Source organism: Triticum urartu, chromosome 7A (genome assembly GCF_056163025.1).
Source record: "Triticum urartu cultivar PI428250 chromosome 7A, HENAU_Tu73, whole genome shotgun sequence".
NCBI lineage: Eukaryota > Viridiplantae > Streptophyta > Magnoliopsida > Poales > Poaceae > Triticum > Triticum urartu.
The window spans coordinates 653,006,915-653,079,003 of record NC_141879.1 but is presented as its reverse complement, the minus strand read 5'-3'; the positions used below and the strand labels follow the sequence as shown (position 1 = coordinate 653,079,003).

The following is a 72,089-nucleotide window of genomic DNA, read 5'->3' as shown; positions in this document are numbered from 1 at the left end:
AAGAAAGAAAGAAAGAAAGGGCAACTCACTGTAGGTGGGGGGTTCACGCGGGAGTACGGCTCCTTGCCGAACCGCCACTCCTCCAGCAGCTTGCTATCCGAGAGGTAGTTCACCATATAGGCCACCTCCTCGTGAGGCATGTCCTTGGTGCACATCCGACTCGGGTCACAACACCCGCTCATTTGCATATCATGTGTGGGCAGCCTTGGAGCGGGAGAACTCGGTGCGCCACGAAGGCGGCCAGCAGGTCCGGACCGGTCAGTCCCTCCGATTGCGTCAGCACTCGGAGTCGTGCGACGGCGCCGGCTCCCGCAGGCGTCAGGGACTTTGCCCGGAACAACCAGTTGGGCAGTCTCCCAGCCGGCGGGCCGACTTCGAAGGCCGGCAGGTTGACCCAATCGCCCCCCGTGAAGACGCTCTTCACGTAGAAGTACGATCGCTGCCACATCTTCACCGACTTTATTAGCTTGATGGTGGGGAAGGGGTTGTCGGCTCCCGATCTCCGACCGGCGATGAACACGCCGCATTGAGCCGGCACGCCTGCAGCCTGGGTGCCGAGCTTGGAGTAGAAGAACTCCCCCCAGAGCTCGAGGGTGGGGAGGACTCCGAGGAAGCCTTCGCACAAGGCCACGAAGGCGGACATCAGCACCACCATGTTAGGCGTGAGGTGGTGCGACTGGAGGCCGTAGAACTCCAGAAAAGAGCGGAAGAAGCTGCTCGCCGGTAGCCCCAATCCACGCAGGCAGTGCGAGCGAAAGATGACCCACTCGCCCTCCTCTGGCGCTGGGGAAATCTCCTCCCTTGGTGCAAGACACACCCGCACATAATCTTCGCCGGGGAGCCAACGAGTCTTGCGGAGGAACTCGATGTGGTCGTCGTGAACTTCTGAGCCGTCCCAGGTGCCGGAACGCACCGAGGGAGGCGCGGCGGCAATAGAAGAACTCATCATGAGCTGATCACCGCAACGTTCGTCAAAGCTTGGGTGCACGGCGGGGCGAGGAAGAAGAAGAAGGAGAAGAGCAAGGAGTAGTGGGAAGGAGGGGCGCCCGTGCTCTGCCGCGCCCCCCTCCTCCCCCTACTTATAGCCTCATGGGCTGCGAAGCCGAGGGGGCGGTCGTGGGATTTACTGCGCCCACAACCCCACGACCCCCACGATTCTGCGACGAAGTTACTGCGCGCAGTAACTTCACGGGAATCCCAACCGTCAACTCGGACCACAGCGGATCCGCTCGAGCGCCGAGGTGTGGTAGTGGCGGGCCCCACCTACAGGCCTGTCCCTTCACGCACGTAGGCTGGCAGACTGGCCCGGCCGCGTATTGCCATGTGACAGGCCCCGAACGGGCGGCGGCCAGGATGCTTAGCCTGCACGCTACTTGGATCCCGCCGCGATGTTTGAAATATTGCGCAAGTCAGAATTGGGCAAGTCCGACTCCTTCTAGTCGGCCCGGCAGAAGTCGAGCAAAATCCATGTCTCGGGCACCCGGAAAGAGAAACTGCTGAGGCTCCTTGGCCGATCATCCGCGGCGCCTCATCAGCTTCGGGGACTACTGTCAGAGTAATGGGCCACGGGTAGGTTAACCCGAGTCCCAGAACCTTTTAAGACGTCGGGGCAGGCTGCGCCCCTCAAGACCCCAGGATGAAGAGCCGCCTTTTGAGAAGTCGGCAGCTAGGCAACCAACTAGCCACTCGCGGACGAGCCCCAAGAACGACTTCAGGATATGCCGACTCTTGACTGACGGCTTCCCAAGAAGCCGACCTTGGGGAGTTGGCCCGCGACTCCAACAAACCCCCTGTCCTCATCAAGAGGGATAGGGTAGGGGAGTGGCTATAGTGAAGCCTGCTCCCGCCCCTTTCCATAGGCAGGCATGGCTACAGTACGACGTACTCGCGGAGATCTCCGTGCAGCGTGGCACTGTTGCCATGCCAGCCCTGCCATCAGCACCGGTGGACCGAATCGTGCGCCCACGACGGCTTGTCCGTACGACCTTGGGGCAGCGGGTCCCACCAGCCAGCGGGACCCCAGAAGACGGCAAGTGCGCCACCAGTCGGACTCGTTGGGAGTCGGCCCCCGGGAGTCGACCAGCTCCTCCCTCGGGTCCCATGCGCCATCAACCAGATGTGACAGGGAATGGCTACAATGATCGCCCGCCAGACGGCGGAGCTGTTTCCACGACCCCATGACCGAGCCCCCATCATTACAAGCACGGCTACAGTGATCTGCAGCCGGCAAGACCCGCCCGCGGCGGACGCGGCCTGTCGGCTCCGTACCGAGCCAGTCGGCGGGGCCCACCAGTCGACGGGCCCCAGGAGTTGGCGGATAAGACGGCGGCCAGAGAGACTGACGGCTGGGCCCATGCCCAGCTAGATTACCATTGTACCCCTGGGGGGTAGGCCTATATAAACCCCCAGGGCACCCATGCAGAGGGCTGGAATCTATTAGCACTAGACCAGACCATATAGGAAGGAGAGAGCTAGTCTTGCCTTCTCCTACCTTCAGGAAACAGCTCAAGGAGCAATCGTGTAAAGACTTTGCCGTAGTGATCATGCGGAGACCCCGCAGAGCAGCAGTAGGGGTTTTATCTCCCCGGAGAGCCCTGAAGCTGGGTAAGATTCACCGGCGTGCATGTCTTCGCCTCATCCCCTTTCCAGGCACCGGCGACGTTCTACTCGCCCCCACCATGATAAGCCATCCTTTCGCATATGTCGCACCCAACCCCCGACATATATAGGAGGAAGAAGTACGTCGGTGGAGCAACGAGGGGCCCACGAGGGTGGAGGGCGCGCCCCCTGCCTCGTGGCCTCCTCAATTGTTTCTTGATGCCCACTCCAAGTCTCCTGGATCAAGTTTGTTGAGAAAATCACGTTCCCGAAGGTTTCATTTAGTTTGGACTTCGTTTAATATTCCTTTTCTGCGAAGCACTGAAATAGGCAAAAAAACAGTAATTTGGGCTGGTCCTCCGGTTAGTAGGTGTAACGCCCCGAGACCGATGTGCCGGGTGTCTTCCAGTCATTCACTGTTGTTGCCTTGTATTTGCTTTTCATATCACGTCATCATGTGCATCAAATTTGCATACATGTTCGTCTCATGCATCCGAGCATTTTCCCTGTTGTCCGTTTTGCAATCCGGCGCTCCTATGTCCTCCGGTGTTCCCTTTTGCCTCTTTTCGTGTGCGGGTGTTAAATGTTCTCGGATTGAACTGAGACTTGCCAAGCGGCCTTGGTTTACTACCAGTAGACCGCCTGTCAAGTTTCGTGCCATTTGGATTTCGTTTGGTACTCCAACGGTTAACCGAGGAACCGTAAAGGCCTCGTTTGTGTTGCAGCCTAACACCCTCCCAAAGTGGCCCAAAACCCACCTAAACCCCCCTCCATCATCTAGGTCATTCGATCATGATTGCGTGGCCAAAAAACGCACCTCATTTGGACTCTCCTAGCTCCCTCTACCTATATATATGTGATCCCCTCCGAAATTCGCGCACTTTAACCCTAACTTCGTCCTCCTCGCGCCGCCGGACGCGTCTCCATCGCCGCCGGACATGTCCGCTCCACAGCACCGCCGCCCGCAGCCATCTAGGGAGCGCCACGTGGCACTCCGTCACTGCGGCCCGCCAGGCCTATCGCGGGCCCGTGCGAGCCCGCAGCCGCCGCCGCCTGTCTCCCGCGACCGAGGCGCCTCGCCTCCGTCCGCCGCCGCAGCTGGCCGCGCGTGCCGCCGCCGACTCGCCAGTCGTCGCCGCGCTCCCCCGTCGCCGGATCCGGACGGGTGGGATGAGATCCACCCGTCCCGGAACCAAACGCACGCAGCCCGTTCCGCCCCGCTCCGTCCAGGGTCCTCCCCGTCCAACTTCTCCCCGAGGGTATATTTCGTCTAAGTCCCCAGTATTTTTGGGCATTTTCATCGCATCATAACTTCATCTCCGTGGCTCCGTTTTGGGCGTGTAGCGTATCAAATTGTTCGTCTCGTCGAGTACTTCATTTCATCTCATTGCACCATATTCACTTGAGTTCATTGTGATGCCCAAAATGCTGTTGGAAGAGTGCTAGTTTCTGTTAGTTTCAGATTCATATCAGTATTTGGACATTTGTCATTTTTGCCATGATTGATGTGTGCCTCCTATGAACTTGAGCTCTACTTGTGTTTTGAAGTATTCCATGCCATCTTTACAGGGGTGTATGCCATGTATTTTTCTGATCTCTGTGGTGACTAGCACAAGCATGCAAAGTAGCTCTCGTAATGTTGCTGATTTCAGCGACTTGCCCTGATAATATTTTTATGCCATGTATTGATGTTGATACAGAGTGATCCATGGCTCTTTTGATAAAGATCAGTAAGGATGTTTTGTAGATATTGTGGTGCTCTATCCATCCATGTCTTTGTTTGCAATTATGGAGCACCCTAGCTTGACTCAATCGAGCTCTACTTTTGCTATGAAATGTTCCTGGCAGAATGTTTACATGTTAAGCATTTTTGCCGAGGTTGTTGTAGTTGTTCCATGCGTGCTATGATGTTGTTCTTGCCATGTTTAGCTTCTATGCCACGTCTAATTGTTGAGTGTATGCTTAGTTTGTCATGCAATGCCTTGTGGTGAGTGCATTGAGCTCGTAAACATGCCTACTTAATATCTGTTTTGCCATGTTTCGGTTTTTCTGCTAAGTCTGAATCTGTTAACGTAACTTGCTATGTTCACATGGTTGCCATTGTATTATATTATCCCTTTTGGCTTATGGTCAGTAAGGGATTTTTGTTGTATGCTTTGAGTAGCTTCATGCCATGCCTTGCTTTGCCATTATATGTTCCTGTAGCATGTTATTATCATGCTCTAAACATTGCTTCCTGATGTTAAATTCCTGACATGTTGTCATTTTCACCAAGTCTGTAACCTGATATCTTTTGCACTTTGGCCATGCTTGTTTGAACCTGCTATTGAGTGAATTAGCCGTAGCTCAGTGTTCATCTTCTGTCAAGCATCTTGAGTGGATCCCTGCCATGTATTTTGTTGTTATGTTAGAGTGCAGTAGCTTGTTGTTCTTGATGCATTTAGATGGCCTCGTGCTGTTAATCGCAAGTCGGTGCCATATTTGTTTTGCTTGCGATTTGCAAACCGTGCATCCGATTCCGGTGATCTTTATATCGATTTTGACCAAAATCAACTCATCTTTCCAGCGACACTCTTTGTTTTCCAAGTTGAGGCCTGATTCAATCTTTTCCTTTTGGAGCACGCATATGCATTGCATATCACGTCCCGTACATCATGCCATGTTGTGCATCATGTTGCTTGCGCATTGCACCGTGCTTGATGTTTGTTCCCTTTGCTTGTGTCTTGCCTTGGGTAGAGCCGGGAGACGAGTTCGTGTTCGAGGAGCCCGTTGAGTACATTTACTAGGATCAAGCTTTCGTCTTCTTGGAGAACTTTGCAGGCAAGACGACCATATCCTCGAAATCACTTCTATCTTTGCTTGCTAGATGCTCGCTCTTTTGCTATGCCTATGCTACAATACCTACCACTTGCTTATCATGCCTCACATATTGCTAAACCAAGCCTCTAACCCACCTTGTCCTAGCAAACCGTTGTTTGGCTATGTTACCGCTTTGCTCAGCCCTCTTATAGTGTTGCTAGTTGCAGGTGAAGATTGGAGTTTGTTCCTTGTTGGAACATGTTTATTGTTGGGATATCACAATATCTCTTATTTAAATAATGCATCTATATACTTGGTAAAGGGTGGAAGGCTCGACCTTATGCCTGGTGTTTTGTTCCACTCTTGTCGCCCTAGTTTCCGTCATACCGGTGTTATGTTCCTTGATTTTGCGTTCCTTACACGGTTGGGTTATAATGGGAACCCCTTGAAAGTTCGCCTTGAATAGAACTCCTCCAGCAAGGCACAACCTTGGTTTTACCATTCGCCACCTAGCCTTTTCTTTCCCTTGGGTTCTGCAGACTCAAGGGTCATCTTTATTTAAACCCCCGGGCCAGTGCTCCTCTGAGTGTTGGTCCAACTTGTCAGCCGCCGGTGGCCACCAGGGGCAACTCTGTGCTGGCCTACTGGCAGTTTGGACAATCTGGTGTGCCCTGAGAACGAGATATGTGCAGCTCCTACCGGGATTTGTCGACACATCCGGGTGGCTTTGCTGGTCTTGTTTTACCATTGTCGAGATGTCTTGTAACCGGGATTCCGAGTCTGATCGGGTCTTCCTGGGAGAAGGAATATCCTTCCTTGACCATGAGAGCTTGTGATGTGCTAAGTTGGGAAACCCCTGCAGGGTTTTGAACTTCCGAAAGTCGTGCCTGCGGTTATGGGCAGATGGGAATTTGTTAATGTCCAGTTGTAGAAAACTCGACACTTAACTTAATTAAAATGCATCAACCGCGTGTGTAGCCGTGATGGTCTCTTCTCGGCGGAGTTCGAGAAGTGAACACGGTGTTGGAGTTATGCTTGAACGTAAGTAGTCTAGGATCACTTCTTGATCATAGATTCTCGAACGTGCTTTGCCTTCTCTTCTCGCTCTCTTTTGCGTAAGTTAGCCACCATATATGCTAGTGCTTGCTGCAGCTCCACCTCATACCTTTTCCCTACCTATAAGCTTAAATAGTCTTGATCGCGAGGGTGTGAGATTGCTGAGTCCACGTGACTCACAGATTACTTCCAAAACCAGTTGCAGGTGTCGATGATACCATGTAGGTGACGCAACCGAGATCAAGGAGGAGCTCGATGAAGACCGTGTGCGTTGAGTTGTTTCGTTTCCAGTTGATCAGTAGTGGAGCCCAGTTGGGGCGATCGGGGATCTGTAGCATTAGGGGTAGTTTTCTTTTATTTTGGTTCCGTGGTCGGACCTTTATTGTATCTGGATGTTGTAATGCTGTTTTCATGTATTGTGTGAAGTGGAGATTGTACGCCAACTATGTATCCCTTTCCCTATTCATTACATGGGTTGTGTGAAGATTACCTCTCTTGCGACATTGCCTTCAATGCGGTTATGCCTCTAAGTCGTGCTCTGACACGTGGGAGATATAGCCGCATCGAGAGTGTTACAGTAGGTTAGTCCCAAAAATAATATTAAAGTGTAAAATCAAGCCCATTAACATCCAAAACAGATAATATAATAGCATGGAACAATCAAAAATTATAGATACGTTGGATACGTATCAGTTCACACTTTATTCATGATACTTTCCGTAAAATGCTTGCCAAGTATGATGTTAACCATAGAATTGCATCACCCTATCATCCTAAGTCTAGTGGTCAAGTCAAACTTAGCAATAAAGAAATAAAATTAATTTGCAAAAGACTGATAATAGGTCCAGGAAGAATTGGTCTAAGAAATTAGACGATGCATTGTGGGCTTATAGAACATCATATAAAAATCCTATGGGTATGTCTCCTTATAAAATGGTTTATGGAAAAGCTTGTCATTTTCCTCTTGAGTTACAACACAAAGCATACTGGGCATTTAAAGACTCAATTATGATTTCAAACTTTCTGGTGAAAAGAGGTTATTTGATATAAGCTCACTAGATGAATGGAGAACCCAAGCATATGAAAATGCAAAGCTATTTAGAGAAAAAGTTAAAAGATGGCATGACAAAATAATTCAAAAATGTGAGTTTGAAGTTGGAGAATATTTTCTTTTGTACAACTCTCATTTCAGATTCCTTCCAGGAAAAATCCTCCCCAAAGGGGAAGGCCCCTATGTCATCAAGGAGGTTTACCGGTTCGGTGCCATCAAAATAAATAATTCCGAAGGTACTAACCCGAAGGTTGTCAATGGATAACAAATAAGGCATTATATCTTAGGTATGCCTATTAATGTTGAAAGCAATATTATCCAAACTTTGACACCGGAAGAACACATAAAAGAGTCCTTCTGGAACACTCCAGAATCGTCGAAATAAGGAGGTATGTGATATGGTAAGTAAACGGACTCCGAAAATCAGCAAAAATATATTTTTATCAATTTTGGAATATTTTAAAATTTTGGAAATAAAGAAACTCCCAGGAAGCGTCCCTTGGTGGGCACAATACACGAGGGCGCGCCAGGCTTGCCTAGCACGCCCAGGTGGGTTGTGCCCACCTGGGACATCTCCCGTACTCCATTTTTCTTCCATATGCTTGTGCTCCAAGATAAAAAATCTATATATACTTCCCGAACCCACTAACCACTGTATTGCAGAGAAGATCCTCTGTTCTCTTTTCTTGCTGTTCCTAGTCAGATTTGTCAAGCTGGGCATCATGTCTTCCTATTCCTCCAACCACATGGAAGAGGATGCTTGGCTGATGAAGATCGAGACGAAGAGGGAGGAGCCCAAGGATGCTATCAAAGGAGATAAGGGCAAGGAAACTACCGTGGATCCATCCCCGGTGGCAACACAAGCACTGTTGGCCGAGGAGGAGGAAGTTATCCTTAAACCCTGTCTTACTCACCTTACTCATGCTCAGATTAAAGCTTTTCCTGCTTTTGAAATGGTTCGCATACAAAATAAGTGTCTCACTCGTGAAAATATTCTGCATGAAGAGCATATCACCTATCTTCGGAGCGTCATCCGTCGGCTGCAGGATCTCTTGGCCCTTTAAGACAGGATCGCTTCATCACCACCATCACCTTCATCACCACCAAAGGAGAACTGAGTATCGGGTATGGGCACTCCCCTTGGCTTCCGCCAAGCTTGGGGGAGGTGCCCTGGTACCGTATCATCCCACTATCTTTTTTACTTTTACTTATCTTAGTTAAATCTTTTGCTTAGAAGAATAAAGTTTAGTTCGTCTTTTCTTCTTTTTGAGTTTGCTTAGTGATCTATCATTGTTATCGTGTGCAAGTTACATAATAAAGTTAGTTTGAGTTTTTGCTTTCTTTATTTTCGTGTTGCTAATAAAGAAAAGAAATAAGAAGGAAAGAAAAGGAGAAAGGAAATAAATAAAAGAAGGGAAATAAGTCAATAAGATTATGTACTAATCCTACGGTAGGTGATAGCACCACATAAGGAAAAGTATAGGTAAGAAAATTTTATTAGAGATTGACAAACATATCATTAGTCAATGATGCAACTCATGAAAGAATTAATAAGGGAAGAGAAGATTCTCATATAGATATACAATCCTAGAAATCTTTTGTGATTGTGAGCCCTCATCAAAATATTATATGCCAAAATTGTTTACATTGGACAAGGAAGACAACTTAATGATTTATGTTTGTTTATATTCACATACAAGTCATATTGTCATAGATCCTTTAACATGTGATTCTTGCCCCCTATTTTTGCTAGCGAAAAACTATGTACTAAGTAGAGATACTACTTGTGCATCCAAAAACCCTTAAACCCAAATCTTTTTCAAGTGTCCACCATACCTACCTAGGGATTGAACATGATCCTTCAAGTAAGTTGTTATCGATGCAAAAAGGCAATAAAAATTGCTTCTAAATATGTGAGATCTTTTAGCGGAAGAGAAAATTGAGCGTTGCACGAACTTGGATGATAACGAATAAAAGCGACGGACTGCATAATAAAGGTTGTCATCTTAAGGAGCAATACAACGTGACATTCTCTTGCACTAAGGGGTTGAGCATGCAAACAAATAAGCGCATGGCAACCTCTGCTTCCTTCTGCGAAGGGCCTATCCTTTACTTTTATGCAAAGAGTCAAAGTTTTCCTTCTATTCCTTTTTATTTTATTGTATTCTCTCTTTTGGCAAGCATCTTGTGGTGAGGAAAGATCTAGGCACATATGTCCAGTTCAATATAGACAGCATGAGTTATTATTGTTGACATCACCCTTGAGATGAGCATGTTGGGAGGAAAAATTATAAGCCCCTATCTTTCTATGTGTCCGATTGAAACATTTTATTCATGGGTATGTGGACTATACGATGGTTGAGTATGTGGACTATACGATGGTTAAGATGGGTGAGTGTTAGAAATCATAGAAGACTATACGATGGTTGAGTATGTGGACTTGCTTTAAAGGCTCCGACATGTGACTCTTCCTGGAAAGATGATGAATTGTAGTTTCAAAGTTGACAGAGAATATAGTTTGTTGGTTTCTAATAAAGTTTTTGCTTTATACTTCGATTGTGTGATGAACTATTACTTATTCATAGGAATTATATGATGGAAGTTCTATGATAAAAGTCATTTGTTTAATCGTGTTGCTGTTATAATAATCAACATGATGCTTCTATGTCTGTATTTTGCCTTTATCGACACCTCTCTCTCAAAGCATGTGGACATGTTTTTCGATTTTGGTTTTCGCTTGAGGACAAGCGAGGTCTGAGCTTGGGGGAGTTGATACGTCCATTTTGCATCATGTTTTCTTACTGTTATTTACAATGTTTTATCCATAATAATGCTTTTTGGAGTAATTCTAATGCCTTTTCTCTCATAATTTGCAAGGAACACACCAAGAGGGAGAATTCCGGTAGCTGGAAATCTGGACCTGGAAAAGCTACGTCAGGCCACCTATTCTGCACAACTCCAAATGGGATGAAACTTTACGAAGATTTTTTCTGGAATATATAAGAAATATTGGAGCCAATAAGTAACAGAGGGGGGCCACCAGGTGGGCACAACCCACCTAGGCGCGCCAGGCCCCCCTGGTGCGCCCTGGTGGGTTGTAGCCTCCTCGGTCCTCCTCCGGTGCCCATGTTCTAGTATATAAGTGGTCTTGATCTAGAAAAAACCACAATAATACTTTCAGGACAGAGCGCCGCCGCCGCCTCGAGGCGGAACTTGGGCAGGAGCACTTTTGCCCTCTGACGAAGTAATTCTACCGGGGGAACTTCCCCCCCCCCCCGAAGGGGGAAATCATCTTCATCATCATCACCAACAACTCTCCCATGTTGGTGAGGGAAATATCCATCAACATCTTCACCAGCACCATCTCATCTCAAACCCTAGTTCATTTCTTGTATTCAATCCTGTTGCCAAAACTATAAATTGTTGCTAGGGGTGACTAGTAGTGTTGATTACATCTTGTAGTTAATTATTATATGGTTTATTTGGTGGAAGATTATATGTTCAGATCTATTATGCATATTAATACCCCTTTGATCATGAGCATGTTTCTTGATTGTTGATACGTCTCCAACGTAAATATAATTTTTGATTGTTTCATGCTATTATATTATGTGTTTTGGATATTAATGGGCTTATTTATACACTTTTATATTATTTTTGGGACTAACCTACTAACCCAAGGCCCAATGCAAATTGTTGTTTTTTGCCTATTTCAGTGTTTCACAGAAAAGGAATATCAAATGGAATCCAAACGGAATGAAACCTTCGCGAGAGTTATTTTTGGAACAAACGTGATCCAGAGGACTTGGAGTGGACGCCAAAAAACCAACGAGGAGGCCACGAGGCAGGGAAGCATGCCTGCCCCCTGGGCACGCCCCCACCCTCGTGGTCCCCTTGTGGCTCCACCAACCTACTTCTTCCTCCTATATATGTCCACATACCTCAAAAACATCCAGGAGCACCACGAAACCCTATTTCCACCGACGCAACCTTCTGTACCCAAGAGATCCCATCTTGGGGCCTTTTCCGGAGCTCCGCCGGAGGGGGAGTCGATCATGGAGGGCTTGTACATCAACACCATAGCCTCTCCGATGATGTGTGAGTAGTTTACTTCAGACCTTCGGGTCCATAGTTATTAGCTAGATGGCTTCTTCTCTCTCATTGGATCTCAATACAAAGTTCTCCTCGATCTTCTTGGAGATCTATTCGATGTAACTCTTTTTGCGGTGTGTTTGTTGAGATCCGATGAATTATGGGTTTATGATCAAAATTATCTATGAACAATATTTGATTCTTGTGACGCCCGGATAATTAAGCTACAGTAAATCCCTATTAATGATGCCATGTCACCTCGGTCACTGTAGTTAGTCTCGAGTTAGATCAAAACCGATTCATATTCAAAATTAAATTAATGTCAAACAATTAAAGTTTTCAAAAAAGTCAAATCTAAAATGTTCAAAGTGTAGCAAATAAATCATAGATGATTATGGTGGTGGATCCAAATTAACATACAATGATTAAATGCACTAGATAATAGGAACCGTCGCTGAAACAATTATTTAAACGTCTCTTAAATAGTTAAATTATTAAAAACTACTTTTTATAACTACAAGAATAATTGTGGTGGTGATATAATTACTATTAGTAATTTAGGTGCTAACTATATGTTTTACAAAACTAAAACAATTAAGGAAATGAAATAAAACAGAAAGGGAAATAAAACAAAAACAAAAATACAAAAAAAAAGATAAAAGAGAAGCCCCCCTGCCCCCGCGCTGGGCCACGGCCCAGATGGCCTCGGGGCCAATTAGGCCGGCCCAGCCGGCTCCTACAACACCCCTGGGGTGACCAAACCCTAGCCCAACCGAACCCCACTTCCCCCCCACGATCCCCCACTTTCCCCCGATTACCCTCTCTCGCTCGCCCCCCTGATCTGGATCGGGGCCGCACGACCCCGTCGGTCATCGTCGCCGCGCTTCTACCTCGCCGGCAACCGTTCCTCGTCGTCGCCTGCTCGTCCTCCTCCCAGCTGGACCGCCCTGAGCGCGGAGCCGCTCGACCCCGACGCCGGCAACTTCCCCGAATGTCGCCGCCCTCCGCTACCCCATCGCCGGCGACACTGCCGCCACCTCCTCGAGTGCACTGCCTTGTCCCTGCAGCTCCCCTGTGAGCTCCCCCTCTCCTCGTCCGGTCACCACCGTGCCCGCACCCCCTCCCCCCCCCCCCCACCGCGACTCCCTCGTCCCGTGCACGCACCCGGCACCCGCGCGCCGCGCCCCAGCTCCTGGCCGCGCCGGCCCCCGTCGATGCATGCGCGGCGCGCCCAGCGCCCCGCTGCCACCCCGGGGCCGCGGCCTCCTTCCCCGCGCCGCGCTTGGGCCGCGCGCCCCAACCGTCCACGCTCGCCGCGCGTTTCCACGACCGCGGCCCTCGCGCGCTGGCCGCCGCTTGGGCTACGGCCTTGACCCCGCACCCGCGCCCGTAAACCCGCCTGCCACGCGCGCCCCGCCCTTCGCCGGCGCTGCCTCTGCCGACGACGCCCATTGCTTGCCATCATGGCGCCTGCGCGCGCGCCATCGCCGGCGGCACACTCCGCCATGGGTTCTGTTGAGCGAGCCAGCCGGTCCCTGTTGGAACAGTGGTGATAACCCCCCATATTAGTTTAAGGGCTAACCCCCCCATTGGGTATGACTAGTGGGGCCGCCCCTGTTAGAACAAAAAAAAGAATATCAAAATAACTAAAAACAATTAATAATTAATTAATTTAATAATTAATTAACTTAATTAGATCTATTAAATTAACCTGATTAACTCTGATTAGATAACCTAATAATTAATTAACTAATTAATTATGTTTAGTTAAACTGTGACTATGACAGTGGGCCCCACCCCTAGTCAGCTTAATTTAAACCCCCTTTTTAAAATATGTGACACTGACAGATGGGCCCCATTGGCCCTGTTGACTGGTCAACTTTGACCCAGTCAACGCTGACTGTACCGCTGACTAGGCACTGACCGGCCCCACACATCAGTTGACCCAGTCAAACACACTATTGACTGCTGACATCATGATGATGTCATGCTGATGCAGTAAACCTGTTTTTATTTAAACTAAATCTGTTAATTCCAAAAATAAATTAAAACATTAGAAAATTAATATAAAATAAACCGTATATCGGATGAAAATACTTTGTACATGAAAGTTGCTCAGAACGACGAGACGAATTCGAATACGCAGCCCGTTCATCCGCCACGCATCCCTAGCATAGCAAACATGCAACTTTCCCCCTCCGGTTCGTTTGTCCGAAAATGCGAAACACCGGGGATAATTTCCCGGATGTTTCCCCCCTTCACCAGTACCACCTTGTACCGCGTTAGGGCACACCTAGCATCATGCTTTGTCATGTCATGCATCGTCATGCATTTGTTTGCATTATATTTATTGTTTCTTCCCCCTCTTCTCTCGCTAGACACCGAGACCGACGCCGCTGCTACCAGTACGACTACGGTGTTGACGACCACTCTCTCTTGCCAGAGCAACCAGGCAAGCCCCCCCTTGATCACCAGATATCGCCTACTCTTCTCTATACTGCTTGCATTAGAGTAGTGTAGTATGTTACTGCTTTCCATTATTCCTATCCTGATGCATAGCCTATCCTTGCTACTACTGTTGATACCATTACCTGCTATCCTACTGCTTAGTATAGGATGCTAGTGTTCCATCAGTGGCCCTACACTCTTGTCCGTCTGCCATGCTATACTACTGGGCCGTGATCACTTCGGGAGGTGATCACGGGCATATACAATATACTTTACACAGTTACCTTACCTGTGTTACTGTTCGGAGATGGGGGCTGAAGGGGCAGGTGGCTCCATCCCGGTAGAGGTGGGCCTGGGTTCCCGACGGCCCCCGACTGTTACTTTGAGGCGGAGCGACAGGGCTGGTTGAGACCACCTAGGAGAGAGGTGGGCCTGGTCCTGGTCGGCGTTCGCGGATACTTAACACGCTTAACGAGATCTGGGTTTTTGATCTGAGTCTGGCCATTTGGTCTATACGCACTAACCATCTACGCGGGAGTAGTTATGGGTATCCCGACGTCGTGGTATCAGCCGAAGCCTTCGTGACGTCAGCGACTGAGTGGCGCGCACCGGATTGGACCGTAAGCCTGCTCTTGTATTAAGGGGGCTAGTTCTGCTTCCGGCCGCGTTCGCAACGTGCAGGTGTGCTAAGGGCGATGGGCCCAGACCCCTGGGCGCTTAGGTTTAGACCGGCGTGCTGACCTCTCTGTTGGTCTAGGTGGGGCTGCTACGTGTTGATCTTCCGAGGCCGGGCATGACCCAGGAAAGTGTGTCCGGCCAAATGGGATCGAGCGTGTTGGGTTATGTGGTGCACCCCTGCAGGGAAGTTAATCTATTCGAATAGCTGTGATCTTTGGTAACAGGACGACTTGGAGTTGTACCTTGACCTTATGACAACTAGAACCGGATACTTAATAAAACACACCCTTCCAAGTGCCAGATACAACCGGTGATCGCTCTCTCACAGGGCGACGAGGGGAGGATCATCGGTTAGGATTATGCTATGCGATGCTACTTGGAGGACTTCAGTCTATTCTCTTCTGCATGCTGCAAGACGGAGGCTGCCAGAAGCGTAGTCTTCAAAAGGACTAGCTATCCCCCTCTTATTCCGACTTTCTGCAGTTCAGTCCACATATGATAGCCTTATTCCATTTGATACCAATGCATACATATGTAGTGTAGCTCCTTGCTTGCGAGTACTTTGGATGAGTACTCACGGTTGCTTTCTCCCTCTTTTCCCCCTATCCCTTCTACCTGGTTGTCGCAACCAGATGTTGGATCCCAGGAGCCAGACGCCACATTCGACGACGACTCCTACTACACTGAAGGTGCCTACTACTTCATGCAGCCCGCTGACGACGACCAGGAGTAGTTTAGGAGGATCCCAGGCAGGAGGCCTGCGCCTCTTTCGATCTGTATCCCAGTTTGTGCTAGCCTTCTTAAGGCAAACTTGTTTATGTTATGTCTGTACTCAGATATTGTTGCTTCCGCTGACTCGTCTATGATCGAGCTCTTGTATTCGAGCCCTCGAGGCCCCTGGCTTGTAATATGATGCTTGTATGACTTATTTTATTTGTAGAGTTGTGTTGTGATATCTTCCCGTGAGTCCCTGATCTTGATCGTACACGTTTGCGTGTATGATTAGTGTACGATTAAATTGGGGGCGTCACAAGTTGGTATCAGAGCCGACTGCCTGTAGGAATCCCCCTTTCCAACTCCTTGGCCGAAGTCGAGTCTAGTCATTGAAAAACTTTTACTAACATGGCTGTGCGGCTTACGGGCCCACGTCGCCATCTGGGTGGTATTAGGATCTTTTACTCCTCGATCCTTACTCTGGGACTCTGAACTCTCTTCTATTCGGGTTAAATGAATTTTGCAAAATCTAACTTTAGGTTCTCGAAAATACTTTCTCCCGGAGAGCCCCTTCAGTCCAGATGATCGCCGGCTGCACTAGAAGATTTCGAAGATACTCTCCGATATTCTCTCGAGACCTTGTGCCCGTTGCTTTTGCAATTCCCTTCCACCGAAATATCCCTATGGTTAAATACTTACACCTGTCGTTCTTACTTTTATTCCCAATTGATCTTGTTATTACAAGATAACCCAAAATTCTCTATAATGTTTCGAGTATACTTTATGCCCACTGCCTTGCAGTTCTTGCCACATGAATACCCCCTACGGATAATTCCTCACACTTACTAGATATCCATTCTTTCCCCGTTGTTTATGTGTTTCACTAAGGTCTTCGAAATAATATTCGATCTTTCAAAAATCCTTAGCAGCTTATTGCTCTTGAAATTCTTGCTTGCTTGCATTATGGTTAAGCCCATAAGTATAGTAATCTTATTGGCAGCCTTTGTCTCTATCATTTTGAGTCCATTGATTCAAAATATTGCGAATGCTCGCAATCCTCAATCGGATCCTAGAATTCATCCTTTCGGCTTAGACGTCATTTTAAACATGAGCTGGATCTCGACCAATCAAATTGTTGTCGATTTTACCCCTAAGCTTACTCAACTTATCCATCCTTAATCAGAGCATTTTCTTATGATCCTTTGATTTAAAAATCATAATCCCTTTGCATTTGAGCTCAGGATTAGTCAGTTGTTTCGATAATTCAAAACCTTGCTTTGTTTTGTCCTCTGATCGTGTGCCGATACTCACATCAGCTCCATTATGGACCGGCAGATCCTTTGTTGGGTTTTATCCAACAGCGTCCTTCATACTCAATAACCTTGTGGGCCTTCCCTCAGATACGTAATGCCTTTTGGTAAATTGTATCCTCTGCTTTCTCAACCATGCTCAGCTTTCGAGCTGGTGGTATTTACTATTGAAGCTTGTGGTATATATTTCCACGATACCCTGACGGGTTGAACCTATGCCTTCCTTAATTTGTGTGACCTCAAAAGTTATGCGGGTTATACCCTGCTGACGCTTCTTCAGATAACTTTTCAACACTACAACTTCGAAAAGGGGAGGTAAATGTAAGGTTATGCATTGAAGAAGTGGGAGTCGACCTTGAACTTTGTGTTCATGCCCATGGACACGATGTAGATCTTATTATTAAAGCTTCTCTTAAATTAATTACTCCCTTGGTATAAGTTCATATTATATCAGGGATCTGGCCTTTTGCAATCATGGTTTCGACCATGTTCACTTTTAGGTACCATTTCTCGTGCAAGTTTAAGCACTTGTCTTCTGCAGAGCAATACCCCAGTCCAACTTTTACTTTGATCTACCATTGAGTATTACACTCTGGTATCTCAAGATTATCATGGAACTGCATAACCTCTTATGAGTTCTTCATCAGGTATTACATTCTCACGGACTCCAATTTTTCACGGGCCTTGAGTTATGAAACACTCAAGGACACCGATAACGGAATCGAGAGGATTAGAGATCTTCATCGCTTACAAGTTTAATACTCCATGTCTGCCCTAGCCTGAACGGATACATCATTATCGTGCTAATTTTAATCATCAGCATTCCGAGCTCTTCAAGGGTATCAACTGAATTCATGATGAGAAATACCATCCTTGCCCCCGATGATTTGTGTTATCATCGGCCACTTTATTGCCTTCCCTCCAACACAAACTTGTTCATGTTTTGTGTTATACCTTGAGTTCCTTGCTATCCAGCATTTGTTCTTCTTTACCTTGGAATATTACCACCTTTTGTGTCAAGAATGTCGTGGTAATTTTACCACCTCTTGAGAATTCTTGGTATAGTAATATCTCTCGCCATTTGCGTTCATTTCTTGGTCTCCGTGTTGTTTCTAACCGGAATACCGACAAATGGTCTGTGATGTGTAAATTCTAAACTTCTAGCAACCCTATTGCTTTGAAGTTATTGGTCTACAGCTTCATTCTTAGACTATTGATTATTGAATCACCATTCCGACATTGGTCGTGCAACCCAGACCATATTTCGGGTGCACCTTTCAACCAATGTTTAATTGTGTATGTTTTCCTCGAGCATACATCATTATATTGTTTGACCTGACAAGTGTTACCTCCTTGTTCACATCATTGTGGAGATCCATTTTTTTGTTAATCTCGATTGATAGTCGCTGAGTCCATCAGCCACCTCCTCATCCTCTCCTTGGTTTAATGATGAGCTCCTATTTCGGAACTCGCTTCCATAGTAGATTTCCCGAGAATCTTACAATGCCGCCTCGTCAATTCATTTTGCACCTTTCCTTCTCAGGCATCCTGAGTCTGAGGTATCCTGACATTAATGAGATCTGAATCTCGGTCAGATATGATGGTTGGAACCTATTCCAAGAGTCATAACATTGGTCTTTATATAACCTAGTAAGGTGATGTCATGCCTAGCACCCCTGGCCGGAGGACCTATTGTTATAGTTCTTCCTTTTTAGCAAGGTTAACCATTCTTCCGTAAGGAAATTGTAAGACTTATTCTACCAGTTATTCCTGATGGATCCTTTGTGTTTCCAAAGTCTGATCTTCACCTGTTGACCATGTCAATGCTATCTCGAAGCATGTATATGGTACTCCGATTTTCAACAAGAACTTTTGAAGCCCAATGTTAAATGTTTCCTGCTCAATTATCCAAACACCACTGTATGGGTAATGTCATGAAATTTCTCTCCCCTTACCTAAAGAGTCTTCTACATTATATCCTGTCATGGATATCATGATCTGCTTATCCTTGGGAAGGATATATCCTTGAATATGTGTTTAAACACATTTTCCTTTCCATTGTTCTATTTAAACTGATGATCATGTTTTTCTTTCCATTGTTTGGTTTAACCTTTTTTTTGTGAGCTATATGATCTAGGCAGTAGTATTCTCCTGCTTATGTAAACACCTCGGTGTACAATTCTGTCAGTAAGACCCTGTTACTATTGTTGTTGACATCCTGGTAACCCCCGATGGACGAGAACTTTGCCTATTGGTCCGCCTCATTCAACGAGCAGGAAAATGGTTCTCTTCGTCCCTCGCCCTTGGTACCGATGTTGTTGCCAACATAACTGACATGCTATCCGCTGACATGTCTTGCCTACATGGTCATGCAAGACGTCACCGCCCTTCCTACCGTTAACTCACATGGTGGGCCCATAACCCACAGGTCCCAGGATCGAAACCTGACTCTCATGTACACCTCTATCTCCGAAGTTATTCCTCGCGCTTGACTTCGTATGTAGTTCACAGGTCACCTTCCTAGAGATGATCTACTCTGGTATCAGAAACAATACCTATTCCCGCTGCTCCGAATCCTTTTCGTGCGCCGTTCCAGACAGCGAACGATTGTCTAAACCAGTTGAAACTTCTTACTGTACCTTCTTGCTTGGCTCTCGATGTGTTTCATTTTACCAACTCGAGAGATATTCATGTAATCATTCATGGGATAACCCCCGGTGATTACCCCTTATAGCCTTCCATCCTTTTCGAGCCCCCCCCTGTCCTAGTCGTAAGCACGACGGAGTTCCAGAAGAAAAGATGCGTACTACATCATGATGACCTAAAGGAGAGAAATGAATACATCAACATAATGGATCAACCACTTCAATAAGAGCAACCAAGACCGAGAAGGTCCGTTAGAATTTCGTAACCAAATTCCCCTCACTTCCCCTCTTAAATCTCGGGACGAGATTTCTTGTAGTGGAGGAGAATTGTGACGCCCGGATAATTAAGCTACAGTAAATCCCTATTAATGATGCCATGTCACCTCGGTCACTGTAGTTAGTCTCGAGTTAGATCAAAACCGATTCATATTCAAAATTAAATTAATGTCAAACAATTAAAGTTTTCAAAAAAGTCAAATCTAAAATGTTCAAAGTGTAGCAAATAAATCATAGATGATTATGGTGGTGGATCCAAATTAACATACAATGATTAAATGCACTAGATAATAGGAACCGTCGCTGAAACAATTATTTAAACGTCTCTTAAATAGTTAAATTATTAAAAACTACTTTTTATAACTACAAGAATAATTGTGGCGGTGATATAATTACTATTAGTAATTTAGGTGCTAACTATATGTTTTACAAAACTAAAACAATTAAGGAAATGAAATAAAACAGAAAGGGAAATAAAAGAAAAACAAAAATACAAAAAAAAAGATAAAAGAGAAGCCCCCCTGCCCCCGCGCTGGGCCACGGCCCAGATGGCCTCGGGGCCAATTAGGCCGGCCCAGCTGGCTCCTACAACACCCCTGGGGTGACCAAACCCTAGCCCAACCGAACCCCACTTCCCCCCACGATCCCCCACTTTCCCCCGATTCCCCTCTCTCGCTCGCCCCCCCCCCCCCGATCTGGATCGGGGCCGCATGACCCCGTCGGTCATCCTCGCCCCGCTTCTACCTCGCCGGCAACCGTTCCTCGTCGTCGCCTGCTCGTCCTCCTCCCAGATGGACCGCCCTGAGCGCGGAGCCGCTCGACCCCGACGCCGGCAACTTCCCCGAACGTCGCCGCCCTCCGCTACCCCCATCGCCGGCGACACTGCCGCCACATCCCTGAGTGCACTGCCTTGTCCCTGCAGCTCCCCTGTGAGCTCCCCCTCTCCTCGTCCGGTCACCACCGTGCCCGCCCCCCCCCCCCCCCCCCCGCGACTTCCTCGTCCCGTGCACACACCCGGCACCCGCGCGCCGCGCCCCAGCTCCTGGCCGCGCCGGCCCCCGTCGATGCACGCGCGCTCGCGTGCCCAGCGCCCCGCTGCCACCCCGGGGAGCTGCAGGGACAAGGCAGTGCACTCGGGGAGGTGGCGGCAGTGTCGCCGGCGATGGGGGTAGCGGAGGGCGGCGACGTTCGGGGAAGTTGCCGGCGTCGGGGTCGAGCGGCTCCGCGCTCAGGGCGGTCCAGCTGGGAGGAGGACGAGCAGGCGACGACGAGGAACGGTTGCCGGCGAGGTAGAAGCGGGGCGACGATGACCGACGGGGTCGTGCGGCCCCGATCCAGATCGGGGGGGGGGGCGAGCGAGAGAGGGGAATCGGGGGAAAGTGGGGGATCGTGGGGGGGAAGTGGGGTTCGGTTGGGCTAGGGTTTGGTCACCCCAGGGGTGTTGTAGGAGCCGGCTGGGCCGGCCTAATTGGCCCCGAGGCCATCTGGGCCGTGGCCCAGCGCGGGGGCAGGGGGGCTTCTCTTTTATCTTTTTTTTTTGTATTTTTGTTTTTCTTTTATTTCCCTTTCTGTTTTATTTCATTTCCTTAATTGTTTTAGTTTTGTAAAACATATAGTTAGCACCTAAATTACTAATAGTAATTATATCACCGCTACAATTATTCTTGTAGTTATAAAAAGTAGTTTTTAATAATTTAACTATTTATGAGACGTTTAAATAATTGTTTCAGCGACGGTTCCTATTATCTAGTGCATTTAATCATTGTATGTTAATTTGGATCCACCACCATAATCATCTATGATTTATTTGCTACACTTTGAACATTTTAGATTTGACTTTTTTGAAAACTTTAATTGTTTGACATTAATTTAATTTTGAATATGAATCGGTTTTGATCTAACTTGAGACTAACTACAGCGACCGAGGTGACATGGCATCATTAATAGGGATTTACTGTAGCTTAATTATCCGGGCGTCACAATTCTTCTCTGAAATCTTTTATGTATGATTTGTTATCTTTGCAAGTCTCTCCGAATTATCAGTTTGGTTTGGCCTACTAGATTGATCTTTCTTGCAATGAGAGAAGTCCTTAGCTTTGGGTTCAATCTTGCGGTGTCCTTTCCCAGTGACAGCAGGGGCAGCAAGGCACATATTGTATTGTTGCCATCGAGGATAAAAAGATGGGGTTTATATCACATTCCTTGAGTTTATCCCTCTACATCATGTCATCTTGCCTAATGCGTTACTCTGTTCTTATGAACTTAATACTCTAGATGCATGCTGGATAGCGGACGATGTGTGGAGTAATAGTAGTAGATGCAGAATCGTTTTGGTCTACTTGTCGCGGATGTGATGCCTATATACATGATCATGCCTAGATATTCTCATAATTATGCACTTTTCTATAAATTTCTCGACAGTAATTTGTTCACCCACCGTAATACTTATGTTATCTTGAGAGCAGCCACTAGTGAAACCTATGGCCCCCGGGTCTATTCTCTATTATATTCATCTTCCGTCAACTAACTATTTCTAGCACCATTTATTTTGCAATCTTTACTTTCAATCTATTTCATAAAAATACCAAAAATATTTATCTTATTATTATCATATCTCACTCTCGTAAGTGACCGTGAAGGGATTGACAACACCTTTATCGCGTTGGTTGCGAGGTTCTTATTTGTTTGTGTAGGTACGAGGGACTTGCGTGTAGTCTCCTACTGGATTGATACCTTGGTTCTCAAAAACTGAGGGAAATACTTACGCTACTTTGCTGCATCACCATTTCCTCTTCAAGGGAAAACCAACACAGTGCTCAAGAGGTAGCAAGAAGGATTTCTGGCATCGTTGCTGGGGAGATCTACGCACCAGTCAAGACATACCAAGTACCCATCACAAACTGTTATCCCTCGCATTATATTATTTTCCATTTGCCTCTCGTTTTCCTCTCCCCCACTTCACCCTTGCCATTTTATTCGCCCTCTTTTTCCGCTCGCCTCTTTTTCTGTTCGCCTCTTGCTTGCTTGTGTGTTGGATTGTTTGTCACGATGCCTCAAGATTATACTAAATTGTGTGATTTTTCCAATACCAACAATAATGATTTTATTAGCACTCCGGTTGCTCCTCTGACCGATGCTGAATCTTGTGAAATTAATACTGCTTTGCTGAATCTTGTCATGAAAGATCCGTTCTCTGGCCTTCCTAGTGAAGATGTTGCTACCCATCTAAAAAACTTCATTGATTTGTGTGATATGCAAAGGAAGAAAGACGTGGATAATTATATTGTTAAATTGAAGCTATTTCCGTTTTTGCTTAGAGAACGTGCTAAAACTTGGTTTTCGTCTTTGCCTAAAAATAGTATTGATTCTTGGAACAAGTGCAAAGATGCTTTTATCTCTAAGTATTTTCCTCCCGCTAAGATCATCTCTCTTAGAAACGATATTATGAATTTTAAGCAACTAGATCATGAGCATGTTGCACAATCTTGGGAGAGCATGAAATTAATGATTCGCAATTGCCCTACACATGGTTTGAATTTGTGGATGATCATACAAATTGTTTATGATGGATTGAATTTTGCTTCTAGAAATCTTTTAGATTCGGCCGCGGGAGGCACTTTTATGGAAATCACTTTAGGAGAAGCTACCAAACTCCTAGATAATATCATGGTTAATTATTCTCAATGGCACACCGAAATATCTATTAGTAAAAAAGTTCATGCTATAGAAGAAATTAATGTTTTGAGTGGAAAGATGGATGAACTTATAAATTGTTTGCTAATAAGAGTGTTTCTTCTGATCCTAATGATATGCCTTTGTCTACCTTGATTGAGAATAATAATGAATCTATGGATGTGAATTTTGTTGGTAGGAACAATTTTGGTAACAACGCATATAGAGGAAACTTTAATCCTAGGTCGTATCCTAGTAATTCCTATAATAATTATGGTAATTCCTACAACAATTATTATGTAAATAATAATAAGATGCCCTCTGATTTTGAATCTAGTATTAAAGAATTTATTAGTTCACAAAAGAGTTTCAATGCTTTGATTGAAGAAAAATTGTCTAAGATCGATGAGTTGGCTAGGAACGTGGATATAATTTCTCTTGATGTTGATTCTTTGAAACATAGATCTATTCCACCTAAGCATGATATCAATGAGTCTCTCAATGCCATGAGAATTTCCATTGATGAGTGCAAAGAAAGAACCGCTAGGATGCGTGCTAAAAAAGATTGCTTTATTAAAGCGTGTTCTTCTAGTTTTGATGATAATAAGGATGAAGATCTAAAAGTGATTGATGTGTCTCCTGTTAAATAATTTTTTTGCAATATGAATCTTGATAATGATGGGACTGTAGATGATTCAACTTTAGTTAAAAGGCGTCCCAATGATTCAGAGTTTTTAGATCTTGATGCAAAAATTGGTAAAAGTGAGATTGGAGAGGTCAAAACTTTACATAGCAATGAACCCACTATTTTGGATTTCAAGGAATTTAATTATGATAATTGTTCTTTAATAGATTGTATTTCCTTGTTACAATCCGTGCTAAATTCTCCGCATGCTTATAGTCAAAATAAGGCTTTTACCAAACATATCGTTGATGCTTTAATGCAATCTTATGAAGAAAAGATTGAATTGGAAGTTTCTATCCCTAGAAAACTTTATGATGAGTGGGAACCCACTATTAAAATTAAAATTAAAGATCATGAATGCTATGCTTTATGTGATTTGGGTGCTAGAGTTTCCACGATTCCAAAAACTTTGTGTGATGTGTTAGGTTTCCGTGAATTTGATGATTGTTCTTTAAATTTGCACCTCGTGGATTCCACTATTAAGAAACCTATGGGAAGAATTAATGATGTTCTTATTGTTGCAAATAGGAATTAGGTGCCTGTAGATTTCATTGTTCTTGATATTGATTGCAATCCTACATGTCCCATTATTCTTGGTAGACCTTTCCTTAGAACGATTGGTGCAATTATTGATATGAAAGAAGGAAATATTAGATTCCAATTTCCATTAAGGAAAGGCATGGAACACTTTCCTAGAAAGAAAATTAAATTACCTTATGAATCTATTATGAGAGCCACTTATGGATTGCATACCTAATATGACAATACATAGATCTATTCTTGTTTTTATGCCTAGCTAGGGGCGTTAAACGATAGCGCTTGTTGGGAGGCAACCCAATTTTGTTTTTGTTCCTTGCTTTTTGGTTCTGTTTAGTAATAAATAATTCATCTAGCCTCTGTTTATATGTGGTTTTATGCTTTTAATTAGTGTTTGTACCAAGTAGAACCTTTGGGAAGACTTGGGGAAAGTCTTTATGATCTTGCTGTAAAAAACAGAAACTTTAGCGCTCACGAGATTTGCTGCCATTTTTTTACTGGAGAGTGCGATTAGGTTGATTCTTTTGGAAGATGATTAATAGATAAATTCCTCACTTCCAGAAATTTATTTTAGAATTTTTGGGGTTAAAGAAGTATACGAAACCTACAGATTACTACAGACTGTTCTGTTTTTGTCAGATTCTGTTTTTCACGTGTTGTTTGCTTATTTGATGAATCTATGGCTAGTATTGGAGGTTATAAACCATAGATAAGTTGGAATACAGTAAGATTAACACCAAAATAAATAAATAATGAGTTCATTACATTACCTTAAGTGTTGGTTTGTTTTCTTATACTAACGGAGCTCATGAGATTTTTTGTTTAAGGTTTGTGTTGTGAAGTTTTCAAGTTTCGGGTAAAGATTTTATGGATTATGGAATAAGAAGTGGAAAGAGCCTAAGATTGGGGATTCCCAAGGCACACCAAGGTAAAATTTAAGAACAACCAAAAGCCTAAGCTTGGGGATGCCCCGGAAGGCAACCCCTCTTTCGTCTTTTTCTATCGGTAACTTTACTTGAGGCTATATTTTTATTCACCACATGATATGTGTTTTGCTTGGAGCGTTTTGTAAGATTTGAGTCTTTGATTTTTAGTGTACCATAGTCATCCTTTCTGTACACACCTTTTGAGAGAGACACACTTGAATTGGAATTTATTAGAATACTCTATGTGCTTCACTTATATCTTTTGAGCTAGATAATTTTGCTCTAGTGCTTCACTTATATCTTTTAGAGCAAAGTGGTGGTTTTATTTTATAGAAATTATTGATGTCTTATGGTTCACTTATATTATTTTGAGAGTACTTTAGAAGAGCATGGTAATTTGCTTTGGTTATAAAATTAGTCCTAATATGATAGTCATCCAAGATGGGTATAATAAAAACTATCATAAAAAGTGCATTGAATACTATGAGAAGTTTGATACTTGATGATTCTTTTCAGATATGGAGATGGTGATATTAGAGTCATGCTAGTTGAGTAGTTATGAATTTTAGAAATACTTGTGTTGAAGTTTGCGATTCCCGTAGCATGCACGTATGGTGAACCGTTATGTGATGAAGTCGGAGCATGATTTATTTATTGATTGTCTTCCTTATGAGTGGCGGTCGGGGATGAGCGATGGTCTTTTCCTACCAATCTATCCCCCTGGGAGCATGCGCCTAGTACTTTGTTTTGATAACTAATAAATTTTTGCAATAAGTATGTGAGTTCTTTATGACTAATGTTGAGTCCATGGATTATACGCACTCTCACCCTTCCACCATTGCTAGCCTCTCTAGTACCGCGCAAATTTCACCGGTACCTTAAACCCACCATATACCTTCCTCAAAACAGCCACCATACCTACCTATTATGGCATTTCCATAGCCATTCCGAGATATATTGCCATGCAACTTTCCACCGTTCCGTTATTATGACATGCTTCATCATTGTCATATTGCTTTGCATGATCATGTAGTTGGCATCGTATTTGTGGCAAAGCCACCGTTCATAATTCTTTCATACATGTCACTCATGATTCATCGCATATCCCGGTACACCGCCGGAGGCATTCACATAGAGTCATATTTTGTTCTAAGTATTGAGTTGTAAGTAAATCAAAGTGTGATGATCATCATTATTAGAGCATTGTCCCAAGTGAGGAAAGGATGATGGAGACTATGATTCCCCCACAAGTCGAGATGAGACTCCGGACGAAAAGAAAAAAAAGAAAAGAGGCCATAAAAAAGAAGGCCTAAATAAAAAAAGAAGAAAATATATAAGAGAAAAAGAGAGAAGGGACAATGTTACTATCCTATTTCCACATTTGTGCTTCAAAGTAGCACCATGATCTTCATGATAGAGAGTCTCCTATGTTCTCACCTTCATATACTAGTGGGAATTTTACATTATAGAACTTGGCTCGTATATTCCAATGATGGGCTTCCTCAAAATGCCCTAGGTCTTCGTGAGCAAGCGAGTTGAATGCACACCCACTTAGTTTCTTTTTGATCTTCCATACACTTATAGCTCTAGTGCATCCGTTGCATGGCAATCCCTACTCACTCACATTGATATCTATTGATGGGCATCTCCATACCTCGTTGATACGCCTAGTTGATGTGAGACTATCTTCTCCTTTTTGTCTTCTCCACAACCACCATTCTATTCTACCTATAGTGCTATGTCCATGGCTCACGCTCAGGTATTGCATGAAGATTGAAAAAGTTTGAGAACACCAAAAGTATGAAACAATTGCTTGGTTTGTCATAGGGGTTGTGCATGATTAAATACTTTGTGTGATGAAGATAGAGCATAGCCAGACTATATGATTTGTATGGATAACTTTCTTTGGCCATGTTATTTTGAGAAAACATGATTGCTTTGTTAGTATGCTTGAAGTATTACTATTTTTATGTCAATATTAAACTTTTTTATTGAATCCTTCGGATCTGAACATTCATGCCACAATAAAGAAATTAAATTGATAAATATGCTAGGTAGCATTGCACATAAAAAATTCTATTTTTATCATTTACCTACTCGAGAACGAGCAGGAATTAAGCTTGGAGATGCTTGATACGTCTCCAACGTATCTATAATTTTTTATCGTTCCATGCTATTATATTATATGTTTTGGATGTTAATGGGCTTATTTATACACTTCTATATTATTTTTGGGACTAACCTATTAACCCAAGGCCCAGTGCAAATTGTTGTTTTTTTGCCTATTTCAGTGTTTCGCAGAAAATGAATATCAAACGGAATCCAAATGGAATGAAACCTTCGGGAGAGTTATTTTTGGAACAAACGTGATCCAGAGGACTTGGAATGGACATCAAGAAACCAACGAGGAGGCCATGAGGCAGGGTGGCGCGCTTGCCCCCTTGGGCGCGCCCCATCCTCGTGGGCCCCTCGTGGCTCCACCGACCTACTTCTTCCTCCTATATATGTCCATATACCCCGAAAACATCCAGGAGCACTACGAAACCCTATTTCCACTGCCGCAACCTTCTGTACCCAAGAGATCCCATCTTGGGGCCTTTTCCGGAGCTCCGCCGGAGGGGGAATCGATCACGGAGGGCTTCTACATCAACACCATATCCTCTCCGATGATGTGTGAGTAGTTTACTTCAGACCTTCGAGTCCTTAGTTATTAGCTAGATGGCTTCTTCTCCCTATTTGGATCTCAAGACAAAGTTCTCCTCAATCTTCTTGGAGATCTATTCGATGTAACTCTTTTTGCGGTGTGTTTGTCGAGATCCGATGAATTGTGGGTTTATGATCAAGATTATCTATGAACAATATTTGATTCTTCTTTGAAATCTTTTATGTATGATTTGTTATCTTTGCAAGTCTCTTCGAATTATCAGTTTGGTTTGGCCTACTAGATTGATCTTTCTTGCAATGAGAGAAGTGCTTAGCTTTGGGTTCAATCTTGCGGTGTCCTTTCCCAGTGACAGCAGGGGCAGCAAGGCACGTATTGTATTGTTGCCATCGAGGATAAAAGGATGTGGTTTATATCATATTTCTTGAGTTTATCCCTCTACATCATGTCATCTTGCCTAATGCGTTACTCTGTTCTTATGAACTTAATACTCTAGATGCATGCTGGATAGCGGTCGATGTGTGAAGTCATAGTAGTAGATGCATAATCGTTTCGGTCTACTTGTCGCGGACGTGATGCCTATATACATGATCATGCCTAGATATTCTCATAATTATGCACTTTCCTATCAATTGCTCGACAGTAATTTGTTGACCCACCGTAATACTTATGTATCTTGAGAGAACCCACTAGTAAAACCTATGGCCCCGGGGTCTATTCTCTATTATATTCATCTTCCGTCATCTAGCTATTTCTAGCACCGTTTACTTTGCAATCTTTACTTTCAATCTATATCATAAAAATACAAAAAAATTATCTTATTATTATTATCTCTATCAGATCTCACTCTCGTAAGTGACCGTGAAGGGATTGACAACCCCTTTATCGCATTGGTTGCGAGGTTCTTATTTGTTTGTGTAGGTACGAGTGACTTGCGTGTAGTCTCCTATTGGATTGATACCTTGGTTCTCAAAAACCGAGGGAAATACTTACGCTACTTTGCTGCATCACCCTTTCCTCTTCAAGGGAAAACCAACCCAGTGCTCAAGAGGTAGCAATTGTGAGTAGTTACCATTGTTCTTGAGGTCACGGGATAAATCATGTTGCAAGTAATCATGTGAATTTGATATGTGTTGGATATTTTGATAGTATGTATGTTGTGATTCCCTTAGTGGTGCCATGTGAATGTCGACTACATGACACTTCACCATATTTGGGCCTAAGGGAATGCATTGTGGAGTAGTAAATAGATGGTGGGTTGCGAGAGTGACAGAAACTTAAACCCCAGTTTATGCACTACTCCATAAAGGACCGATTGGATCCTAGAGTTTAATGATATGGTTAGAATTTATTCTTAATACTTTTCTTATAGTTGCGGATGCTTGCAGGAGGGTTAATCATAAGTAGGAGGCTTGTTCAAGTAATAACAGTACCTAAGCACCTGTCCACCCACATATCAAATTATCAAAGTAGCGAACACAAATCAAACCAACATGATGAAAGTGACTAGATGAAATTCCCGTGCACCCTCAAGAACGCTTTGCTTATCATAAGAGACCATTTTGGCCTGTCCTTTGCCTCAAAAGGATTGGGCTACCTTGCTGCATACTTGTTACAATTATCGTTACTTGCTCATTACAGATTATCTTGCTACCAAACTACTCGCAGCTCACAATTTCAGCACTTGCAGACACTACCTTACTAAAAATTACTTGTCATTTCCTTCTGCTCCTCGTTGGGTTTGACACTCTTACTTATCGAAAAGAGCTACAATTGATCCCCTATAATTGTGGGTCATCAACTACTTCCCCGACGACGACTTCTTCCCCGACGTTACAACCTCCTCGACGACATGGCTGGCGAGGACACCATCCCCAAGTCCAGTGCTACTGCTGCTGTTGTCCCGTATGTGTTCCTCTCCTTTCTGTTCAAGGTCCTACCACAGTTCCTTGTTTTGGTGTGTGCCCGAGATATGTTAGGTTCTTGGGATCTACAAAATACTGCTGGAGATGGGGAGTGATCGGTAAGTACCATACAACTTTCTGGGGACATTTCTTCCCGGCCTTCTTGTATCGAGAAGCATTGCACACCGGACAGCTTGTTTTTTCCGTGTGCTCCTTCCGATAAACTATGCAATCGTTGATGCATGCATGGTATCTAACATGCGGCATATCAAGAGGGCACACGATCTTCTTGGCCTCATCAACACTAGTAGGACATAGATTCCCCGCGGGAAGAACATCCTTTAGGTGCTTGAGATGCTCATCGAGGCTAGTGTCAGTCCATTTGTTTTTAGCCTTCGTCTTCAGGAGTTGGAGTGTGAAACTCAAGCAGGTCACCTCAGGATTGCAACCATCATACAGTGGAGTGTTCGAGTCTACCACCAGTTGCTCCAGCTTAGCCTCCTCACTAGAAGCAGCTCCCTCAGTACTTGTCTCCTTGCAAAGAAGTGCTTGAACATGAGGGTCCCGCACGATTGAACTTAGTACGACGAACTCTGTTGCGTGGAGTCCACGTTCTCTCCGCCGCCATGTCCGGCCCCTTCTACTCCACCATGTCCGGCCCCTTCTCTCCGCCGCCATGTCCGGCCCCTTCTCCGCCGCCATGTCCGGCCTCTTCCCCGCCACCATTATCGATCATCTCTTCGTCTTGCCCCGTGTCGTCATCGCCTGCCCCGTTGGCGTCCTCAACATCCTCATCCTCATCTTCAATTATCCATCGAGTATAGCCATCCATGAAACCATTCATGAGTAGGTGCGCTTCGACACGACCATCGTCATAGGGGTCGAGCCAAACCATTCCTTTGCATTTTCGACATGGACATAAAACCTCTGTCCGGTTATTTTCTTTCATGTCCTGCACCGCCAACCGCAACCACCTGTCCACGATCGTTCCACTGACCATCATGAATGTCTGCACGGTAATAACAAACAAATTGATTATAAAAATGCGTGCATGCATCAAAGTCATACAAAAATTTGGCATGACCTTCCCTAAAAATATGACATATATAGATCTAGAGTTTGCCCGGAATTCGCCCAAAGGGAAATAAATCGACATTTTGGCAAAACATAGGCAACTCAAAAGCTCAATTTGGCATCAACACATGCCACACACACACAATTTCCATCATATTGCCCAATTATCATATCACACACACATACACATGTTTCCATTTTGCAAAAGCACGAAATTTTAATCACCTCTATCTCGAGATCGAGCACACGGTGGAGATGATGATGTAGGGAGATCAAAAGTGCACAAAGCTCTTCTTGACAAAGATAGATCTAGTTAGGGGGCAAATAGGTCACTTAACTAAATGCGACATCTACCTAGCTAGCTAATTTGGGAGGAGACAACTTCAACTAGTGGAGGGGGAAGGAAAAAGAGAAAAAAGATGCATTAATGGAGGTGGTGTAGTTAGCTAGGAGTAATGAAGAGAGAGAAATGTAGGTAGAAGAGGGAGAGTAATGGGGGAGAAGTATTGAGGAAGAAGAAGAGTGAGAGAGGGAGGATGTGGGAAGTAGGGGAAATGGAGAAGAGGAGATGGGGGAGGGGAGGACTGGTGGAAAAAGGTGGTGGGGCTGCGTCTTAGCAGTAGCGCGGGAGGAAAAACGCGCTACTGCTAAGAGCATAGCAGCAGCGCGCTTTCCTCACACGCGCTACTGCTAAACGGGCCAACCGTGTGGACAATTTCAAAATTAGCAGCAGCGACGTGACTAAAAAGCGTGCTACTACTATTGCATTAGCAGTAGAGCACTTCGTGACGCCGCGCTGCTGGTAAACTTAGGTTGGTGTGTACTGTCGGTCGATTTTTGTAGCAACGCGGTTTAGACATCACGCGCTACTGCTAAATTTACATCAGTAGCGTGGTTTATGTAATCTCGCTACTGCTAATTAGCAGTAGCACCTCTTTTTGTGCCTCGCTGCTGCTAAGATTCTGTGTATAAGGTTTTCCCTAGTAGTGTGTAGCTATCGTACTGTGATGTTATAATATATTTATGTGCCTCATATGAAATTGGCAAACAGTTGTTCGATATGAAATGTGAATTTGCGTGATACTGGAATTATTAATTGTAACTAATAAACCTGCTAAATGTGTCATGGACCATTGCAAACGGTTCTAGAAGAAAAAGCGTTTGCAATGGATAGCCCAATGCCACACAGTTTTCTTCATCAAATCGCGTGTGATATAGTTGATAAAAACAAACAGTTAACCATGACAAACCGTGTGTGATAGTTACACCTTTCACAAACGAGCCTACACATAAAACTATGTGGAATGTACGTGTGAACAGAAACATCTTCCCTTGATTGAATATGTGGGATGTACATAAGAACGGAAACGTATTCCTTGGATTGACTATGTGTGATATACATACGAACGGAAATATTTTTCTAGGATTCACCGTGTAGGATATACATACCTACGGAAATGATTTTCTCGGATTACCGTGTGGGATGTACATACCTATGGAAATGATTGGGTTTCGATGCCTTACCCGATCGCACACGGCCCTAGCCTGGGTCCCAGGAGGGCCTATCCTCGCCGATTTCTGGGTCGTGTGCGAAGGACATGCTATCGCACACACTCTCTTGGTGACGGTTCCAAATGTCGTCGCGGAAAGGGGTTAAAACTGTTTGTTTAGGACCGACGCACACCAGTGGAAGCTGCACCAGGTGTTCTTGTTCCCGGGCCGGGATGAAAGCAAATATAAAAATTCAGATAAAGACCCGACAACGAAGAAGATAAACAGACGCGCCATGCGCAAGTTTAGCGGCGCGTTGTCCTCTTGGAAAGTAAGGGTGAAAGCAAGGATCACCGACAAAAAGGGGCCCTACTCCGAGATTGTAAAGGATAATCTGACAATTACGGAAAGCGGTTCGAAATATTCAAGGCGGCTTGCGTTGCCGAAGCTGTCAAAGAAAAGACGGAGTACATGAAGGGGCTTCAAGAGAGAAACATGGGGTGCCACAACCTCGGAAGTCGTGGTTACACGGGGAAGAGGTCCATATGGGCCAAGGAGGACGTGGAACGCGAAAGTCTGGGCATCCCAGACCCCTTGTAGGAGTTCACCGTCCCGCAGGAGCGTGACGTCCTCACGGGCCAGTACCATTGGGACCCAGTCAAGAAGGTTTTCGAGACGGGCCCGGCCACGACGGAGTTCATGAGACTGCTGGTAATTTTAGTTTCTAATCAATTTGACTGCACGTTTCGTCATATTTGTAAACGATCCTTGTTCCTTTTGCAGAGAGAGCAGCACAAGATTGCGGCCGAAAGTGACTCGCCATCTAAGGCGTTGGCGAGGCCCAAATGGGACACCCCTTTCAACTGGGCCTTGAACATATTGAAAAGACTCCCGGTGGACACTCAGTCGTCGTATGGACGCGTGCACGGCGTCGGGGACGGCGCCATGTGGAAGAAGTACTACTGTGAGACCACGGAGGAGAGAAAGGAAAGACGGAGGTTAATTGAAGAAAACATCAAAAAGAAGGTTGAGATTGCGGTTGAGAAGAAATCAGGTGAGACAATCAAAGCAGCGGTAGCTGCTGCAAAACAGGAGATGGCAGCTACGTGTGGTGTCTTGGTTCCGGCTATCGTAAGTGTTGGGGAACGTAGCAATAATTCAAAATTTTCCTATGTGTCACCAAGATCAATCTATGGAGTCATCTAGCAACGAGGGAGGAGTGGATCTACATACCCTTGTAGATCGCGCGCGGAAGCGTTCAAGAGAACGGGGTTGATGGAGTCGTACTCGTCGTGATCCAAATCACCGATGATCCTAGCGCCGAACGGACGGCACCTCCGCATTCAACACACGTATGGAGCAGCGACGTCTCCTCCTTCTTGATCCAGCAAGGGGGGAGGAGAGGTTGATGGAGATCTAGCAGCACGACGGCGTGGTGGTGGAAGTAGCGGGATTCCAACAGGGCTTCGCCAAGCGCTGCGGGAGGAGGGAGATGTGTCATGGGAGGGAGAGGGAGGCGCGAGGGCTTAGGTTAGGCTGCCCTACCTTCCCCCCACTATATATAGGGCCAAGGGAGAGGGGGGCGGCCTTGGCCCTTCCTCCAAGGAAGGGTGCGGCCAGGGAGGAGTCCATCCTCCCCAAGGCACCTAGGAGGTGCCTTCCCCCCTTTAGGACTCTTCCTTTCCCTTATCTCTTGGTGCATGGGCCTCTTGGGGCTGGTGCCCTTGGCCCATATAGGCCAAGGCGCACACCGCTACAACCCATGTGGCCCCCCGGGGCAGGTGGACCCCCTTGGTGGACCCCCGGACCCCTTTCGGCACTCCCGGTACAATACTGATAAGGCGCGAAACTTTTCTGGCGACCAAAACAAGACTTCCCATATATAAATCTTTACCTCCGGACCATTCCGGAACTCCTCGTGATGTCCGGGATCTCATCCAGGACTCCGAACAACTTTCGGGTTACCGCATACTAATATCTCTATAACCCTAGCGTCACCGAACCTTAAGTGTGTAGACCCTACGGGTTCGGGAACCATGCAGACATGACCGAGACGTCCTCCGGTCAATAACCAACAGCGGGATCTGGATACCCATGTTGGCTCCCACATGTTCCACGATGATCTCATCGGATGAACCACGATGTCGAGGATTCAATCAATCCCGTATACAATTCCCTTTGTCTAGCGGTACGATACTTGCCCGAGATTCGATCGTCGGTATCCCGATACCTTGTTCAATCTCGTTACCGGCAAGTCTCTTTACTCGTTCCGTAACACATCATCCCGTGATCAACTCCTTGATCACATTGTGCACATTATGATGATGTCCTACCGAGTGGGCCCAGAGATACCTCTCCGTCACACGGAGTGAAAAATCCCAGTCTCGATTCGTGCCAACCCAAAAGACACTTTCGGAGATACCCGTAGTGCACCTTTATAGCCACCCAGTTACGTTGTGACGTTTGGAACACCCAAAGTATTCCTACGGTATCCGGGAGTTGCACAATCTCATGGTCTAAGGAAATGATACTTGACATTAGAAAAGCTTTAGCATACGAACTACATGATCTTGTGCTAGGCTTAGGATTGGGTCTTGTCCATCACATCATTCTCCCAATGATGTGATCCCGTTATCAACGACATCCAATGTCCATGGTCAGGAAACCGTAACCATCTATTGATCAACGAGCTAGTCAACTAGAGGCTTACTAGGGACATGGTGTTGTCTATGTATCCACACATGTATCTGAGTTTCCTATCAATACAATTCTAGCATGGATAATAAACGATTATCATGAACAAGGAAATATAATAATAACTAATTTATTATTGCCTCTAGGGCATATTTCCAACAGTCAGTTGGAGCAGGAAAAATCCAAATAAAGATGCTCATAGCAGCCCGCACCAGCTCCCGCACTAGCCCCTGCACCGGCTCCCGCACCTGCTCATAGCAGCCCGTCCTCCGTCTCGGACATGCTCGGCGGTGCTTTCGTCTTTGGCTAAGCTCGACGCCCTAACGGTACCTGTCACACCGGCCCTCTTCAATAAATGTATAATCTCCCGTTTTCATTGCCTTTCGGATTTCTCACTTTGCAGACATGTCTTTGCAGGCCGACGTAACCTCATAAACCATATTGTACACCATTAGCGACCAGAAGGTGGATGTGGGGAAGGCGACGATAATGAAGCCGAAGGAACAATTGTTCCACAGCCGGCCGACCCCCCTGACGTCTTCAAGGTTTCCATGGCTAGTGTCAAACCGGGCCACGAGAATTTGGCTCCTCTGATACTAGGAGGGATGAGGACGAGACCCCGCGGCGGCTTGGCAATTGCAAGGGGTGGGTCCTGTTGTGGCTAAAGAGTCTGCTTCATCTGGAGGCGGCCGGGAGCACACCCGCGACCACACAGCCTCAGCAAGGTATGAACATCAACATCCCACCTACCCAATTAGCGTCGCCTGTTATCTCGGGTGATAGCGGACATGGTGAGGAAGAGGCACCATTAGTCGCTGATGACATCGCCAAAGATGAGGATGACGATGACGATGACACTCTACAGTATCTCAATACTGGAGCCAATGACGATGGAGGATTGATGGCTCAGCAAGATGAGTACTCAGGGTTTGAGCGTCATGAGTCGGTGCCTGAATTGCCGACTCCAGAGGCTGAAAGTATTATAGACGACCTTCCAGCACCATATAAGCATAGGAAGAGAGCGAGGAAAGACAACAAAGGTGCTCCTATGATCCAGCCGCCTCCGTAGCCCCGGGTTCAAGACCGTATACCTATCAAGGGTGCGGTGAAATACCATATCCCCGGTGAACCAATCCTACCTAAGGCAGCGGTAGATGCCACATACAGCGATCTAAGGAGACTTCATGATGATGTGCTGCAGAGAGAGAAAAGCCTAATCACCTCGGAAAATGCAGGATACCCACTCTATGTGGTTAACGTGCCGCGGTAAAGGTCGTACGTCGACACATTCCCCGCAGAGAAGTTCTTCCTTCAATTCGATTAAATCTTTGACATGTTTCACTTGAAGAAGTTGGATTTTACGTTTGTCCGCCTTTTTGCCTTGTACATGAACTACATCATCGGGATTGAGCAGATACCTTATATCTGTGTCGCTGACTCGTACTTCATGCATGAGGGTTTCTTGGTAGTCTTCCCAGTGCACCGTGAATACGCGAGGGACCACATCATCGAATTCATGGTTGCCAATAAGGATAAGGAGACGATTCTCGTGCATTATCATCCCATGTAAGTCATCCGCGCGGATATCGTTCCTTCGATTTCAATCATTCATTTGCACGGTGGAGACTAATTTGAGGTGTACTTATTTTGCACAACCACGGCGCGACGTCCTCATCATCCTTTACCCCAGATACTCCCACGCTCTTTACTTGGACTCGTCGAAGAACATGAACAAAAAGGATTACACCCACATCAAGTCTGTTCGCGACAGTGCTATATTTTTCTACGGCGTACGGGGTGGAGAGATCAAGACCAAAAAGACAAAGAACCACGGGCCCGCCTTCGGCCATAACACCGACTTCTTCTCCATCCGGCAACTGAGTGATACTCTTAGTGATGGATTCTATGTCATACACCACATGCTGGAGTACAGACAGGATCAGCAGCACCTTCGCATGTCACCTAAATCCGGCGATGCCCATATTCTGCAATGGGCAAAGAACCTAGGAGATATCCCGGATCATCGACTTCGAGCTGAGTTCTATCACATCCAGCGTGAACTTGCCCAAATCATCATAAAGGAGGTCCTCTACAAAACAGGGATGTTCTACGAGGAAGTGCAAATGTCGCGGGAAGACGTCCGAACACACGTAGCCGCTCAGTGTCTTGACCTGAAGCCTTTCACTAAGCTCGGGGACTATCTCCCTGACTTGGATGGATGGCACGACATGTTGGAGTGATTGTCGATATATGACAATGTGTCCGTTTAGTCCATACTTTCTGTATGACGAAATTTTGAGTTATGCACGACGAAACTTTATTTGTGATGTAATTAAACCGTCCTCCTCAACTAGCGAAGATCACTCTAGTTAGGGCATGCATTTTGGGTACGATGAACTTTGTTATTTATGCTTATGATATGTTGCTTTTATTTTTGCCAAGTATGTCTCTTTCTATTTCTCAACTATATATGTTGCATATCATCGACTCATGTGACGATGCAGGTGCATAGATCATCGATGGAAAAGAAGTGCTATGCCAGGAGTATACGACGAGTGGCCGGAGTGTCAGGCCCAGGTGTACCGGTTTCCGGTTTCCGAGTGACAACCAGTAGTTAGTTTAGGTTCACACTAGTGCGAGATAGGGATATGAACCGACGCCTCGAGAAGTACTATATTATGTACGATGAGACATGTCATGTCACTTGTATAGCTATATCATGATTATGATGTGACAACATGATTTGTGTTGGATGATATGATGAGACTATTATGTGTGTGATATGATGAGCATATTGCATGTTTATGATATGATTAGAATACTGTATAAAACCTGTCCAAAAACATCGCAAATACGCAGCAAAAAAACATATGAGAAAATATAGTAGTAGCGCTCTTTAGCGCTACACATGAAAACGCTACTGCTAAAGCACTTAGCTATCACTTGTGGGGAATAAATACACCTGCCTAATGAGCAAGAAAATCTTGATCTTAATTGGTCTTGGTCTAGGTTGGGGATTTCAATGTACTGAATTGACTTCAATTCCTCATATGTTGCGAAGTTGGTGGCTTGCTAAAAATAACCTATTTATTCCAGGAAATCCAATTCGGCTCTTGGAAGCATATGCGCCTGGCCATCAAAAATATATTTTGCAGACGTCCAAAAAAATTGAAAGAATAAATAGATGTATTGATTGTCACACTAAAATGCTACCTACAAAATTTTAGGAGGAAAGATTAAGTATTTTGATATGTGCAAAAAGAACAACAAGTCGAATGGCAAATGTTACCTCCAAATGTTACTCTTATTTTTGTTTTTTTTTTCACCGACGAAGCAGTGTCATCCCGTTTCGCATAAAAATTATCAAGCACACTTATTACACTAACAAGAACATCTACAAAAAAATCAGAATTTTAAAATTTTATTTACTATTTATTTTGAATTTACTGTTCATTAGGGAGCATATGCACCCCAGAGCCAAAATGGCCCTCCCATTTATTCCTTACATTATTGTTCTTGTTGATTGTGATTTGTGGGATCCTTTCATGCCATGGAGAGGCTTAAGAAACCTAAGAATCTAGGGTCTTGCTGATAAGCATGTTATTACATGTTTTTTAGCTTGTGAAAGTTAGAATCCTAAACAGAAAAAATTGTTGTATGACTAATAAATTGCGAGAGTTGAGTACTCTCGAACCTTCTTATTGCTGATAGAACCTATTTATTTCTGTCTTGGTACTTCACCCTTAGTTCTGAAAAAATATAGGTATGATCGATATCTTACTACTGGTTGTACCTCTATGTGCAATTTTACACATGGGTATGGGCACCCGCGGGTATCATACCCGCATGGGCAGGGTTTGGGCACAATTTTATACCCACGGGTAGTACCCGTACCCTGCCTGTTAAGTCATGGGTAGGGCACGGGTATAGTCTTGTACCCATGGATATACCCATACCCTACCCGTTTATACTGACATGTTACATATTGGGTGAATGATATTTGGTGAAGTGTGTCCTAAGCATTTGAATCTATGTTAAAGTTGTCACCAGTTGTAAATTTGAATTGAGATAATTGTCTTGTACTCATCTATCTGTTATTGAGTTGAGATAAATGTTTATTTTATCAAATGTGCTATTGATGAATGTAAAATAGTGAATAAATTGTGTACTGTTTGATTTACTCGTTGGGTACCCAATGGGTATGGGTACCCGTCGGGTATGGGTACGGGTAAAGTTTTGTATCCATGGGTATGGGTATGCTTAGAATTTTGTACACATTGACTACACGGGTATGGGTATGATATTGCTCTACCCGCCCCATACCCTACCCATTGCCAACCTTATGTGCACCCTAGCTTGAACTAAGAGAATTTCATGTGTATTTGTAGATGAACCAAAGAGAACCGAATTCATCATTCCATGTATTTGTGTGGCATGTGATGTTGGAACTTTCGGATGATAGTTATATAAGTTTTGATCTAAAAATTAAAAAACATAGTGGTCCCAAAATGAACTTGGTAGATCATCGAGACTGTTCTGAGAAAGTAAACTGCAAAAGGGCACATAAGCAGATATGCTGGCAAGCTGCCATGAAAACAGAAGAAAATAATAAAGAATGTGAACTGAACCCATCACAAAATGACCATTTCCTCTCGTTCTAATAAGAATCGTGAAAAAGGAAGTACAGCCTTCTTTGCTAGGTACAATATGTTTCGATATCTTAACACTGTAAGAGATACATCGTGGGAATTTCATATGCTCAATCACATCGGGTGTGTTTGGTAGTCAGAGTGTTTACCTGCAAGCGTGAGGCATTGGGATTTCCGACTCTTATTTAGTTATAGCCTGGATAGTTCACAAGCAGAAATGGAATTGGTTAAACCATTTTTTTCAACCATCTGTGTTCATGACTCTGGTGCATGTTTGCAAGAGGAATTGTCCACTAACAACTCACACTTTCCACAACAAAAACGCACTACCCAAGCTATAACACTGAAAGTGTTTGCAAATGATGTTTCTGGGAGAGGCGGGGTTGGAATAAAACATGGCAATCTTTGATGATTCAGAGCATCTCCAACAGCCGTGCTACGTGCCGCGGGCTAAAAAGCATTTGCAGCGTGTGGTTCGCGAGTTTTTGCGCGGCGCGGAGCGCTTGCTCCAGAGGCCGCTGCAAAGTTTAGCACGCGCGAGCAGCCGCTGCAAAAAAACTGCGTGCGCGTTCTCGCACAAACAACATATGCACTCCAAGCACAACCAAAAAGATCAAAAATAAACAAAATAAATCAACAATAAATAGTTCAATTTCATTATTACAACTCAAACAAATAGTTTATCTTGCAATAGACCAAATAGTTCAACAATATAACATCAAACGCACAAACCATGATGCTCTTTGTCAGCTATTCCATGCCCACCACTCCTCAATGAGATCCTTTTGAAGATCATCATGCATTTTCGCAAAATAGTGCCTTATCAATCTGTTGTGGGCATCGATCCTATCCCTTCAAATTTTCTGCCGACCCATAACCGAACCACCGTGCTTCGGTTTTTTATTGATGTGCATAGCTAGGATCATTGCAAGATCCTCCTCCTCTTCAATATCAGATTCTTCTTTGAAAGAATCATATGACGAACTCATCTACAATGTTCAATTTAAACTAGGCTATAAAAACTACAAACAACAAGCACCAAATTCACGTAAAAAATGTGAAGTTGAAGCAATACATACCTTGCAATCGTTTTATCAAACACCTTGTGGGCGCCCAGCAGCAGTGGGCGGTTGGGCGCTGTTCGTCAGAGGAATGGCACGCGCGAGGGGCGGCGGTGACTGGAGGGAGAAGGAGGAAGCGGCGGAGGCGCGGGGATAGGCTGGGGAAGCACCGGAATGGTTGGCTGAACAAATGGGGTGGTGCGGGCGGCGTCGCCGGCGCCTAGGTCGGGGTAGGTGGAAGTCACCAGCGGGCGCTTGAGTGTGCGGTGCGCGGTAGCGGGCGTAGCAAATAAACGGCGGGCGATGACGTTTCAAACCGCGCATAGAACTCTGTATGCCATGCGCGCAGTTATTGCGCGTCCGCTGGAGCTCGCTTAGCGAGTGCGCACGCTAAAAACCACAAATTTCCGGCACGGCGCTTATATAGCGTGACTGTTGGAGATGCTGTTAAGTAGGGGATATCTGCTCATGAGGTGGATCTAAAGAACAACCTGAAAAGGTGAGTTTGGAAGAGCATATCACGCGTGACGAGGAAAATTCTTGTGTCACTTCAGATCTAGAAATGCAGGATAAGACAGCTAAAGAAATCCTAGAGAACCAAGCCGATGAGAACCTTAGGTTCGGCAGAGGATGGTGCAATGGATACTTTTTCTAAATGGTAAACGTCTTATATTTGTTTACGGAGGGAGTTCAAAAGATTTGCTTTTTATTCAGGAATAGTGACTGATGTTCTAGCTACCATAGTACTAATGCTTACTGCGTAAATTCTTCAGAGGTATTTCTTATCAGCCACACAACACAACGGTTTCAGCCATTACGTATTGTGTTTCTGTATATTGGGGTTGCTGATGATCATCCTCTCAAAGCAAAGCTAGACAAGGTAACATTCTTTGTCTGGAATTTTTTCCCCATGGCATTTAATTATCTATGGCATGACAAATCAAATTTTATTGTATACAATATATGTAATAAGCATGCTCACTTCTACACCATTAGATTTTTATTGCATCATTAGTCAATTTTTATTGGCGGGAGAGGCGATAGCATACTACTCACCCTATTTGTTAGAGCAGGTTGTAGCATATGGCCTTGACAAGTGAAAATACAGAGCCGTCCGGTTGTGCTGTCTCAAGCTTGAGTTCCCTCCGAGACTCACAGTACACAGACCCATTCCTTCGTATGCACAGCAGCGTTGAGTTCTCACAACTAGACAAGATGAAGAAATGCTTGAATATATTTTCCTCCCCGTACGCTTGCAGGTAACTTCATAATGAAGATCATGGATGCCAGTAGCCAATGGCGTATGTCAAAATGAGTATATATCTTTTCCATCGGAAAAGTGTGTTCTACACATTCTAGCTTCATTTCTCAAGCAGTATTTCTTCAGAATTTTGGGGGCCTGGTGCAAAATATTAAATGGTGCTCTAGATTTTTTTATAAATCCTACAACTAAAGAACTAATATAATCAAATCATACTTCCATTTTAATGTATAACTTCTAATATGTGTTATTTCATACAAAATATAGGTTACTTCATATAGTATTTAGAATTAAATATATCAAACATGAGTGCTAAAAGAGGAAAGTTAGCGCTAAATTAATAAACTGACCTCATGTGTTACAACATGATGTACGAACACCTATCTTCAAAAAACAGTTCTGCGAATTAATGTGAAGTCAGAACTTAGGCTGCAGATCACAAAGTAATTTACTAAATGTCAATCTATCTAAAGCATATATAATGAATAATTCTATAGTTGGTTAATTATTAGTTATGTACTAGTGTATTGCACATTGTTGAAATTAGCTAGACAAACTATAAAGGCAGGAAACTAATACCGAAACATTCGCCAAAACATAAACACGAAGTTTTGATGGGTGTCAAATAACAAAGATTACATAACACATACGGAGTTCAACTAAGGTAGATATAGAAAATGATAAGGGATTTATGCCATTATAGTTCAAATGACACTACGACATCACAGAGGTCAACAAGAGGCGCTCATGGACTTCAATCCCTTTTTGTTTTTCATGTGTGCATAATTGTTACTACGCTCTGGCACAGGCTTCAACATAATATCTTTTCGTAGGGTCCCGGGTTGCAAAAATGATATCCTTTTTTCAAGGACCCAAGCCCAGCGAGAAGCCTGTCTTGGTATCGGCGATGGTCCTTGCTTCATTACCAAGTCAATGACCTGGCCAAGGTTATCCAAGTCCAGCTAAGCCAATTCTTCCCTTCTTGCTCACAATGCAATTTACCTTGCAAGACCACGTCTACGAAGTTTTTCGTTCGTCTAAAGGTCATGTTTCCTTTTCTATTTATGTTCAAACAACTTTCGAGGGCACTCGGAGAAATAGTACTTGGAGAATTCCCTTGAAGCTGCATTCAACTCATCGACGGTGCCAACCGACGCCTGCATCGCTTCTTCAATGACTACGCATTCATGCTTCGCCGCCGCTTCAGCAGTACACTCAAAGAAAATCGGTGCCACCCTACAATTCAACAAGTATTTTTTACCGTCATCATTACCTTAACCCTAACCCAAACCCTAACAAAACCACTAACCCTAATTCTAGATCTTGCTACCCCCGATAATGTTAGGCACACAATACATAGTCAAGCACATGCTTAACTCTAAAATGGATCATATACAGTGATTTCACCACAACAAGAGCAAGAACTAGGGTTTGCACAAAAGTGAGCAATGCAAGCAAAATAGATGATTCCAACCAACCAAAATGAGGGGGGTGAGAGAGATTCTTTGAGTGATGAAAATGATACAGATCCACTAGACAAATCTCAAGCAATGGAGGAAGATTTGAGAGGTCCATGTGAGAGGGAGAGAGGTGGAAGAGGGACTATGCTCGGGGGAGAGAGGGGGTGAAAGGGTAGGTGGGTGCACAGCCCCCACGCCAAGCACTTATCCACTTGAGGACCCCACCGCCAGGGGCATTGCCGGTAGGGCAACACATCCTACCGCCAGGGGCCTCGGTGGTAGGACCCTTTTCCACGTGAGCGGCACTGACGACCATTAGCCGTATGTCTGCCGGTTTCCTACTGCCTGGATTACTGGCGGTAGGGTTTGTTACGCTACCGTCGGGAGGTTGGCCATAGGAAAAGGCATATCTTGGTTTTTTTTTTTTGAAAATGGAGTTGATCCTGCTCAACTTTTTAGAAAAGGTCGAAAGTGTGAATTTATCCTCCGCTGCGACCGTGATACATATTTATTGGGACAAGCAAGCATTTTTGGAGTGAACGAACCCTGTCCGAGCTGCGACGGTCGACGAAAAGTTGCAAAACGAGTCGTCGATGCCACGAACGGTAAAGCAGAGGCGCGGCGAGTCATGCTGCGAGGGACGGTGCAGCGGCCGTGATAGAGAGCGGCTCACGATGATGTAGCAGGAGACGCCGGCGTGGCGCGGACTGCACGCAGAATAAACTAACAGTCTCCTCCTTTTATTTCTGGCGCAAATGCGTGTGAGAAGCTGTTTGAGAGAGTTGAGCGAGGGAAAGGGACGACCAAGGACATCAGTTGACATGCAATCAGATGAACGTAATTAATTAGATTGGACGGCTATTAGGCGACGGGCCACGCGCTTCCAACTGTCAGCCGGCGCCTAGCATAGGCCATTTTATTTTGTATTGATGGATTCGCGTCTAGTTATTTGTTTTTTATACTGGCTATTACTTTCCTTGATAAATAGTAGTATCAAATATGGGCAGTGCTAGGCGTCAACGGGCTGATCCACGCGTGGGATCAGCCGGCTCGACCACCGTTCGATTTAATCGTGGATCCCCAGGACTGCATGCACATGTCACTTTCATGCTGACGTATTGGTGGACCACGATTGCTTTTTCTTTTGTACTAATCCATGTACCGCTCCCTCTACTGCTGCGCTAGTAGCCCACACCATGTTCCTTTCATGCTGCTTAGCCAACCTACGGTGTATGTGCTGCTCAACTACCTTAGATTTTGAGCAAGAAGTGCACGGACGCAGCTACCTCAGTTCATTAGTTGCTCCCAGTAAAGAGATGGAAACACACAAAAAAGGAAAACACTTGCATTCCATCGGCTGATGCGCGCAGGACATCATCCGCATGCGCTGTCATCCGATTAAACATGATCGTACGGTGCGGCAAGCCATCATGTGCGATCAACATGTGCCTAGATTGCAACGTCATTGGCGTTTCTGAGACATCATCATTGTTGCGGAGGCGAGTTTCTGAAACATCATTTGCAAAGGCGTGTTTGCAATGTCACCGGTGTTTCTGAAACATTGGCGTTGTTGCAGAAGCATGTTTCTAAAATATTGTTGCAGAGGCTTGTTTCTGAAACATCATCCTTGTTGCAGAGATATGGGTTTGTGAGCTCACGGGATTGCAAGACGACACATGTTGTCAAGCCCCTTTGCAACACACCACATGTTATGAAGCGATCGAGCATCCCATCATGGCTCCCTTTTTGAAACATGGTGCATGTTGTGAAGTCTCCTTGCAATACGATGCATGTTGCGGAACCCCTTTGCAACATGATGCATGTTGCGAAACCCCTTTGCGGCATGACACATGTTGTGAAGTCTCTTTGTAAAATGGTGCATGTTGCGAAACACCTTTCCAGCGTGACGCATGTTGCGAAACCCCTTTGTGGCGTGACACATGTTGTGAAGTCTCTTTGCAAAATGGTGCATGTTGCGAAACACCTTTCCAGCGTGACGCATGTTGTGAAACCCCTTTGCAGTGTGACACATGTTGCGAAGTCTCTTTCCAGCACGAGCCATGTTGTGAAACCCCTTTGCAGCGTGATGCATGTTGTGAAACCGGCTTTGTTGCATATCATGCTAACCATTTAGCACTCGGTGGTCCGACCTTATAGTAGCTTGCGGCGTGCGGGACGCCGTCCTTGCGGATGTGGTGGCAGCATCGCGTAGCTGGCTTGCCGGCTTGTCATCCAAAACAAGTCTTGCATCTTGCTATGGAGGAAGCAGCACACGTAATCCAGGTAGCGATGCACGGAGTAAATTTTATTGTGCATGGCAGCAAGTACACTAGCATGCAAAGGAATCATACCATAGGCCATGGGGACCACTCAGGTGCAAAAGGTGGGACAAGCACAGGTGTGCAAGAGAAATCAGGGACCAGTGCGCGCCCAACAGAAATCGTGATTAGGCGATCCGACGGCTTAGCGCGTGGCGGCCGGGTCCAGTAAAATCAGCCGCCTGATTTGAAGTATTTTCCATCAAATATATACATTTTAGGTGTCTTATAAAAAACATCTGCACTCTCTTCTCTCGCCAAAGAAAAGTCAAATCACCATTGATTCACGGACGGGCTTGATCAACAGGAGTATACTAAGACCTTGTACAACGCTGGTGCTAGCTGCATGGCGCTTCGAAATTTTCTTTAACCCTCAACGCGTAGTGCTTGGTATGAGGTGCTAGCTGGGCCCTTTTTTTTTTGCCTGCGAGGCACTGAGTCGAGGCATCGTGACTTGAAAGGAGCGGTTATTTGTTGTAAGCACTGGCTGGCACCGGAAGCAAGACTTTGCTTCTGCCATCCGTCCTAAGCACCTGTGTAATCCATTCTTAGAAAAAAAAACCGGATTTTCTTCTTAGGCACCTGTGTAAGCACTTGCGGTTGTACAGGGCCTAAAGAGAAGAAAGGGAGGCTCTTGTCATTCTGATGGACCACCAAACCAGGTGCCTAAGAAGAAAATCCGTTTTTTTTTGGGCGACCTGTGTGCCCGCCCTTCTCTTTTCTTTCCTCTCTCTGGCCCTCGGGCCTTTGAGTTTACTTGTTGTGCACCCATTCTGGGTTCCCTTGTAGCTCGCTGTTCTTACCACTGATCAATGAATTTGGTAGCAACTACCAACATCCAAAAAAAACCAGGCCCTCTCCTTTCGGCGTGTCGTCATGTTTGTTTGACCGCGTCGCAAAGAAAAGTATACATACGTGAAATGCGGCCTCCCCTCCCCTCCCCTGCTTTTATATAAGGAGCCGGTGGAGAAGCGTCCTGATGGCTCCAAGCGCCAGATGACCTCGTCCTGACCGTGACCCACTGCTAGACCATCCAGGCTTTGACGCAATGCTTCCCAATCCTCACTCTCTATTTACCTGAAAGGACACCCGAACTGAGGCGCCCATTGCCCGTTCCACCAAATTTCCGCCATCTTGGCGGATTGGTCTGAGGCGATGGCAAATAACCGTGGAAAAGCCTGGGATAACCGCTCCTCGCCACACCAAATATCTGTCCAAAAACACGTGGCTTTCCTGTTGTGGATTGTAAATCTAGTCCCGAGAGGTCTTGAGCCGTACTATTTTTTGCGGGGCAAAGGAGATCTTCATTACTTAAGGTGATGCATCATTCTTAGAAAGACTAACAACTTCCTCAGTGCCTCCTCCTAACCACAACACAGTGCGAGGAGTACCCCGCCCATAGGTAGTGAGGGAATGACTAACTTTATCGAGCAGTACTTGTTCGGTTGTTCTAGTAGTAGAACAATGTTGCTTGATGTTGGTATCCAAAGCCATTGACACTGAGTCCCTCAGGCGTGCTTTTTCTTTTGGCTTCCAATTATAAACCTTCATATCTTTTAAATAAAGATTCCAAATTAAGTTATGTTTTCATATTCGTGTTTCCCGTGTCAAGGGCACTCAAATAAGATCCATTTAGAAAATGATTTCACGAATTCAAAACAACATGTTAAGTTTCAACTCTTGAAACTTGATCCAAGCGACTGATAAAATCATGATTTTTTGGCTACAACCAACAAAAAATTATTTTAAATTTTTTATCTATGACACTTGATAAGAGCGAGCGAGAAAATCATAAGTTTCAGGTAACCAATCATAAGTTTCAACACTTGAAACTTAAAATTTACTTGCCTTCATGCGGGATGCAACTACTTCATGAATCGTGAGGCAATCGAGCGACCGGGTAGGGCTTGGCAGGTACTTGACCCGGCACGTGCGATTTCCAGGTACAACCAGGGATACACGCTGAATCTGGGGGGTGGGGTGCCCGTACCATTTGCTATTACCGTCAAGGATGATATAATAAAGGAAATGACTGCTTGTCCTAATTGCACATGATACTAGTTTATTTGGTAAACCAACTACAAAGATATGCAGTGCATAATCTTCTGTTGAAATTGTCTCATGCACTTTCAAGATATGCACTGCTTTGGTAACGACTGACATGTGCATAGCCATGATATATGATTTGGCTTATTCAGATGTCACCGTCCCTATCACTTTTATGGTCTTGTGGACGATAGGATAGGATTTTTTCCCTTAACGGTTATATATTATCTAGATGACCTCACGTTGATTCAAAACCTTGTAACAAGAAATACATAAATAATTGCTAAAAACAACTAAATCTAATGGGAAGACATTGTAAGCATGAAAATCAACAGACACAATGAAGCGAATGAAAAGAGAAAAAAACTTTTGAAATTACAGTTAAGAGAGTCATTTCTAAGGAAAATATGAAGGATGACTAACATGTATGTTTTGACGATGTAGCAGCGTTGCATGCATAGACTAATGCAAAAAAAATACAACTTATGACGTAAATGCATGGCTTGCTTATGTGGCATGATTATGTCGAGGACAATCTAGATGATATCCCGTGCGTTGGTGTTGTAATCTTGTTAAGAAATGCATAATTAGGTTCTACATAAAGAAATAAAACTGGTAAAAATAAAATTTAAGAGTATTCTTCATTTAGATTTGAAAATATTTCAAAAATACAAAACATATAAAAATGGTGTATAAAAGAGAAAAATACTAGATTCAGTTTAAAGAGTGTCATTTCCAAAACAAAAAAGTCAATGATAATCTAGAAAGGTATGCTCCAAGCGCCCAATACATATACGGTGTCCATGAAAGTGCACAATTTCGTGCAAAAAATTAACTAATGACATACATGCATGAACTGATGATGTGGCATGAGATTGCTGCGTGAACACACTAATACAAAATGTAGCTTTTTACTTACATGCATGGCATGCTGATGTGGCTTTGCTGCATTCCTAGGAAAATAGGTAATGGGCTTAGTGCATGTCACCGTTAAATGCAATGCGATTTAAAACTCGCTTAGAATGCACTATTGCATGTTGCATGGTAGAAGGTTCTCATGAATATATCGGATGGATGCTAGTGCACCAAGTTAGTAAATCTAACGGTTACAAAAAAAAAGTTATGATGTGGAAGTATGCATGTTGACATGTAGGATATGTAGTGGGTTGTACTTATTTAGGAATCGAGGAAACAGGAGGACTAACAGTTAGGATGTACAAAATTATGGATAGATAAAAACCTGATGAAAACCTATGGATAATAATTCACCAAGGTGAGAGTTCCAAGTATAACACAATTGACCTGTGAAGAAGTGAACAGATCTTTATAACACCCCGGCCATAGTCCTCAATTTCTTGGCTATCACTTGTGACCTTGACTGACCCCATAGACCAATATTAGGCTTTCTATGCACTTTGTGCTTTTAGAAAAAAAGGTGCACCTTGTTAATCATCCTCACTTAATACGAATGATATATTGCTGACGTAAAAAATATGCATCTTATTTTTCGGAAGCTCGTGTCCGAAGAACCTGCAGGTTACAAATGTATGGGATGGGCTAACTTATGACATCATGGTTTAATAGGAATGATAGACTACTGATATAAACAATGTGCACCTTCTCTACCAGAAGCTCGTCTCCAATGAACTTATAGGTTAAGCGTGCTTGGTCTAGGGTAATTTGAGGATGAGTGAATGATAGACTACTCATATAAACAATGTGCACCTTCTCTACCAGAAGCTCGTCTCCAATGAACTTATAGGTTAAGCGTGCTTGGTCTAGGGTAATTTGAGGATGAGTGACAGTCCGAGAAGTTTTTCCCAAGTGTTCAATGGAGGACAAAGTGCGCAAAAAAATACTAGTATTGTTCTATCAGGTCAGTCTATATCCCATATACTCCCTCTCTTCCAAAATATTTGAAGTTCTAGATTTATGCTACTGAAAAACATACCAACATCAACAACACCAAATTATTTTCATTAGATTTATCATAAGACATAATTTCATAATATATATTTGATATTTTAGATGTTAATTTTTTTGTACACATGGTGAAACTTAAGGAATTTTGACTTAGACCAAACACAGAACTTTAAATAAATGTTTTGAAATATAGGAAGTAGTAGCCAGGTGCAATGACCAGGAATTGGATGGATATGGCTAGGATGTTGCATTCTTGTTAAGATCCTCACCTTGAGATGGATTCTTGATATATAGGCTCCAGTTAGCTTTTTCTTGCGTCTGTACCTTGCACCGAAATCAATCACATATAAGAACCCAACAAGAAGGGAGGATTTGTGGCACATGTGTGTGGGAGCACACAAATTTCTGACCTTGTGATTACCTGACGATCCATCCAAAGTTACCAAGTTGGATTAGTAGGACGATCGTTAGCAGTAGCGCTGCTTTGGACCCGTGCTACTGCAAAGTAGCGGTAGCGCCTGCCTCTGACCTGCACTACTGTTAAGCCTCCACCTATAAGTAGTGTAATGACCATATATTAGCTTCTCAAAGCTTTTGACAGATCCATCCACCCCACCTCTCATGCTTTAACATTTCCTCTCCAAATTCAAATCTTTTATATCTTCTGAATGGAAAGTCCAATATTTTCTTTTTGCATATTCGTGTTGCTTGTGATGAGGGCATTGAAACAAGTCCACTTTTGAATATGTTTTGACAAGTTTTTAAAATTCCATCAAGCTTCAACTACCAAAACTTGATAGGAACGAATGATAAATTCATCAAGTTTTAGAAACTAAGACTTTAACCCGAAGCCCTAAAAACAAAGGAAACATGGTAAAAACTTAATATTACAACTATCAAGTTTTTGAAACTTGATAAAACCTTAAAAATTGCCTAAATGTATTCTAATTTGGCCTTGGTCGAAAGTACTTTTGCAACGAACATGAATATGCAAAAGCAGCATAATTTGTACTTTCGATTCAGAAGATATACTAGATTGAAATTTGGAGAGAAAATGAAAAACCATGAGAGCTGGGTGGATGGAGATGCCAAAAGCAGCGAAAATCCGGCATGCATGGATCCTAGTACATAAATTAAGGATTAATGATATAAAAGAGTTCACCTATCTTAAAGCAAATAGACGCCCACATACATGCGCTCTCTACGAATTTGACCCAACTAGACCTTATCGAACTCCACACACAAGACCGATGAACATGGCAGATATACATGGTTGTGGCCCTGCCGCCCTGCCTACATACATAAGGCCCATCCCAATGCTCCACCTTGTACATGTGCTAAGGTTGTCAACTAGGCAAAAAATCTGATGTGGCATGCTTGTTAAGAAAAGAGACAGTAGTATGGTGACCCTAGAAAGAAACGGTGCTAAGCACATGTACTTAGATAGAAACACAATTTTGAGTCTACAGCTAATTAAATGCATGAAGCTTAGCACCCAAAAGCTTAGTACCTATGCATTGGGAACTTGAGTTGCTAAGGCATTTAATATATTTAGCACCTCATCTAAGCAGATTTGCATTGAAAGAGGTCTAAGAGCCCACTATAATGGTGCTACCAGTGGGTGGATCAACTTCCAGACATGGGCTTGTATTCCTTTCAAGGTAACTCACAAAGAGGCATGGCTGGTATGGTAGATGATCAAGTCATTCGTTTTGGATTTAGGCAAGTTTCTTTGATCGATTCTCTCAAAATCTTAAGAATCGGACCTTCCCATAGATTTTCCTAGAATCTTGAACTGAGAACTTTTTGAAAAATCCTAGCCATTTAGACTCCCTAACTAACTAGGATTGTCAAAACAATATGCGTTCAAGTTTCTGGGAGAATATGCGGGAGCTCCGATCCTCAAAATTCTAGGAGAATCAGCAAAAAAGGGCATTACTATCATGCATCATATTCAAGTGGTTATTCAGTGATTTGGTTGGAAAATGTTTCTAGCCGGGCGACCAGCTGCGTGTCAGGCCGGTCGCCTCGCTCACATCCAGAAGTTGCCTTATTCCTTTATCGTTTTCCTATTCACATGTTTTCTTTCCTTTTTTCCTCTTCTTCAACCGAGCGAGCGTCCCACACATGAGCTCCACGCTTATGTGGTTTTCTCATCTTCATGACGCCACAGTGCAAACAATATCTCCCAACATTGAAACCACGAGAGCACTTCTAGCCGCAAGGGGGTGGCCCGCTTATAGTTGTGGAGCGAGGGGGTGCTCTAAGCCACGGCTGCCGCCAGTGTCCCTACTCCCTTTGGTGGACGTGGTGTCAGAGTTGCGAACGGCACGTGCAACACTGCCATTAGCGACACGAGGTGTCAACCGGCCATTGCTATTGCCATGGGGATGCTTCTAATCGTTGTTTTTTCGATTGCTATTGGGAGCGAGCAGGGATCGGGCCATCCAATGCTTGATTTAACCACCGAAGTGCGATGCTGGGAACAGCACCATGGCATGGTGGAACCAGTGTCTCGACTTGCTACGACTAGTGCCACTACGTGTTGTGACCGCCATCATGGCATGCTAGAACCATCGTCTCAATTTTTTGCGACATGCACCGTGGCATGCTAGAACTAGCATATCGACGTGTTGGGCACTTGGAATTGGGCGCCTCTGCGTGAAGCGGCCACCGGCGTGTTGGAACTAGCATCTCAATTTGTTGCGACCAGCACCATGGCATTCTGAAACCTATGTATTGATGTGTTTGATGCTTGGAGTTGGGTGCATTGGCATGTTGCGACCGTCGTCATAGCGTGCTGGAACTTGGGTCTAAATTTGCTACGACTGGCACCGTGGCATGTTTGGACAAGCCATTATGTCGATGTTGGGATTGGCCATCATCAGTGCAACGGTCCATGACCTCCAGTGCTGAGACATGCGAGCTGCAACCGCCATGAGGTGGTGCTGGAACCGGCGGCTAACGAGCTACAACTGGCATGGGGAAGTTCTACAACCGGTGATAGGCAAGCGCAAGCAAGCTGAACGGTGCGTAGCGAGGCTACATCATGGGTGTGACGACCAGTCACGGAGGCCATCCATGACGATGCGTTGACGATCATCGGGGATGTTGGGCCTAGGTGTGATGCGGATGTTGCAGAGAGCGGAGGTGACGTCGGGGTAGGGGGTGCTGTCGTGCCTCGTGAGAGCAGCACATGCGTGGGCGGAAAGGCGGAGTTGTGCGAGTCGGACGGCAGAAGGAAAATTATTTCGTCTACGTTGACTACACCATGCGGGAAGGGAAAAAGAGGCCATCGTACGGTTCTAACCGGCTGTCTCCAACAGCCCTGTTGCGACCAGTGAACGTTGCTGCTACTTGCTTTGCTTGCCTTTCTTTCTCCTGGTGTCTCTACGATTCTGTTCCTTGTCACAAAAGCAAAATTTAGTTCCGAGTTTCTCCTGCCGGACTAAATAAAAAGTGGTCCGAGATAGAATTTCAAAAGTGGCAGCCTTCAGTGCAAAGCAGTGTCAAAAATGTCTATTCCACCTATCAGAGCAAGTATGATAAGGGTTTTATATACTGCTTTACATAGCATTTTTACCTACGCGAACAATAAATACATTAAAAAATCTCACTTCTAAGAGCCTGGTTCTATACTTGCTCCTAGACAAATGTAGTAATTACAAAGAAAGAGAAAGAGATAAGGTTGAAAAAAATGCTAGCCTAACAGTCAATCTTATAGACCACGTTAATATATGAGTGACTGGAGATGGGGACTCTAAATGACATGACGGATGCATAAAACTATCAACTAGCTATAAGGCTGGTCATAATTAAAGTATCATAGATAATATCATACGTGTCAACTAGGCATTTTTCTGATGTGACACACAATCTAGTTCGGAAGGAAAGGATTGAGTATCATGATATAATACAGTATTGTATTAAATGATACAATATTATGTGTCATGTATGACAATAAATAAGGTCATTATGATATCAAGCTATAATACTATACATTATGAAGATAGTATCGTATATACTAGTATCATATGCATGATACTAGTATATGATACTCCCTATTGTGACTACTCTTGACCATGCTCTTATAATATCATCATATGAACACATTCTTTATTTTTTTTCACCAGGTTGACTAATACGCCCCAAGCTATAATGAGTAGTTTCTCTTCTTATCGCCAAAAATTGTGAAATGTTGGAGTTTGAAAGAAATATTGTAATGTTTGACGTCGATGGTAGTCTAGTTCTGACCTCACTTGGTTATACCGGGTAACGATGATGTTTTTACGTTGTTACCTTGTTGAAGGAATCTATCTCTACCTAAAAGCGTTGCTGTTTAAGAACCTCGTCATCTGTGTGTTGTTATGAGATAGTTGGTGCGAATATGATCATTGTTGTAGTTTGCTGATCGCGGATCTGATCACTTTGAGTTTCTTTTTTCTCGCCTACGCATAGGTTTGGTTTTATATGAATTTGTTATCTACTGGAGTGATTTTTTGTGTATACTAGTATTTGTTGTGTGTAGCCTAGTTATGCAAAGGCCGACTATATGTTTATTGTGTTTGAATCCTCTTGATGCTTCACTTTTTTGCCAATAAAATCTGTTTTGCAGTATCTGGTGTTCGCGTGCGCTGACTCGCGTGTGTGCCCATCAGTCACCCTGGGCCTAGAACTCGGTGAGGCATTCATCGTCCGCAACATCGGCGCCATGGTCCCCTTCTACTGTGAGAACAAGCACACCGGCATTGGATCGGCCATCGAATACGCCATCTGCGTCCTTGAGGTTAAGGTCATCGTGGTGATTGGCCACAGCCGCTGCGGTGGAATCAAGACCCTCCTCTCGCTCAAGGATGGCGCGGATGACTCCTTGTAAGCAGTGGCGGAGGCAGGGGCCCTGGCCCCCCCTAAAAATATGAATGTAGTGCTAATTAGTTGATGAACAGTGCAAAAACCAGTGATTATCTACTGTTAAAAGCCTATATTTCATTGATTTGGCCCTCCCCAGCCTGTTTTAACAGCCTTCGGCCCTAGTGATATAAATTTTCTGGCTCCGCCACTGCTTGTAAGTACGTAGCTTAGTTCTGATTGATTCTTTTTTTGGTCTGTTTCTGACCGGAGCTGTTTGGTTGGTTGGTCTCAGCAAATTTGTTGAGGACTGGGTCGGGATCGGGTTATCGGCTAAGAGGAAGGTCGAAGACGAGTACTCAGGCAAACCTCCAGAGGAGCAATGTGCCTTCTTGGAAAAGGTTCGCTTGCACCATAGGCCACCTACCATTTTATAGTACTTTACTTTCATATTGTAATCGATTCATTGGGGACGCGGCGTTTTAGCTCCCGGGTTCAGGTGAGCCAGAGAGTGAACAGTAAGTTTCTTAAAAATATTAGAAAAAAATAAAAAAGTTATAAATTTTTTGTGGTGAAATATGCTTGAGTGCATGATGTTCATGCCAAATTTCGGAGCATTTGAACATTTGAATAACTCTCAGCAAAAAACATAAATTTAGGGCCCGTGAAAAAGTTTACTGTCTTTTACAGTTTGGACCCGATTTTTTTGCCAAGAGCTGCTTAGATGTCCAAATGCACTGGAACTTGACACGGAGATCTTGCACTCAAGCATCTTTCATTACAAAAAAATCTGGAATTTTTTAATTTGTCAAGTAACTTTTTTTATTTACTGTTCATAGGGTGTAGATGAGCTCGAGCTCCGAATTAGATATTCGCTTCATTGGATGCATCAAGTACCTAATTTTCATATTAAACATCTTACATATGCTAGATGTGATAGTTTTTAATATAAATTTGGTCAAACTTCTTAAAATAAATTTGACATGCAAAATAAAAAAGCAACGGAGGGAGTAGTACTTAGCAGTTAGCTTGTAATGTATGCTAAATTTCTTTTGCGTGTGAATGATGGATTAACTCGCTGAGCGAGAGATCTCTCTTAATCGTTCTCGTCCACAGGCGGTTGTCGACGTGTCCCTCGACAATCTGAGAACCTACCCGTTCGTCAAGGATGGTGTGGACAACGGAACAGTCAAGCTGGTCGGCGGCCACTATGACTTCGTCTCCGGCAAGTTTGACACATGGAAAGCTAAAAATCAAACTTCCTCCCATCGCTCATCTCTCTGACCTATATAGATATGTACATATATCAAGATATATCGATCCATCGATATGAATGCCATGGAGTACGTACTCGTATTTCCGAGTAGTGAATGTCGGATGGCTTGGTGTCAGTTTTTGTAATAAACCATAGTATTTTCTGACGCAAAATTATTGTGTTACTATGTGATGCATAATCTTGAGACCCGCTTCGGTACAACCCCCCTTCTAAAACGTACAAAGGATAATATAGTCATTTCACATGTCGTACTTGGTTTTGTGAGTATGATGCGTAGCCTCCGGGACGTATACGTAGAGAAGATCACCCGCCTGGGCTGGCCCATGAAGATAGCGTGTAGCAGCGCTTCAAAAATAAAACCGCGCTTGCAAAAACTCGAAATCAGGACCAACTAAATTCAAGAAACGTGTTACAACCAGCTCGCCTAGCCAATGCCTTTGCCTAAATATCAGCGCGAAGCCTTAAGGATAAGAACAATGCAGAATAATTTTAAACACTTTCAACGCAAAATATTTTTTTGAAAACAAAACATGATTTTTTTGTGAATCCCAATCACTTTTCAGATTCTTGAACAAATATAAAATAAACTGAAACAGTTTTTTAAAACCATGAACAGCTTTGAAACACGAATATTTTTTAAAACCGGGACATTTTTATAATTCAAATTTTTATGTAAACACAAACAATTGTTGGAACGTGAACTTTTTTGCAACTCCAGAAAAGGAATGAAAAAACAACAAAAAATGTTGTAATTGCGAACAATTTTTGTAACAGAAGCAGAAGACCATCATTTTCTGAATTTTTTGAACATTGATTAATAAATATGAATATTTTTGAAATTCTGAAAATTGGTTTTAAAAATATTCTAAATATTGAAGGTTGAGTGGTCACTAACGATGCTCAATAGGCGAGACCATAACGTTATTTGCTTCGCTCGTTTTATCCGTTTGGTTGACAACTTAATGCGACGAGTGCCAATTAGGAAATTCCATATGTTTCGGGAGTAGCGTCAAATAGACGGCAGCACACGCAGGAGGCCGGCCGACTGGGCTGGCCCATTGGCGCTCACAAAAACAGAAAATAATTCACCAATATGATAGTTTTAAGTAACTATTTTTATTATGAATTTAAATATTTTTCCCTTCGAACCTAGCATGGATGCAACCCATGGGCATGCCCACCTGCTAGCAAAAGTTGGGATCGTTACCAAATGTCCCAAAAAAACACAAATGGAAATGGAAATGGCCCCAATTTTCTTCATGGCTTGTATGACCAATTCAAGGTACCATGCCAAGTTTCTTGGGTTTTCAAAAAGTTTTACATTTTCTGGTGTTTTCTTGGTAAAAAAAAGATCGATAAATGACTGGACGTGTCACAACTTGCATACTATGTCGAAAATTGTTCAAACCTGGCATAGATGCCTACCTTGGGCATGCCCACCTACTTGGAAATTTGGGGTCATTTCAAGAATGTCCAAATAGACCTGTTCAACGGAGAGTGTCCGGGTATGCCATAAAGGTCCGTTCGAGAGCATGTTGTTTCTCAACATCCTTTAGTTGGCCCAATTTTTTTCATGGCCTTTTATGACCAATTCAAGGCACCAGTTCAAGTTGTCTGGGTTTCGACAAGTTTTGCCTTTTCTGGAGTTTTCTCTGTCAAAAACTACTGATAAATGGTCGGAGGTCTCGCGACTTGCATACGGTGTCAGAAATCGTTCAAACCTGGCATGGATGCATATCATGGGCATCCCCACCTGCTTGCAGAAGTTGGGTTCATTTCAAAAATGTCCAAACATTGGTTTTTTCTTTTTAATAACCGAATTCAGATCAGGTTCGGTATTAAACCGTATAATTGAAAGAAAAAACAGAAATCCAGGCATCCAGTACGAGGCTCCCTCACGCGTGTCACCCAACACCAAAGGCTCAATCGCACGCACGTGTCCAACCATGCAGGATACGAAGGGCCCAATGCATGCTTTGTTTCCCACATGAGAGCTAAACCAACTAAGCTATTGCTAGGCTTCATTGTCCACCTAATTGCAAAACCCAAGGGCAACTACTAGTACTTTTGTGGGCAGGCAGAGCATGCAGCGGCAACCGTCTTAGTTGTTTACTACCACAACGCGTAGGTATGCTCAGAGGATAAAGGTGGTCATGGATATTAGAGGACGACACAAGGGAAGCGCTAGTAGCTGTGTCATAGCTTTTACGTGTGCGCTACAAAAAGATTTTCATTATAAACTGAAATCCAAACCGAATCAGTTGGTTAACGAAATATCGATTTATTGTATTGGGTTGCCATTTTCGGGTTTTAGGTTTGCTAACCAAAATCAAAAACACATGGTAAAAACGGAAATTTCAATTTCTACCACCCTGATGGGTGATCTCATCACTCCGGTGAGGCACCTATTTGGCCGGCCCAAGCGTTCGTGGATTTGAAATAATTTCATCAATGCTGGAAAAAATATCCATGTTGAAAATTTTCCAAAAAAGTCCACCAAAAAAGTTGGAAAAATAAGCTGGAGAAAGTGAAAAGGATTAAAAAATAGGACAAATTCATTATTTTTTATTTTAAAAGGTTCACACATTTGAAATAACTGGAAAAAATAAAAAGGAAAAAATGGAAAAATAAAATAAAAAAGGGAAACAAACCAGAAGAAAGCAAGTGTTCAAGTTGTGTTCATAAAATTGTTCAGAATGTTACTTCTTAAGTTTGCACGCTCCTCATATCTCTTTAAAATTATTGAAAATGTTGTTCAAAAGAATATTCCTAACATTTTGAACTAACATATCTCTTTAAAAAAAATTTGAAATGTTCATGCTAGGAAAAATATGTCATGCTTCTAAAAAATGAAATTTTCGAAAACTATTGGATATTAAAAGATTACTTGATTTGTAAAAATATATTCAGAATTTCCAACAGATGTTTGATTTTTTTGAAAAGGTGCCTAAATTCTGGATTAGTGTTAGTTCTTAAGTATGTGCACTCCTTGTTTTGCAAAAACATTAGTCAGCTTAACTGATATGTCGCTCACGGTTGTTGAAAGAGATCTGTGGTTAGAGTCCTGGCTGGTTCATTTCTTTTGTGATTTTTTACAATCTGTGAAAAGGCGTGTTCCCTGGTGTTAGTTTTTAAGATTTCACGATCATTGCTTTACATAGTCACTAGCTGTGTCAATTGGTGAGTCACTCAAGCTTGGTGCAAGAGGTTTGTGGATCGAATCCTGATAGCTCCACTTGTTTTAGGTTTCTTTTCAATTTTTACAACCCGTGAAGGGGCGCGCTTACTACAACCATCAGCATTGGGCCCGGCCCAGTCCGGCGGGGGTTGGGTGTCGTATACATCTTGACGGAAAAAAAACTCATCATCAACTAAAAAATCAAAAAAAGACCATCCTACCCTTTCTCATGAAGAGGTATAAACAAATCTCCATCGTTGATGTGTTTAGGGGGGTTGTACTGAAGATATTATTCTAATCATATTCTTCATCAAGTGTTTACCTTTTCAATTTTGGGCTTCCCTTTGGTATGTGGCACTGGCTAATTGTTATTTCAGACTTTTTACTGCATCTCGTTGCTACTCTTGTTATTACAATTAATTTAAAAGAAAGGTAAACTTTTCATCTCTCAACTTGACAAAGTCTAGATTTGGTACCTTAATTTTGAAACCGGACGAGTTGCATCCTTAACTTTTCAAACCGGACATATTTCGTCCCTTAGACTCAGCAAAAGCAGTTTTCGTGCTTTCTCAGCGTGATTTTGACTGGTCAGCACCCATGCGACGGTGCATGGCGAGTGGGGCTACCGGGGCGAGCGCGGTGGCACGCGGCGCGTCGCAGCAGGCTGCTGCTAGCTAGCTAGCACACGACCGACTAGCTAGCTGGTCTGCACGCACGCAGCGGTGCACGCAGGCGTGTGGCTAGCTGCTACGCCAGCTAGCTAGCTCGCATGAATGCAAGGCCCAGGCAGAGTAGCTCCGGTAGGGGACGGGGGATGGGCGCCTGGCGGGGAGTAGCTCCGGGCGCCGGTGAGGAGTAGCTTCGGGCGCCGGCAAGGAGCACAGCGCGGGACGAGATCTGGTGCGTGGGTGGTGGGCCAGTATGGAGAAAAGGAGGACACAGAAGTGAGCCTGTGACAAGTAGGCCATACCTCGCATGCAGTGGACGAAGCGGACGAGGAGCACGCAGAAAGCGTCCGCTTTGTGTCCGCAGCGGACCCAAATGCAACCCAAATTTGAGACCAAAATGAGTCCGTGCGGACACAAAATGGAAATGAGTCCGCGCGTTGGGCAGTCGGTTTTGTCCAGGCGGACCCAAACGGACATGGACGGACGAAATGGGTCGCTCCATTGGAGTTGCTCTAACAACACAGCCTAATTAACTTACTTCCTTGTTCCCCCACTAGGGGTGGGCATAAAAGCCGAGGAACCGAAGCTGAAAACCAAATAACCCATTTTTTTATTTTTAATACTGGTAATGTAAAATTCGGTTTTTACTTTTGTTATCGGAACTCATTTTGATCGGTTCGGTTTTTCGTTGGTAACCGAACAAAAATATAGAAGTGTAACTACTACAGCGCTACGAGAGCTTCTCCTGTGCGTCTGTCGCTAAAAGCACGCGCCACGTAGCGACCATGGTATGTGTGTGGTAGCGAAATCACAAATTGAGGAGTACTACTTCCAAAGATCACTTCCACCTCCGTAAGCTATGACAACCTAATAGTTTCTCTTTTTTCGTAGATCCATTTATTCAAAACATTTTATCTCTTAAACTGTGCATTCAAATCTCAAACATTTTTAGTGTTGGATTCCCCGCGTCGAGATTTTCAAAATTATATCCCATGTTGATAGGTTTTGACGAACTTCTTTTTAACAAAAAAATTTGGACAAAAAAACCACACCAGGAGCATGTTTTTTTCCTTTCCGGTAGTCATTTCCGACAGTCACAACCGTGTCTCTCCCGGAAGCAAATACGTGGCTCTCGCGGAAGCAAAACTATGCATCTCGTGGGAGGAATAAATAAATAAATAAATATGGTTTTTTTGTTTCCGGGAGGCACGGTTGTGTCTCTCGCAGAAGCAAATTCGTGTCTCTCGTGGAAGAAAAACAAAATAAAACATTTTTTCTGTTTCGGAGAGGCACAGTCGTGCCTCGCGGAAACAAATCCATGCCTCTCACGGAAACGAAATGGTGCATTTCACGGAAGGGAAAAAAAGAGAAACACGTTTTTCTTTCAGTCTCCGAGAGGTATGGCGGTGCCTCTCGCGAAAGCAAATCCATGTAACTTTTCGATTAGATGATTTTTCATATAGAAAACTTTTTAATCCGAGCTCGTATGCAAAAGTTATGCCCATTTTACAAATTCCAGAGAGATTTTGCAAATAAAGTCGAAATTCATTTTTGTAAATTTTCCCAACAAATAGACCACATATCACATGAGAAACTTATTTTCTTTTATTTTTTTTTGACATTTCCATCATTTCTTTTATTTATTTTTAAACTGAAAAGGCGGTCCACAGGGGGGGAGGGGGGGTGCATTCGGTGGAATTTTTGGGTCAAGTTAGCAATGGCGCATCATGGGAGTGGTGCGCCATTACTAGGTAAACTAGTAATGGCGCACCAGTGGACAGTGCGCCATTAGTAGTTTTAACTAGTAATGGCGCACTGTCCACTGGTGCGCCATTACTAACAAATTTTTTTATTTAATTATTTTCAAAACTACTAATGGCGCACGGTGGGTATGGTGCGCCATTACTATGTCAACTAGTAATGGTGCACTACCCACGGTGCGCCATTATTAACATAAATTTTTTTTATTTCTTTTTTTAAAACTACTAATGGCGCAGCTGTATGTGGTGCGCCATTACTATATAGCAATGACGCACCACATACATGGTGCGCCATTAGTGTCCATATTATCTTTAGCCCTTTTTCTAGTAGTGTTGGGATTTCCGACTCTTATTTAGTTATAGCCTGGATAGTTCACAAGCAGAAATGAAATTGGTTAAACCATTTTTTTCAACCATCTGTGTTCATGACTCTGGTGCATGTTTGCAAGAGGAATTGTCCACTAACAACTCACACTTTCCACAACAAAAACACACTACCCAAGCTATAACACTGAAAGTGTTTGCAAATGATGTTTCTCGGAGAGGCGGGGTTGGAGTAAAACATGGCAATATTTGATGATTTAGAGCATCTCCAATAGCCGCGCTACGTGCGGCGCGCTAAAAAGCATTTGCAGTGTGTGCTCCAGAGGCCGCTGCAAAGTTTAGCGCGCGCGAGCAGCCGCTGCAAAAAAACTGCATGCGCGTTCTCGCACAAATAACATATGCACTCCAAACACAACCAAGAAGATCAAACATAAACAAAATAAATCAACAATAAATAGTTCAATTTCATTATTACAACTCAAACAAATAGTTTATCTTGCAATATACCAAATAGTTCAACAATACAACATCAAACACACAAATCATGATGCCCTTTGTCAGCCATTCCATGCCCACCACTCCTCAATGAGATCATTTTGAAAATCATCATGCATTTCCGCAAAATAGTGCCTCATCAATCTGTTGTGGTCATCGATCCTATCCCTCCAAATTTTCTGCCGGCCCATAACCGAACCACCGTGCTTCGGTTTTTTATTGATGTGCATAGCTATGATCATTGCAAGATCCTCCTCCTCTTCAATATCAAATTCTTCTTCGAAAGAATCATATGACGAACTCATCTACAATGTTCAATTTAAACTAGGCTATAAAAACTACAAACAACATGCACCAAATTCACGTAAAAATGTGAAGTTGAAGCAATACATACCTTGCAAGCATTTTATCAAACACCTTGTGGGCGCCGAGCGGCAGTGGGCGGCTGGGCACTGTTCGTCAGAGGAATGGCACATGCGAGGGCCGGCGGCGACTGGAGGGAGAAGGAGGAAGCGGCGGCGGCGCAGGGATAGGCCGGGGAAGCGCCGGAATGGTTGCCTGAATAAATGGGGTGGTGCGGGCGGCGTCGCCAGCGCCTAGGTCGGGGTAGGTGGAAGTCGCGAAAGGGCGTGTGCGGTGCGCGGTAGCGGGCGTAGCAAATAAACGGCGCGCGATGGCTGCACATAGAACTCTGTATGCCATGCACGCAGTTATTGCGCGTCCGCAGGAGCTCGCTTAGCGATTGCGCGTGCTAAAAACCACAAATTTCCGGCGCGGCGCTTATATAGTGTGGCTGTTGGAGATGCTCTTATGTAGGGGATATCGGCTCATGAGGTGGATCTAAAGAAGAACCTGAGAAGGTGAGTTTGGAAGAGCATATCACGCGTGACGAAGAAAATTCTTGTGTCACTTCAGATCTAGAAATGCAGGATAAGACAGCTAAAGAAATCCTAGAGAACCAAGCCGATGAGAACCTTAGGTTCGGCAGAGGATGGTGCAATGGATACTTTTTCTAAATGGTAAACGTCTTATATTTGTTTACGGAGGAAGTTCAAAAGATTTGCTTTTTATTCAGGAATAGTGACTGATGTTCTAGCTAACATAGTACTAATGCTTACTGCATAAATTCTTCAGAGGTATTTCTTATCAGCCACACAACAAAATGGTTTCAGCCATTAGGTATTGTGTTTCTGTATATTGGGGTTGCTGATGATCATCCTCTCAAAGGAAAGCTAGACAAGGTAACATTCTTTCTCTGGAATTTTTTTCCCCATGCCATTTAATTATCTATGGCATGACAAATCAAATTTTATTGTATATCATATATGTAATAAGCATGCTTACTTCTACACTATTAGATTTTTATTGCATCATTAGTTAATTTTTATTGGCGGGAGAGGCGATAGCATACTACTCACCCTATTTGTTAGAGCAGGTTGTAGCATATGGCCTTGACAAGTGAAAATACAGAGCTGTCCAGTTGTGCTGTCTCAAGCTTGAGTTCCCTCCGAGACTCACAGTACACAGACCCATTCCTTCGTATGCACAGCAGTGTTGAGTTCTCACAACTAGACAAGATGAAGAGATGCTTGAATATATTTTCCTCCCCGTACGCTTGCAGGTAACTTCATAATGAAGATCATGGATGCCAGTAGCCAATGGCGTATGTCAAAATGAGTATATATCTTTTCCATCGGAAAAGTGTGTTCTACACATTCTAGCTTCATTTCTCAAGCAGTATTTCTTCAGAGTTTTGGGGGCCTGGTGCAAAATATTAAATGGTGCTCTAGATTTTTTATAAATCCTACAACTAAAGAACTAATATAATCAAATCACACTTCCATTTTAATGTATAACTTCTAATATGTGTTATTTACAAAATATAGGTTACTTCATATAGTATTTAGAATTAAATATATCAAACATGAGTGCTAAAAGAGGAAAGTTAGCGCTAAATTAATAAACTGACCTCATGTGTTACAACATGATGTACGAGCACCTATCTTCAAAAAGCAGTTCTGCGAATTAATGTGAAGTCAGAACTTAGGCTGCAGATCACAAAGTAATTTACTAAATGTCAATCTATCTAAAGCATATGTAATGAATAATTCTATAGTTGGTTAATTATTAGTTATGTACTAGTGTATTGCACATTGTTGAAATTAGCTAGACAAACTATAAAGGCAGGAAACTAATACCTAAAATTCGCCAAAACATAAACACGAAGTTTTGATGGTTTCAAATAACAAAGATTACATAACACATACGGAGTTCAACTAAGGTAGATATAGAAAATGATAAGGGATTTATGCCATTATAGTTCAAATGACACTATGACATCACAGAGGTCAACAAGAGGCGCTCATGGACTTCAACCCCTTCTGTTTTTCATGTGTGCATAATTGTTACTACGATCTGGCACAGGCTTCAACATAATATCTTTTTGTACGGTCCCAGGTTGCAAAAAATGATATCCTTTTTTCAAGGATCCAAGCCCAGCGAGAAGCATGTCTTGGTATCGGCGATGGTCCTTGCTTCATTACCAAGTCAATGACCTGGCCAAGGTTATCCAAGTCCAGCTAAGCCAATTCTTCCCTTGTTGCGCACAATGCAATTTACCTTGCAAGACCACGTCTACGAAGTTTTTCATTCGTCTGAAGGTCATGTATCCTTTTCTATTTATGTTCAAACAACTTTCGAGGGCACTCGGAGAAATAGTACTTGGAGAATTCCCTTGAAGCTGCATTCAACTCATCGACGGTGCCAACCGACGCCTGCATCGCTTCTTCAATGACTACGCATTCATGCTTCGCCGCCGCTTCAGCAGTACACTCAAAGAAAATCGGTGCCACCCTACAATTCAACAAGTAATTTTTACCGTCATCATTACCTTAACCCTAACCCAAACCCTAACAAAACCACTAACCCTAACACTAGATCTTGCTTAACTCTGAAATGCATCATATACAGTGATTTCACCACAACAAGAGCAGGAACTAGGGTTTGCACAAAAGTGTGCAACACAAGAAAAATAGATGATTCCAGCCAACCAAAATGAGGGGGGTGAGAGAGATTCCTTGAGTGATGAAAAAGATCCAGATCTACCGGACAAATCTGAAGCAATGGAGAGAGATTTGAGAGGTCCATGTGTGAGGGAGAGAGGTGGAAGAGGGGCTATATATGCTCGGGGGAGGGGGGTGAATGGGTAGGTGGGTGCACAGCCCCTACCCCAACCACTTATCCACTTGAGGACCCTACCGCGAGTGGCCTTGTCGGTAGGGCAACATATCCTACCGCCAGGGGCCTCATCGGTAGGACCCTTTTCCACGTCAGCAGTACTGGCGACCGTTAGCCGTCTGCCTGTCGGTTTCCTACTACCTAAATGTATGGCAGTAGGGTGTGTTACGCTACCATTGGGAGGTTGGCTGTAGGAAAAGGCATATCCCTTTTTTTTTTAAAGAAAATGGGGTTAGATCCTGCTCAACTTTTTAGAAAAGGTCAAAACTGCGAATTTATCCTCCTTGCGACGGTGATACATTTTTATTGGGACAAGCAAGCTTTTTTGGAGTGATCGAACCCTGTCCGAGCTGCGACGGTCGACGGAAAGTTGCAAAACCAGTCGTCGATGCCAAGAACGGTCAACCAGAGGCACAGCGAGTCATGCTGCGAGGGACGGTGCAGTGGCCGTGATAGAGGGCGGCTCGCGATGATGTAGCAGGAGACGCCGGCGTGGCGCGGACTGCACGCAGAATAAACTAACAGTCTCCTCCTTTTATTTCTGGCGCAAATGCGTGTGAGAAGCTGTTTGAGAGAGTTGAGCGAGGGAAAGGGACGACCAAGGACATCAGTTGACATGCAATCAGATGAACGTAATTAATTAGATTGGACGGCTATTAGGCGACGGGCCACGCGCTTCCAACTGTCAGCCGGCGCCTAGCATAGGCCATTTTATTTTGTATTGATCGATTCGCGTCTAGTTATTTGTTTTTTATACTGGCTATTACTTTCCTTGATAAATAGTAGTATCAAATATATACATTTTAGGTGTCTTATAAAAAACATCTCCACTCTCTTCTCTCGCCAAAGAAAAGTCAAATCACCATTGATTCACGGACGGGCTTGATCAACAGGAGTATACTAAGACCTTGTACAACGCTGGTGCTAGCTGCATGGCGCTTCGAAAATTTCTTTAACCCTCAACGCGTAGTGCTTGGTATGAGGTGCTAGCTGGGCCCTTTTCTTTTTTGCCTGCGAGGCACTGAGTCGAGCCATCGTGACTTGAAAGGAGCGCTTATTTGTTGTAAGCACTGGCTGGCACCGGAAGCAAGACTTTGCTTCTGCCATCCGTCCTAAGCACCTGTGTAATCCATTCTTAAAAAAATGGATTTTCTTCTTAGGCACCTGTGTAAGCACTTGCGGTTGTACAGGGCCTAAAGAGAAGAAAGGGAGGCTCTTGTCATTCTGATGGACCACCAAACCAGGTGCCTAAGAAGAAAATCCGGTTTTTTTTTTTGGGCGACCTGTGTGCCCGCCCTTCTTTTTTCTTTCCTCTCTCTGGCCCTCGGGCCTTTGAGTTTACTTGCTGTGCACCCATTCTAGGTTCCCTTGTAGCTCGCTGTTTTTACCACGGATCAATGAATTTGATAGCAACTACCAACAGTCAAAAAAAACTAGGCCCTCTCCTTTGGGCGTGTCGTCATGTTTGTTTGACCGCGTCACAAAGAAAAGTATACATACATGAAATGCGGCCTCCCCTCTCCTCCCCTGCTGTTATATAACTGACCTCCTCTCCCTCCTCAAGAAACCAACCTAGTACCATCCTCCAACAAGGTCCGTTTCCTCTTCAAACCACCCTTGCAGATAGAAAGATGGACTCCGACGAGAAGCGCCTTAGGACCGGCTTCGACAAGTTCAGGACCGAGGTCTACGAGTAAGCTTCTTCTCTCTGATGCTGCCGCTATGCTTTGCTTCCATCTATTTGAGATTATTTATTGTTGCTTTCTTCAACTGATTATTCTCTGACCGGGCTATGGCAGCAAGAAGCCGGATCTCTTCGAGCGGCTCAAGACCAAACAGAAACCCAGGGTATGTACAGTACCCTCTGTACCTCACCATAACTAAAATGTTCTCTCTGGCTAGCTACCAATTCTGGTTGCTTTTTTTTGCGATTGTTGATTGGCTCGTTGAGTTCGTCTGGAAGCTTGGCCAGTAAATGTGTTCTCTCAAGATTTGGTGATTCTCTATTTACTGCTATCGAGCCGTACTATTTTTTTTTAGAAAAGAGGCGCTTGCCCGGCCTTAAACTGAGGCACTTACAGATCCAACACGAGTTCCGGATCAAAAAGTATTACCAAGTGCGGAAAAGAAAAACAAGCGATACAAGCCCAGAGGACAAAGGACGATGCAGCGCCACACCGAAGGGGCAAACCAACAGGCTCTCGAGGTAGCATAGACATGCGTCATGTCCGTGGCGCCCCTTGTGATGATCGACGAAGCTCAGTACACTTTATCCGCACCTTTACTGCGAGCCCCTCCACGTGCCTTCTGTCTTGCTCCCTTGACAGATGTTTCCAGAACTGCAAGAAAGACACCATTTTATATAATAAATCAGCCGGGTGTTTGATGAATATTCCCTCTATCAAAGCCTTGTTTCTTGTGGTCCATAGAGCCCATGCTAATGCCCCAAATCCCACCCAAGCCATCCATCTATCTCTCCCGGAGGTGTCCCTAGCCAACCTATCGAAGTGCGAAAAACCACTCGGATTCCATGTAGATCCTATTACCACCCTCAGCGAGCTCCACATGAATCGAGACATGGTGCAACGAAAGATGATATGGTCACAATCCTCGTTTTCTCCACACCAAACACATTTGCCATCACCTGGGCCTCTTATTTTTTGCATTTGGTCCCCACTCGCAATTTGATTACTAGCCACTTGCCATAGGAAAATCTTAATTTTTGCCGGGATACGCGCTTTCCAAATCCCAGACATGTCACACGGGGTTATAGACTTGAAGATTTCTCTGTATAAGGAGCCGGTGGAGAAGCGTCCTGATGGCTCCAAGCGCCAGATGACCTCGTCCTGACCGTGACCCACTGCTAGACCATCCAGGCTTTGACGCAATGCTTCCCAATCCTCACTCTCTATTTACCCGAAAGGACACCCGAACTGAGGCGCCCATTGCCTGTTCCGCCAAATTTCCGCCATCTTGGCGGATTGGTCTGAGGCGATGGCAAATAACCGTGGAAAAGCCTGGGATAACCGCTCCTCACCACACCAAATATCTGTCCAAAAACACGTGGCTTTCCTGTTGTGGATTGTAAATCTAGTCCCGAGAGGTCTTGAGCCGTACTATTATTTGTGGGGCCAAGGAGATCTTCATTACTTAAGGTGATGCATCATTCTTAGAAAGACTAACAACTTCCTCAGTGCCTCCTCCTAACCACAACACGGTGCGAGGAGTACCCCGCCCATAGGTAGTGAGGGAATGACTAACTTTATCGAGCAATACTTGTTCACTTGTTCTAGTAGTAGAACAATGTTGCTTGATGTTGGTATCCAAAGCCGTTGACACTGAGTCCCTCAGGCGTGCTTTTTCTTTTGGCTTCCAATTATAAACCTTCATATCTTTTAAATAAAGATTCCAAATTAAGTTATGTTTTCATATTCGTGTTTCCCGTGTCAAGGGCATTCAAATAAGATCCATTTCAAAAATGATTTCATGAATTCAAAAAAACATGTTAAGTTTCAACTCTTGAAACTTGATCCAAGCGACTGATAAAATCATGATTTTTTGGCTACAACCAACAAAAAAATATTTTAAATTTTTTATCTATGACACTTGATAAGAGCGAGCGAGAAAATCATAAGTTTCAGGTAACCAATCATAAGTTTCAACACTTGAAACTTAAAATTTACTTGCCTTCATGCGGGATGCAACTACTTCATGAATCGTGAGGCAATCGAGCGATCGGGTAGGGCTTGGCAGGTACTTGACCCGGCACGTGCGATTTCCAGGTACAACCAGGGATACACGCTGAATCTGGGGGGTGGGGTGCCCGTACCATTTGCTATTACCGTCAAGGATGATATAATAAAGGAAATGACTGCTTGTCTTAATTGCACATGATACTAGTTTATTTGCTAAACCAACTACAAAGATATGCAGTGCATAATCTTCTGTTGAAATTGTCTCATGCACTTTCAAGATATGCACTGCATTGGTAACGATTGACATGTGCATAGCCATGATATATGATTTGGCTTATTCAGATGTCACCGTCCCTATCACTTTTATGGTCTTGTGGACGATAGGATAGGATTTTTCCCTTAACGGTTATATATTATCTAGATGACCTCACGTTGATCCAAACCTTGTAACAAGAAGTACATAAATAATTGCTAAAAACAACTAAATCTAATGGGAAGACATTGTAAGCATGAAAATCAACAGACACAATGAAGCGAATGAAAAGAGAAAAAAAAACTTTTGAAATTTACAGTTAAGAGAGTCATTTCTAAGGAAAATATGAAGGATGACTAACATGTATGTTTTGACGATGTAGCAGCGTTGCATGCATAGAATAATGCAAAAAAAAATACAACTTATGACGTAAATGCATGGTTTGCTTATGTGGCATGATTATGTCGAGGACAATCTAGATGATATCCCGTGCGAGGTTGGTGTTGTAATCTTTGTTAAAAAATGCATAATTAGGTTCTACATAAAGAAATAAAACTGACAAAAATAAAATTTAAGAGTATTCTTCATTTAGATTTGAAAATATTTCAAAAATACAAAACATATAAAAATGGTGTATAAAAGAGAAAAATACTAGATTCAGTTTAAAGAGTGTCATTTCCAAAACAAAAAAGTCAATGATAACCTAGAAAGGTATGCTCCAAGCGCCCAATACATATACGGTGTCCATGAAAGTGCACAATTTCGTGCAAAAAATTAACTAATGACATACATGCATGAACTGATGATGTGGCATGAGATTGCTGCATGGACACACTAATACAAAATGTAGCTTTTTACTTACATGCATGGCATGCTGATGTGGCTTTGTTGCATTCCTAGGAAAATAGGTAATGGGCTTAGTGCATGTCACCGTTAAATGCAATGCGATTTAAAACTCGCTTAGAATGCACTATTGCATGTTGCATGGTAGAAGGTTCTCATGAATATATCGGATGGATGCTAGTGCACCAAGTTAGTAAATCTAACGGTTACAAAAAAAAAATTATGATGTGGAAGTATGCATGTTGACATGTAGGATATGTAGTGGGTTGTACTTATTTAGGAATCGAGGAAACAGGAGGACTAACAGTTAGGATGTACAAAATTATGGATAGATCAAAACCTGATGAAAACCTATGGATAATAATTCACCAAGGTGGGAGTTCCAAGTATAACACGATTGACCTGTGAAGAAGTGAACACATCTTTATAACACCCCGGCCATAGTCCTCAATTTCTTGGCTATCATTTGTGACCTTGACTGACCCCATAGACCAATATTAGGCTTTCTATACACTTAGAAAAGAAGGTGCACCTTGTTAATCATCCTCACTTAATACGAATGATATATTACTCACGTAAAAAATATGCATCTTCTTTTTCGGAAGCTCGTGTCCGAAGAACCTGCAGGTTACAAATGTATGGGATGGGTTAACTTATGACATCATGGTTTAATAGGAATGATAGACTACTCATATAAACAATATGCACCTTCTCTACCAGAAGCTCGTCTCCAATGAACTTATAGGTTAAGCGTGCATGGTCTAGGGTAATTTGAGGATGAGTGACAATCCGAGAAGTTTTTCCCAAGTGTTCAATGGAGGACAAAGTGCGCAAAAAAATACTAGTATTGTTCTATCAGGCCAGTCTATATCCCATATACTCCCTCTCTTTCAAAATATTTGAAGTTCTAGATTTATGCTACTGAAAAACATACCAACATCAACAACACCAAATTATTTTCATTAGATTTATCATAAGACATACTTTCATAATATATATTTGATATTTTAGATGTTAATTTTTTTTGTACACATGGTGAAACTTAAGGAATTTTGACTTAGACCAAACACAGAACTTTAAATAAATGTTTTGAAATATAGGAAGTAGTAGCCAGGTGCAATGACCAGGAATTGGATGGATATGGCTAGGATGTTGCATTCTTGTTAAGATCCTCACCTTGAGATGGATTCTTGATATATAGGCTCCAGTTAGTTTTTTCTTGCGTCTGTACCTTGCACCGAAATCAATCACATATAAGAACCCAACAGGAAGGGAGGATTTGTGGCACACATGTGTGGGAGCACACAAATTTCTGACCTTCTGATTACCTCACGATCCATCCAAAGTGACCAAGTTGGATTAGTAGGACGATCGTTAGCAGTAGCGCTGCTTTGGACCCGTGCTACTGTAAAGTAGCGGTAGCGCCTGCCTCTGACCTGCACTACTGTTAAGCCTCCACCTATAAGGTTTTCTCTAGTAGTG

At 43.8% G+C, this 72,089-nt stretch overlaps 2 protein-coding genes across 2 annotated transcripts in view; both read left to right on the top strand.

Annotated features, from left to right (window-relative positions):
• Positions 1–30,001: 30,001 nt before the first annotated feature.
• LOC125519251 (carbonic anhydrase, chloroplastic-like) lies at positions 30,002–56,289 on the top strand. Its single transcript, XM_048684114.2, has 5 exons — positions 30,002–30,106; positions 33,402–33,749; positions 54,646–54,902; positions 55,174–55,279; positions 55,995–56,289. Exons 1-5 carry the CDS (start codon positions 30,002–30,004, stop codon positions 56,160–56,162), a joined length of 984 nt encoding a protein of 327 aa, XP_048540071.2. The 3' UTR covers positions 56,163–56,289.
• Positions 56,290–67,404: 11,115 nt separating this feature from the next.
• The window catches only part of LOC125520972 (carbonic anhydrase, chloroplastic-like), a 10,194-nt gene continuing 5,509 nt past the window's right edge, over positions 67,405–72,089 (top strand). Inside the window, exons 1-2 of the mRNA XM_048686013.2 lie at positions 67,405–67,509; positions 67,616–67,664. Coding sequence (XP_048541970.2) covers positions 67,448–67,509; positions 67,616–67,664 — 111 coding nt within the window. The 5' untranslated portion in view covers positions 67,405–67,447. The remainder of the gene's footprint in view (positions 67,510–67,615; positions 67,665–72,089) is intronic.

Coding starts and splice junctions, on each gene's coding strand:
- LOC125519251 (XM_048684114.2), top strand. CDS start 30,002: ATGGCTGGCGAGGACACCATCCCCAAGTCCAGTGCTACTGCTGCTGTT. Junction 30,107..33,401: donor TACCACAGTTCCTTGTTTTG/GTGTGTGCCCGA, acceptor TTCCTTTTGCAG/AGAGAGCAGCACAAGATTGC. Junction 54,903..55,173: donor GATGGCGCGGATGACTCCTT/GTAAGCAGTGGC, acceptor GGTTGGTCTCAG/CAAATTTGTTGAGGACTGGG.